This window comes from Sciurus vulgaris (genome assembly GCF_902686455.1).
Source record: "Sciurus vulgaris genome assembly, contig: HiC_scaffold_272_arrow_ctg1, whole genome shotgun sequence".
Classification (NCBI taxonomy): Eukaryota; Metazoa; Chordata; class Mammalia; order Rodentia; family Sciuridae; genus Sciurus; species Sciurus vulgaris.
The window spans coordinates 160368-232456 of record NW_027632781.1 but is presented as its reverse complement, the minus strand read 5'-3'; the positions used below and the strand labels follow the sequence as shown (position 1 = coordinate 232456).

The following is a 72089-nucleotide window of genomic DNA, read 5'->3' as shown; positions in this document are numbered from 1 at the left end:
TCTGTACTTTAGATATGCTCACAGATGTGTGATCTCTGCTCTGCTGTCTGTGCTTTGTGCTTCGTTCTCAGTGCTCTGGGTTCTATGCTGTGTTCTCTGTGCTCTGTGCTGTGGGCCATTTTCTCTGGGTTCTGTGATCTTTGCTGGGTGCTCTGCACTCAGTGCTCTGGGCTCTGGCTCTGTGCTCTGTGCTTCTTGCTCTGGGCTCTGGGCAATGCACCCTATACTCTTTGATCTGTGCTTTGTGCCCTGTGCTCTGTGCCCTGTGTTCTTGTCTCTTGAGTCTGGCTCTGTGCTCTGTGTTCTGTGCTCTGGGCTGAGAGCTCTGGTATGTGGACTCTGTGTTTTGTCTCTTTATTCTGTATCTATACTCTGAGTTACATGCTCTCTGCTCTGGTCTCTGTGCTCTGTGCTCTGGGTTGGTTGCTCTTGGCTTTGTCTCTAGTCTCTCTCTCAGTACTCTGTGTTTGGGCTCTGAATGCTGTCTGTTCTCCGGATCCTGGCTCTGTGCTCTGTGCTTTATGCTCTGGGCTGTGTGCTCTGGGTTCTGACTCTATGCTCTCTCTCAATACTCTGGGTTTGTTATCGGAATGCTATTTTCTGGGTCCTGGTTCTGTGCTCTGTGTTCTGTGCTTTGCACCCTGTGTTCTGGCCTCTGGCTCTGGGCTTCTGCTCTGTTTTCTGTATTCTGTATTCTGTGCTCTGTGTTCTGACTCTATTGTCTGTGATCTGGGCTCTGTGCTCTGTGTTCTGTCTCTGTACTTTAGATATGCTCTGAGCTATGTGCTCTCTGTGCTGGTCTCTGTGCTTTGTTCTCAGTCCTATGGGTTCTAGGCTGTGTTCTCTGTGTTCTCTGTGCTCTGTGCTGTGGGCTATGTTCTCTGAACTCTGCTCTGTGCTGGGTGCTCTGCACTCAGTGCTCTGGGCTTTGGCTCTGTGCTCTGTGATCCTTGCTCTGGGATGTGGGCAGTGTGCCCTGTTCTCTTTGTTCTGTGTCCTGTGCTCTTGTCTCTTGGGTCTTGTTCTGTGCTCTGTGTTCTTTGCTCTGGACTATGAGCTCTGATATGTGGACTCTGTGTTCTGTCTCTGTATTCTGGATCTATACTCTGAGCTACGTACCCTCTGCTCTGCTCTCTGGGCTCTGGATCTGGGCTCTCTATTCTCTGCGCTCAGGGATGTGAGCTCTGGTATGAGGACTCTGTTCTGTCTCTGTATTCTGGATCTATACTATGAGCTCTGTACTCTCTGCTCTGGTCTCTGTGCTCTGTGCTATGGCCTGTGGTCCCTGAGCACTGTGCTCTGTGCTCTTGCTCTGCACTTTGTGCTCTTGCTTTGTGCTCTGTGCTCTGAGCTCTGGGCTGGATGCTCTGGGCTCTGGCTTTAGGCTCTCTTTCAATACTCTGTGTCTGGGCTTTGGATACTGTCTGTTCTCTGGGTCCTGGCTCTTTGCTCTGTGCTGTGGGTTGTGAGCTCTGGGCTCTGGCTCTATGCTCTCTCTCTCTCAATACTCTTGGTTTGGACTCTTAATGCTGTCTTTGTTCTCTAGGTCCTGGCTCTGCACCCTTTGTTCTGGCCTCTGGCTCTGGGCTTCTGCTCTATTTTCTGTGCTCTGTACTCTGTGCTCTGACTCTATTGTCTGTGATCCGTGCTCTGTGCTCTTTGCTCTGGGCTCTGGCTATGGTCACTCTCTCTGACTCTGGGTCTGGACTCTGTCCTCTGTGCACTGTGCTCTGGCTGTGTGCTGTATGCTCCTTGCTCTGCACACTGTGCTCTGGGCTCTAGCTCTGGGCTACTGCTCTGAGACCAGAGCACAGAGCACAGAGACCACAGCACAGAGCCCAGAACACAGAACACAGTGCCCAGAGCCCTGAGTCCAGAGTGCAGAGTGCAGACCACAGAGCACAGCACACAGAGCTCAGAATACAGAGCCCAGAGCACAGAACACAGAGCACTGAGACCACAGCACAGAGTCCAAGAAAGCCAAGAGCACAGAGACCACAGCACGGAGCCCATAGCACAGAGCCCAGGACACAGAGCCTGAGGCACAGAGCACAGAGTGCAGAGCATTGAGCGTAGAGCACAGAACGCAGAGTACAGAGCCAGAGCAGAGTAAAGAGCACAGAGCTGAGGGCCCAGACCCAGAGTACAGAGTACAGAGTACAGAGACAGAGCACAGAGCACTGAGCACAGTGACCAGAGACAGGAGCACAGAGAACAGCACACAGAGCCCAGAGACCACAGCACAGAGCCCAGAATACAGAGCACAGAGCACAGACCACAGAGCACAGAAACCACAGCACAGAGCCCATAGCACAGAGCCCAGAGCCCAGAGCACAGACCACAGAGCAGAGCACAGAGTGCAGAGCACAGAGCACAGAGTACAGAGCACAGAGTACAGGGCATGGAGCAGAAAGTAAAGAGCACAGAGCACAGAGCAGAGAGCCCAGACCCAGAGTACAGATCCCAGAGCCCAGACCATAGAACACAGAGCTCAGAGCTCAGAGCACAGAGACCAGAGACCAGAGACCAGAGCACAGAGCCAAGAGCTAAGAGGACAGAACGAAGCACAGAGGCCAGATCCCAGAGCTCAGAGCCAGAGCCAGAGTACGGAGACAGAGCATGGAGTCCATAGCACAGTGACCACAGTCCAGAGCACAGAGTGCAGAGAACAGAGACAGAGCTCAGGGTCAGAACCCAAAGTTCTTTGTGCTCTCGGCTCTGTGCTCTGGTCTGTTCTCTTTACTCTACTCTGTGCTCTGTGCTCTGGCTCTGGGCACTGTCTGTGACTCTGGATCTGGGTTCAGTGCTCTCTGCACTGTGCTCTGGCTCTGTGGTCTGTGTTCTGTGCTCTGCACTCTGCACTCTAAGCTCTGAGCTCTGGCTCTGGGCTCCTGCTCTGGGCTTTGTACTCTGTGCTTGTGCTCTGTGCTCTGTGCCCTGCCTATGTACTCTGGGCTTGGGCTTTGGGCTCTCGTTCTGTGCTCTGTATGCTGTGCTCTGCATTCTGTGCTCTGGGCTCTGGCTCTGTGCTCTGTGCTACGGTTTCTGGTCTCTGAGGTCTGTTCTGTATGCTCTGTGCTCTGTTCTCTGGGTTCTGGGTCTGAGAACTCTGCTCCTTGCTCTGGGCTCTGGACACACTGCACCCTGTGCTCTGGGCTGTGCTCTGTGCTCTGTGTTCTCTGCTTTGTGCTCTGCATTCTGCTCTGCTCTCTGGCTCTGTGCTCTTCACTCTGTGCACTGGGCTCTGACTCTGCGCTCCTGCTCTGTGTTTTTTGCTCTGTGCTTGATCTCTCTGCTCCATGCTCTGCCTATGTGCTCTGGGCTCGGGATCTAGGTTCTAGCTTATGCCCTGTATGCTGTTCTCTGCACTCTGGGCTCTGGTCTCTCATTCTCTTCTCTGTGTTCTATGCTATAAGCTCTGGGATGTGAGCTCTGTGTTCTGTTTCTGTACTCTAGATATGCTCTGGGCTACGTGCTTTGTGCTCTGATCTTGGTGCTCTGTGCTCTGTGCTGGGTGCTCTGCACTCAGTGCTCTGGGTTTGGGCTCTAGGCTCGGGGCTATGGTCTGTGGCTCTGAAATCTCTGCTGTGTCTTTGAGCTCTGGTCTCTGTGCTCTGAGCTCTATACTCTAGGCTCTGGGCCCTGTGTACTGTCTCTGTACTCTGGGTCTGTGCTCTGCATTCTGGCTGTGTTTTCTGGCTCTGTGATCTGTGCTCTGGTCTCTGTCTTCTGAATCTGTAATCTGGGCACTGGGTTTGTGCTCTGTGCTCTGTTCTGTGTACTCTGCATTCTGTGCTCTGTTCTTTCATTCTGGTCACTATGCTCTGTGCTCTGTGCTTTGGCTCTGTGGTCTGAACTCTGTGGTCTAGGCTCTGGGCAGTGTCCTCTGTGTTCTCGTCTTTGTTCACTGTGCTCTGTGCTTTGTGCTCTGGGTTGTGTGCTCTGGGCTTTGGCTCTAGGCTCTCTCTCAATACTCTGTGTCTGGGCTCTGAAGTCTGTCTGTTCTCTGGACTATGTGCTCTGGGTTGTGCTCTGGATTTGTGCTCTGTTCTGTATGCTCTGCACTCTGTGCAGTTGTGCTCTGTGCTCTAGGCTCTGGGCACTGTCCTCTGTGCTCTGGTCTCTGTTCGCCATGCTCTGTGCTCTGTCTCTGTACTCTGGCTTTGTACTCTGGGTATGGTCTCTCAGCTCTGTGTACTGTGATCTGGTCTCTGTGCTCTGTGCTGTGTGTTGTGTGCTCTGGGCTTTGACTCTAGGCTCTCTCTCAGTACTCTGGGTTTGGTCTCTGAACTCTGTGTTCTCTAGGTCATGGCTCTGTGCTCTGTAACCTACACTCTCCATTCTGGCCTCTGTCGTTGGGTTTCTGCTCTCTTTCATGTGCTCAGTGCTCTGTGCTCTGACACTATGCCCTGCAATCTATGCTCTGGGCTCTGGTTCTTGGCACTGTCTCTGACTCTGGGTCTGGACTCTCTACTCTGTGCACTGTGCTCAGGCTCTGTGCTGTGTGCTCTATGCTCTGCACAGTGGGCTTAAGGCACTGGCTATGGGCTACTGATCTGAGACCAAAGCACAGAACTAGAGCACAGAGGCCACAGCACAGAGCTCATAGCACAGAGCACAGTGCCCAGAACCCAGAGGTCAGAGTGCAGAGACCAGAGCAAAGAGCAATGAGCATAGTACCCTGATAGATTACAGAGAGAAAGAACATAGAGAACAGAGCCCAGAGTTCAGATCACAGAGCACAGAAACCACAGCATAGAGCATAGAGCACAGAGAATAGAGCCCAGAGACCAGATCTCAGAGACAGAGGACAGAGCACAAAGTTCAGAGACCATAAACCATAGCACAGAGCACAGAACCCAGAGCCCAGAAACAAGAGCACACAGAGAACATAGCTAGAACATAGATCCAGAGTACAGAAACAGAACACAGAGTGCACATCCCAGAACTCACAGCACACAGCACAGAGAACAGAGGGAGAGCCCAGAGCCTGAGAGCAGAGCACAGAGTGCAGAGAACAGCATACAGAGCCAGAGAACAGAGCACAGAGCCAGTGCAAAGAGGACAGAACAAAGAATCCAGAGGCTAGAAACAGATCCCAGAGTGCAGACAACAGAGACCAGAGCACAGAGTCAGAGCACAGAGCCAGAATCCACAGCCAGAACCCAGTGCACACAGCACAGAGCACAGAGCAGAGAGGACAAAGCCAGAGTACAGAACCCTAAGCCCAAAGCACAGAGCCAGAGCCTAGAGCACAGAATCAGAGAAGAGACCACAGATCCAGAGCAGAGACCCAGAAGTACAGAGACAGAACAGAGAGACCAGAACCCGGAGTACACAGCACAGAGACCAGAGCACAGAGTTCAGAGCCCAGAGTCCAGAGTACAGGGCACAGAGACCAGAGCACAGAGATGAGAGTCAGAGCACAGAGCACAGAGAAAAGAGTCCAGAGCCTAGAGTTAGAGCCCAGAGTGCAGAGAACAGCGACCAGAGCATAGTCAGAGCCCACAGTCAGAACCCAGTTCCCACAGTGAGGGCATAGAGCCACAGCACACAGCACAGAGCACAGAAGACAAAGCCAGAGCACAGAACCCAGGGCACAAAGCACAGAGCCTTAGCACAGTGCACAGAGCACAGAACCAGAGCCCAGAGAAGAGCACAGAGAATAGAGCACAGAGTAAGAGACCACAGATCCAGAGCACAGAACCCAGAGCCCATAGCAAGTGCACAGAGCACAGAGCACAGAGCACAAAGCCAGAACCCAGAGCACAGACCCAGAGTACAGAGCACAGGGAGACCAGAGCGCAGAGTACAGAGCCCAGATCCCAGAGTACAGAGCACAGAGAATGAGCATATTACACAGTGTACAGTGAAAGAGCACAGAATACAGAGAGCACAAAACCAGAGCATAGAGCACAGAGACGGAGCCCCAATGACAGTTCCCAGATCACAGAGCACAGAACATTTAGCTCAGAGCACAGAGCAGAGTACACATAGCCCAGAAACAGAGTGCTGAGCTCAGAGTGCACAGCACACAGTGCATAGCACAGAGCACAGAGCACAAAGCACAGAACCAGAGCACACCGCACAGAGCAAAAAGTGAAGAGCACAGAGCCAGAGTCCAGAGTCCAGAGCAAAGAGCAAAGAGCAGAAAGCCAGAGCACAGAGCACAGACCCAGAGTACAGAGACAGAACACAGACACCAGAACCCAGAGTACAGAGCACAGGGAAACCAGAGCACAGAGCACAGAGCAAAGAGCACAGAGAATGAGCATATTACACAGTGTACAAAGAAAAAGCACAAAATACAGAGAGCACAGAGCCAGAGCAGACAAAGAGGCAGAGCACAGAGCACAGAGCCCAGAGCACAAAGACAGAGCCCAGATGACAGATCCCAAATCACAGAACACAGAGTACAGAACACAGAGCACAAACACAGAGCACAGAGCATGGAGCCCAGAGCACAGAGCACAGTACACATAGCCCAGAGTGCTGAGCACAGAGTGCATAGCACAGAGCACAGAGCACAAAGCACAGAACCAGAGCACACAGCACAGAGCAAAACGTGAAGAGCACAGAGCCCAGAGCCCAGTGATCAGAGCCCAGACTCCCAACGCACAGCACAAAGCACAAGGACAAAGCCAGAACACAGAACCAAGAGCCCAGAGCCCAGAGCCAGAAAACAGAGTACACTGCACAGAACTAGAACCCAGACCACAGAGTCAGAGTAGAGACCACAGATCCAGAGAGCAGAACCCAGAGCACATAGCAAGAGCACAAAACCCAGAGCACAGAGTCAGAGCCCAGAGCAGAGAACACAGCACAAAGCCAGAGCACAGATCAAAGTGGCAGAGCACAAAGCCAGAGTACAGAGCAAGAGCCCAGAGCTCAGATCACAGAGCCCAGAACACAGGCCCAGAGTACAGAGACAGAACACAGAGACCAAAGCACAGAAAACAGATCACAGAGCAGAGCCAGAGCACAGACTCAGAGGCAAGAGCCCAGAGTCAAGGCACAGACATGAGAGCACACAGTAGAGTCAGAGAACAGAGTTCAGAGCACAGAGACCTGAGCACAGAGCCCAGAGCACAGAGCAGAGATCACAGAGACCAGTCACAGATCACAGAGTGCAGAAAAGAGCCAAAGCCAAGAACCAGGGCCCAGAGCCCAGAGCCACAGTACAGAGCACAGAGCAAAGATTCCATTGCCTAGAGCCAGAGCCCAGAGAACAGAGAACAGAGACCAGAGCACAGAGCCAGAACCCAGTGCACACAGTGCAGAGTACAGAGGCAGAGCACAGAGCCAGAACACAGAGCACAGGGCACAAAGCACAGAGGACACAGCCAGTGCACAGAGCCAGGACCCAGAGCCAGAGACCAGAGTGCATACTGCAGAGCACAGAGCTATAACAAGATTGTAGAGCCAGAACACAGAGTTAGAATCCAGAACCCAGACTCAGAGTACAGAGAGACAGCACAGAGCCCACAGCCCAGAGCTAGGTGCATGGAGCACAGAGTACAATGATCAGAGCACAAAGCATGGAAACCAGAGCCCAATCCCAGAGAACAGAGATACAACACAGAGCCCAGAGTCCAGAGCTCAGAGTCAAAGCCAGTATACAGAGCAAGAGCACAGAGCCAGAGCCCAGATCACAGAGCCCAGGGTCCAGAGAAAAGAGTGCAGAGCACAGAGCAAAGAACACAGAGACTGAGGATATTGCACAGAGTACAGAGAAAGAGCACAGAGTACAGAGAACACAGAGCCAGAGCATAGAACACAGATACCAGAGACCAGAGTCCAGAGCACAGAGCCCACAACCAGAGCACAGAGTCAGAGCCCAGAGAACAGAACACAGAGCAGAGAGCACATAGCCCATAGACAGAGCACAGAGTGTTGAGCACTGAACCCAGAGCACCATACCCAGAGCACAGAGGCAGAGCCCAGTGCACACAGTGCAGAGCACAGGGGCAGAGGACAGAGCCAGAACACAGCACAGAGCATAGAGCACAGTTCACAGTGCACAGAGTACACAGTCAGTGCACAGAGCCAGGACCCAGAGCACAGAGTGTAGAGCCAGATCACAGAGTTAGAATCCACAGCCCAGACACAGAGTACATAGAGAGAACACAGAGCCCACAGCCTAGAGCTAGGAACACAGAGCACAGAGTCAAGAGCCCAATCCCAGAGAACAGAGGTACAACACAGAGTCCAGAGCCCAGAGTTCAGCGTCAAAGCCAGAGTACAGAGCCAGAGCAGAAAGCCAGAGCCCAGATCACAGAGCCCAGAGAACAGAGTGCAGAGCACAGAGAATGATCATATTGCACAGAGTACAGAGAAAGAGCACAGAATACAGAAAGAGCACAGAGCCAGAGCATACAGCACAGAGCCCAGAGAACAGAGCACAGAGCACAGAGCACAAAGAGGGAGACCAAATGACAGATCCCAGATCACAGAACAAAGAGCACAAAGCACAGAGCACAGAGCATAGAACCCAGAGCATAGAGCACAGAACACATAGCCCAGAGACAAAGTGCTGGGCACAGAGCACACAGCATACAGAGTACAGAATGCAGAGCACAGAGTGCATAGCACAGAGCACAGAGCACAAAGCACAGAAAAAATGAAGAGCACAGAGCCAGAGTCCAGAGCCAGTGCCCAGAGTACAGAGCTCAGAGCTCAGAGCAGAGAGTACAGAGCACAGAGACCAGAGATCAGAGCAGAATACAGGGACAGAACACAGAGCTCAGAATCCAAGGCACAGAGCCAATTCCGGATCACAGAGCACAGAGCTTAGAGGACACAGCCAGAGCACAGAGACCAGAGCACAAAGCCAGAGCCCAGACCCAGAACCCAGACTTCCAGTGTACAGTGTAGAGCACAGAGCACAGATCCAGAGCCCAGAGCAGAGAACAGAGTACAAAGCCAGAGCAAAGAGCAGAGATCACAGAGACCAGAGCACAGATTACAGAGCCCAGGGCACAAAGCCAGAGCCCAGGGCATGGATGCACAGTACACACAGAACAGAGACTAGAACCCAGAGTACAGAGCACAGAGCCCAGAGCACAGAGGACAGAATCTGAGTCCAGAGCAGAGAGTACAGAGTCAGAGCACAGTGCACAGAGCAGAAAGCACAGAGACTCTAACCCAGAGCTCAAAACACAGATAATAAAGCACAGAGATGAGCAAAGAGCATAGAACCCAGAGCCCAGACCCAGAATAGAGATAGAACGCAGAGCTCAGATCCAGAGCCCAGAGCAAAGACCGCTGAGCACACAGCCAGAGCTAGTGCCAGAGCCCAGAGTGCAGAATGCAGAGCACAGAGTACAAAGCCAGAGCACAGAGCCAGAGGCCATAACAGAGCCCAGAGTACAGAGAACAGAGTTCAGAGCACAAAGCAAAGAGAACAGAGACTGAGCACATTGCACAAAGTACAGAAAAAGTCACAGAGTACAGAGAGAGCACAGAACCAGATCATAGGGCACAGAACCAGAGCACAGAGCACAGAGATGGAGCCCAGATGACAGATTCCCAGTGCACAGACCACAGCACAAAGCACAGAGCAGAGCACAGAGACAGAGCACAGAGCACAGTGCACCTAGCCCAGAGACAGAGTGCTTAGCACACAAGCACAGAATGCAGAGCAGAGTGCACAGCACAGAGCTCAGAGCACAGAGATGGAGCCCAGAGGACAGAGCCCAGAGCCCAGAACACAGAGCACATAGCACAGAGCACAAGAGTCCAGAGCTCAGAACACAGAATGCAGAGCACAAAGCACAGAGACAAGAGCACAGTGACCCTAGCCCAGAGCTCAGAGAACAGAGAACAGAGCCCAGAGCCCATCCAGATGACAGAGACAGAACACAGAGCCTGGAGCCCAGAACTCAGAACAGAAAGCACAGAGCACAGAGACCACAGCACAGAGAACAGAGCCCAGAGCCCATACCCAGAATATAGAGATAGATCAGAGCCATGGCAAAGACCACAGAGCACACAGCCAGAGCAAGAACCAGAGCCCAGAGTGCAGAATGAAGAGAACAGATTATGGAGCCAGAGCCCATAACACAGAGCCCAGAATCCAGAGAACAGAGTGCACAGAAGCACAGAGCAAAGAGCACAGAGACTGAGCACACTGCATGGAGTCCAGAGAGAGAGCCCAGAACCGGAGCACAGAGCCAGGATCCAAAGCACATCAACATCTATCTTCAATTATAGAAGTGGTATTCATTTTGAAATCTAATTTAAACGCAGCATTAAAGGAAAGTTCAAATTATCACTTCAGTTTTATTTATTGCACAGTTAACAAGTAAGAATCTCTTAAAAATGAGATCCCCAGTGAGATATCCAGTGATTTTTAAAAATTAAAATGTGTTTGTTTTCTTAATATAGATATTGTGACCTTAACTTTTACAACTCAATTAAACAGCTCAGTATTTCACCAAAGTCAAAACAGTATGATAAGAAATCAATCTGAAATCCCAAAGAGAAGAATAATGTAACTAATCTCAGCCAATTGACTTCAATGCTTTGACATGAAGACTCACAGTTTGAGGTAGGATTTACTAGATTTTCTTTTAATAAAAATTTTGTTGGGTAACCAATTTTATGTAATCCAAGGATGATTTGGGACAGAAATTGTACACAGAGGACCATATGAAGTTTGGCTCTGCTGTTCTTCCTTCAGGAGTCTGCTAGTATAACCCTCCCATAGGGTTTTTGATTCTTTGAAAATTGCACAATTAGCATTTCATTTTTTTCCCTGAATAACATGCATTTATAAAAAAAAAAAAAACAAAAAAAAAAACCACCCATCCTCACACTGTTCCTGCTGTACATAAATCCTGCCACTCTCATTAGTCTGGAAATGGGAATTCACTGCCAAATTATGAATATAGATGAGGAAAACTATCTTTGTGTTAGAAGAGTTTATATCCTTTTCATAAGAGTAATTGAGTTTTGAAGAAAAGTATGAGCAAGTTATCATGGACAGATGAAATAAACTAGATTGAATAAACTATGGTGTTGCTGCAATTCACCACATTTGTCCCAATTTATGATAATAACAAGTAGATACTTTTGAATAGTTGAGAGGTCAACAGCTATTTTGGACAGCTATTTTCTCATTTAAGTCAAATTGACATGAATATAATTAAAATTACCAACTAGAAATATATAAAATTTTAGTGAAGGAAATCTATTATAAAACACAGCATCTGCATTTCAGTTCAGTGGGAAATCTGTAAAGAAATTTTAAGTGAAAGTGGGTATAAGCATTTATAAGTATTTATATGTATCTGTTTTATCATGATTTTAAAATATGGCAACAAGAAGTCATGGAGATGGTGTGTATTTCAGTAGTTGAGCATGTGCTTACCATGTGCAAATCTTTGGATTCAATTACCAGCACCAAAAACAGATATTGCTGAGAATATATTACTAATGTCAGCATATATGGCTACTAAAAATCTGTAATTCAACCTCTTAAAACTTCACAATTCTATACTCAAAATGAAGCATTAGGTCCAAGGTTTTTGATATTTTTCCTTTATTAAATTTTAAAATCAGTTCTATGTAGCACTAAGTTTCTGTGTTTAATTGACGTAACTGTACACATTTATGAGGCAGAGTGCTATTTTTGAAATATGTACATGATGTATAAGAATCAGAGCAGAAAAATTGTAAGACTTCTTACTTCAAACACAGATCATTTATTTGTGTTGGAAATGGGGTCTATGTTGTATTGAGGGGAAACCAGGTTATGTTTCTGTGTTGAGACAGAAAACATTTATATGAATTTTCCTTTCACCTACATGCATTTAACCATAACCAAATATCACTGAGGATTCCTTCAAAGATACTTGAAACAGCTTATTTGCTTGATACTTACTGTTTTTGTTTTTATTTTCATATTGACATTTTTCCTTAAAGTGATCATTTTCATTGAATAATTTCATATCTCTACTTCAAGCAAGAGATTTTGTCTTTCAATCTGAGCTTGAAATCATTTTATAATATCATAAAATTGGTTTTGGAAATAAATCACTGCATTGTTTTGATTTTCATCTTTGTTGTAAAGGTCATGTAATTGCTGCTGAAGCAGTGTAATTTTACTTTGGATTTCAGATAATCTCTCCTTTCCAGAAGATTTCTGCTCTCTGATGTATTTACTCATTTTTCTTTGTTCATTTTGACACTTGTGTTCCATCCCCTTCATTTGGCACTTTGGTTTAGGACTCTTTTTCTTGTTCTGAAATCAAAGTCCTTACTCTGAGGGTATCTCTTTTCTGATCAATCTCATTTTTGAGGTCACTGTTTGTTATTTCAGACATCAAATCTTGTCGGGAAGGAATATCACTACTATCTTTTAAGTTATATACATCAAAACTCTTCTTTTACTGTGAACTAAAGCCCCTATTTCTTGCTCTTGGAAAGCAAGTTATAGATGTCTTTTTGGTGTTTGACTTTCAACACAATGATATGGGGCAGCAGCCAGTGTGGCAGGGTATGATTTGACTTCTGTTTCCATTTTTTTTCTGCATTTTTTTCTCACTTTCCAGTGTAAAATTTTGCATTGGATTTTCCACTTTTGGAATATCAAACTGTTCATTATGCTGGAATGTTGTTTTTGTAAGTGTTTCCTCATTCAGTCTGTGTATCCTTTGAGGGTCATTGCTCTTTTCTCTTAAAATTCCAGTAGTATCAAGGTATTTCTTTCTCTGGTTCTGATAATTTATTTTAATATTTATTTCTCTTTCCATTCTCATCATGGAGCTATTCTTCATCCCATTATATTAATGCCATAGCTTGTTCTCTGTCATATCACTAGTAGAAACCTAATAAAATCAAGGATACATTTAGCTAGCATATAACAAAATAACATAACAAAATTTCCTCTGAAATTAGACAATAACCTGTATATTTATACAATGAAAGTGTTGCAATAAATAGGTATCTCACTGGAGAAATATTAGATTTAAGCTTCAGAGCATATAAAAGTATTAATTCCCAAGAGTTCAAAAAGTTAATTCAAGAAAATGGATCTATGAGAGTAAAAGGAAGTTACAATTTAAAGGATCTCAAAACTGAAAAAAGTTCTAAAGCCCATTAGATACAAGTCATAGAATAAGTGATTACTAAGTTTGGATGTAAAAGAAAAGTTTGTTCACTGACATCTTATGTATATGACTAGTCCATGGTAAGAGCCTTAGCTCAACATGTACTTGGGCACACAGAATTTTCCTAAGTTTCTTTCCCTGAAAATATTCTATGCATATTCTGTTGTTTTAAAATTTTGTAGTCATGTGAATTGCACACATTAATATGTGATAAAACTAGGAAGAACACTAAGCATATCCATGTTCATCAATGAGCACAATTCTGGGAAGTAGGGTGAGGCCAAAAATATAGGCAAATTGTGAGACTGTATCTAGGTCTTCCACCTCTGCTTCTAGTGCTCCCCCACCAAGCCAGCTTTTTCTATCCTGTGAATGTATAAACACCAGAGAAGACTTGTACTGCAAAATACAAATAATGGTAAATAAGGTAAAATATGTAAAGCTCTACTGCAAAGAATTCCTGTTTCTGCTCATTATAATCTATTTCTTCTTAGTGAAGTTTGAAATGTAAGTGTGAAATATGAAAATAAACTGACCAACTTATTAGGAACAAGTATCAGTAGATTATTTATAAGTACATTTTATGGTGCATCATGATTTCCAAAAGTGTTCTGTATAAAACAGGAGATTGCTTGCTGCAAAGGGTTTCTTTTTCTCAAAAGTAAGAAAATGATATTCAAGTCCAGGGTCTGTGCTGGCCACACTGTTTCTCGTTACTTAACAATGGGAATAATAAGCACACCACTACATTAACACATCAAGGATGTGATTTCACCTCCTCAAACTAGAAGATCTATTGTTAGAACCAAGGGTTTTGAGATCCTTGAAAAATCAATTATGAAAAATATTAAATGCCTTTCTCTGAATGAGGCCACTGTGAAAGCTACCACTGGACTGCTGCAGATAAATGGAGTTGAATTAAAAGCATTAGTTAATCCAATGGGACAAAAATGCCACCCACACTCCCTAAATATGCAACTTATGGTTATAATTCATATATGGGTTTTAAATCTTCTATAATTCTCCATGATAGAAATAGTTAATTTTTTTAAACACACACACACACACACACACACTTGGGAATGACAGAGGAAAATAATTCAGAAATCATTTCAGTTTTTGCCATGTCTATAGGTTTTTGTTTGCAAAGATGATTTTCTGGAATCCCATCCTGTAAATTCTGGCAACCTGTTCTCAAGGACCTGTTCTGATGAAATCTAGAGATTCTTTTTAGAAATTTTGCCCTCATCCCAGCAGTGGATAGAAAGTCAAAAACTTTAATTAAGAGTGATATGTTCAAAATAAATAACCATTGAAAACAAGTAGATTCTTAAAACACATAAATCTTTATCATACATTAATTACTCAAATTTCAACTACATAAATGACAGGAAAAAAAATCATCAAGTAGTAAAACTGTTTCATAAATACAGGTAGAGATGCAATTGTGAAAAAGAAGTTTTAAAAAAAAATTTATTTGTTCTAATCTGCCATGACTGACAGTAGAATGCCTTTATACATTTTGATAGATCATACATAAATAGAATATAAATCCTAATTTTTTTCTGATTATATTCTAGGATCACATCAGTCATGCAGTCATATATGTACATGAGGTAATAATCAAATATTTCACTAGTTTCAAATCTATTTACACTGTATCTTCACATAAAAAGCCTCAAATTGATATTTATGTCAGTGATTAAACATAACATTTTCATTCAGGAAACAAATGATGAACATCTACTAGATGCCAAAATGTATAATAATTAATCTTGCCACAAATGTCATCACTTAATTATAGGGTGAGATAACATTTTGTTTTAAACCTAAATAATAATCTCACACCCACATTCCAAGGCTGTGGGAAAAAATGCACTGTATATACAATGGAGATACTGGAAGTCCATAATGCCTGGCATTGTGGGAGATGTCTAAATTTTGTGGAAGTACACACATGGAAATTTCATGTTGGTGAAATTGCCAAACAGCATATTTCTCAGATCATATCTCCATCATGAAGTGAAACATGGCTGCATAAAGTATGCTAAAGGAATATTATAAATAAGTTCATTGAAATAAAATAAAAATTTGAAACTTTACTGAAAGCTCATTTACCTGATTAAACTTATTTCTTGTAGAATCTAATTCTGAATCAGATTTTGCAACAGATATTTCAAGTTTCTTTTTCACTTCTTTATATATTCACTTTCTTTTTCTTTTAATTGGTCCTTATTTTGTTCAAATAACAGACAATCATTCTTCTCTTTTCCTAAGGCCCATCTATAACAAAATCTTTATCTTAAATTTTCTTTTCCAGATAAAAGTAACTTTATTCAACTTTTATGTTTATTTTATGGTAGCACATTTGACTACCTTGTTGAGCTTATGTATTTTATAAACAACTCAAAATCCCCTTTGGGACAAGACCAAACCTAATATTCAATCCAATAATTAACAGTATGAATTTTTTTCAATAAAGAAAGAAGAAATTTTATTTATAAACTAGAGTGAATTGAATAAAATAATCAGTAATCACTTTCCATTTAATTTTTAAATGGAAGCTAACCTTAAAACTAGCTGAGGGTCTAGCTCAGCACTCGCATATCTACTTAGCTGAACTAACCCTTGGGTTTGATCCCAAACATCAGAATACAAACTATAAATGTTTAAAAACATGTTTCTGGGCAGTGAAAAAGGCCCATTTCATTATCTTTGAGATAAATTTAAATTAACATAAGCTTTCTTGAGAGCAATTTTGAAATCTTGATCAAATATCTTTTAAAAAATTTCTCTAATCAACTAATTCTACACCAAAAATATATTCAGAGTAAAATATATAGAGAAAATAATTTTTCTAAATGGCATTCCTTGAAACATTGTACTATAAAAAGCAAAAGTATAAATTAAAAATATCCAAAATTCTAATTGTTATATAAATAGATTCCTAGTCAGGTATGGTGGCACAGGTCTCTAATTTCAGCAACTAGGGAAGCTGAGGCAAGAGTATCTCAAGTTGAAAGCTATCCTTAGCAACTTAACAAGGTCCTAAGCAACTTAGTGTCTCAAAAATTATATAAATAAAATAATTCCTATAAGATAGGAGTCTATTACACCCATTAAACTGTGATTGGGAAGAATATTCATTTAATTTTTAGAAGTAATGATGATTAACAGTGTGTTATCTTATTCATTAGAATTTTATATTTCACATGATTAAAATGTTTTCTCTCTTGCAAATGCCAAAGAAATAGTCAGCAGTTACAAATGTTTACCCCAAGGACCAGTAGTATAAATGAAAGAATTTCTAGCTTACACATACCTCATATTTTGGAGTTCTTCTTTTAAAAACTACATTTTCCTGTGTAACCTTTGATATCACTGTTTTTTCTTAAGAATACTCCTTTTTAAGTTTGCAAAGCTCACTTTCCAGTTTTGCCATTTTTTCTACATGTAGTGAACACTGTGAGCAGTGAATATTTTTAAGTTTTGTTACGTGAAATGAAGAATCTGCATTCAGTTGTCTTAATTGGATAATAGAATCTATATCAGGAAGGAAACAAAAAAGATATGAGTAATTTACATATACGATTGACTATACATTTTTACAAGCATTATTCATATGCTGAAAAAAATGTAGAGTACCTAAAACATGTGTACTATGTGCTACAGATCAAAGAGAGGGTATAAGACCCTTCTCTTGTTCAGCTTGAAGTCTTGTGGATGTGCTCCATTGTGCACAGTAAATCTATCTTCTTTAGGTAATACTTTTGATTACCAAAACTTAAAAATCCACTTGTTGGGGAAAGAGGAGGTCACCAGGTTCAATGCAAAGAAATGCCTCAAAGATTCATCCAAAATCCTAGACAATATAAATGGAACATTCTCATACACAAAATTAAAAATACATAAAAACAGAAATTCACACTGTTCACTATTTTCTACTCCCCAAAAAATAACTTTTAAGCAATTCCTTTTCATCATTAATGGTTTCCAAAATGAGTAATAATTGTACACCTTTATTGTGAACAACCCGTTCCTTATCGGAAATGTTTTATCCAAAATATTTGACAAATTTCTTTTCTACTCTAAAGATCAGTGTTCTTCATACACGTTTACTTGATTTGAGCTCTATTTCTCTCAATAAAGTGTCTCCTTCTCTTCCTTTGATGACATGTCCAACAGTGACTCTGCTGAAAAATGCACAGATATACTTAAAATAACTAAAAATACAGTGTGAATGACAATTTATCCAAGTAAAAGGGAATAGTAGCTATAATCCTAAAATATTATTTTTCAAATGATAGCTTAACTACTAAGTTCATTAGAAAAGTGAAACAAGCCAATCCAAAAAGCAAAAGTCCAAATGTTTTCCCTGATAAGTGGATGATGATTACTATAATGGGGTGGGGGGTAAGGGATGAATGGAGGAATATTGGATTATAGAGGGGAAATGAGAGGTGGGAGGGGTGGGCATATAAAGATGGTGGAATGAGACCGACATCATTACCCTATGTACATGTATGATTACATGAATGGTGTGAATCTCCATCATGTATAACCGTAGAAATGCACCCCATTTATGTACACTGAATCAAAATGCAGTCTGTAAATATGAAAAAAAATTAAATAAAAATAAATTAAGCCTTTTCCACAAGGCACCCTCAAGTGGCCTTGGATATAATGGGTTTGAGCTGTTTTTGCCAACTGGTCTTCTGCTTTAGTTCCTGTTGAGCAAAGGCCACTCCAAGAGCAGATGAGGTCTTGCCTGTCCGTCCCCTGCCTTACACCTATCCATCACGCAAAGCACAAGGTTCACCTCCCGATTTTCCGACAACAGTCAACAAACTGATTGCCCAACACCAGTGGAGCACCAGCTGCCTGCTGTTGCCTGCAAGTTCACTGTTACAGTACCTCCAGGTTTGATTACACATGGCTGCCACCATTTTGAGACAACAGCCAGGCCCCATAGGAACCCTGGCCAGACTGACTGAGCCCCATCTCCAGGATCCCTCAGCCCGACCATCACTCCCAGCCTCTGGGGCCCTCACATCGACTGACTGCTCCCTGCTGCCAGGACCCCACAGACCAACTGCCTGCGCATTATACCAGGGACCCCAGACCAACTGCACCCGGCCTCCAGGATCCCGCAACCATACCAAACACACCCTGACCTCCAAGAACCCTGCTGACCAACCGCAGCCACGCCTCCAGGACCTCAAGCTGACCACGTCCACACCCTGAGTGGCAGCTCCCCATTTGCCAACACATTTGGAAGCCAGAGTGGCCATCTCAGATAATCCTGGAAGTCATAGCTCCGATCTTTAGGTGGGTCAAATCCCATCCTGAGACACCTGCTGGAGGCTTGAAGCTCATGTCAGGTACCTCTCATACATCAGGCTACTAAGGACTGGGAAATTTCATTACAATATGACTGTTACACTGTAGATTTTCTTTTTTTCTCCTTATTGAAAAATTTTGTTTTTATTTCTTTAATTATCTTGCTTTCATTTCCGTTTATTTACCTGTTCCCTAGGAATCTCTTTCTCCCTTTTTTGCATGCTAACATCCAATTTCTTTTGATTACACTCTCACCCTTTCTATTTTCTAGAACTTCTGTATATTCTTTTCTTATCCCATTAACAGCTTCATTCTACATGCCTCTGCATCCTCTTTGTCCTCCATTAGAAACTGCAGACCTTATTGCAAATCTGTTTGTTTCACTAAAGATAATATTTGAATACATTCTGTTTATTATGGCAATATTGTTATTATTCTCATAGGGGCTATTTGGTCTAGGATTGTATAAGTATCTGAATTGGGCAATGATAATATTGATCTCCCCTTAAAGAAAGGGTTTTGGAAACCTATAGGGCCACTATAAGCCTATAGGGGGAAATCTGCAAATATCCCAGATCTGCACTGCTAGAGGGGAAGATACATGAACAATAGGAAAAAACAAGGGAAGAAAATGATCCAAACAAATCTAGATTCCATATTAATAGAATCCAATGACAGTATGTTAGAAGAAATATCAGAAAAGGACTTCAGATTATACATGATTAAGATGATTCGCCAAGCAAAGGATGAGATAAGAGAGCAAATGCAGGCAATGAATGATAATAAAAATAAACTGAAAGAGCAACATCAGGAAGCAAATGGTCATTTCAGCAAAGAGATAGAGATTCTCAAAAAAAAAAAAAAAAAAAAACCAAATGGAAATTCTTGAAATGAAGGAAAGAATAAACCAAATAAAAAACTCATTGGAAAGCATCACCAAAAGACTAGACTACTTGGAAGACAGAACCTCAGACAATGAAGACAAAATACTTAATCTTGAAAATAAAGTTGCCCAAACAGAGAAGATGGTAAGAAATCATGAACAGAATCTCCAAGAACTATGGGACATCATTAAAAGACCAAATGTAAAAATTAATGGGATTGAGGAAGGCACAGAGATACAAACCAAAGGAATGAACAACCTATTCAGTGAAATAATATCAGAAAATTTCCCAAACCTGAAGAATGAAATGGAAAATCAAATACAAGAGGCTTATAGAACACCAAATGCACAAAATCACAACAGATCCACATCAAGGCACATTATAATGAAAATGCCTAACATTCAAGATAAAGATAGTATGTTGAAGGCCGTGAGAGAAAAGCATCAGATTACATATAGGGGGAAACCAATACGGATAGCAGCAAACTTCTCAACCCAGACTCAAACTAGAAGGACTTGGAACAATATATTTCAAGCTCTGAAAAAACACGGTTGCCAACCGAGAATCCTATACCCAGCAAAATACATCTTCAGATTTGAGATGAAATAAAATCCATCCATGATAAACAAAAGTTAAAAGAATTTACAAATAGGAAGCCTGCACTACAGAGTGTTCTCAACCAAATATTCCATGAGGAGGAAATTAAAAACAACAGTGGAGGTCAGCAAAGGAGGGAACTATCTTAGAGAAAAACCACTCAAAGTAGACACCAAACCAAATTAAAAACCAAAAATAAGCCCAAATGACTGGGAATACAAATCATCTCTCAATAATAACCCTGAACGTTAATGGCCTAAACTCATCAATCAAAAGACACAGATTGATAGAATGGATTTTAAAAAAAGACCCAACAATATGTGCCTGCAAGAGACTCATCTCATAGAAAAAGACATCCACAGACTAAATGTGAAAGGATGGGAAAAACCTACCACGGACATGAACTCACTAAAAATGTGGGGGTTTCCATCCTTATATCAGATAAAGTGGACTTCAAGCCAAAGTTAGTTAGAATGGATTAAGAAGGACATTTCATACTGCTTAAGAGAACCATAAATCAAGAAGAAAAATGATAGTAAATATTTATGCCCCCAACAATGGTGCATCCCTGTACATCAAACAAATCTTTCTAATCTTCAGGAATCACATAGACCACAACCCAATAATTCTGGGTGACTTTAATGCACCTCTATCACCACTAGATAGATCTTCCAAACAAAAACCAATCAAAGAAATCGCAGAACTCAATACCACAATCAATAACCTAGATTTAATAGACATATATAGAATATTCCATCCATCAATGAGTGGATTCACTTTCTTCTCAGGAGCACATGGAACCTTCTCGAAAATAGACCATATGTTATGCCACAAAGCAGCCCTTAGGAAATGCAAAAGAATAGAGATCCTGCCTTGTGTTCTATCAGATCATAATGGACTGAGTAGAAATCCATGACAAAATAAAAAACAGAAATTACTCCAACACCTGGAGCCTAAATAATATTCTATTGAATGAAACATGGATAACAGAAAACATCAGGACATCAGGGAGGAGATTAAAAAATCTTAGATGTCAATGAGAATGAAGAAACAACATACCAAAATCTCTGGGAAACTATGAAAGCAGTAATAAGAGGAAAATTCATTGCATGGAGCACATTCCAGAAAAGAATGAAACGTCAACAACTAAATGACCTAACATTACAGCTCAAAGCCCTAGAAAAAGAAGAACAGAATAACAGCAAAAGTAGTAGAAGATAGGAAATAATTAAAATCAGAGCTGAAATCAATGAAATTGAAACAAAAGAAGCAATTCAAAAAATTGACAAAATAAAAAGTTGGTTCTTTAAAAAAGTAAACAAAATAGACGAACCCTTAGCCACACTAACAAGGAGGAGAGAGAAAATTCAAATTACTAAAATTTGTGATGAAAAAGGATATATCATGACAAACACCACTGAGATACATAACATAATGAGTAGCTACTTTGAAAATCTGTAGTCCAACAAAATAGAAACTACCGAAGACATTGACATATTTGTAGAGACATATGCTCCTCCCAAAATGAACCAGGAGGACATACACAATTTAAACAGACCAATGTCAAGCAATGAAATAGAAGAAGTCATTAAAAACCTACCATCCAAAAAGTCCCAGTACCAGACGGATTCACAGCTGAGTTCTACAAGACCTTCAAAGAAGAACTCATTCCAATACTTCTCAAGGTATTCCAGGAAATAGAAAAGGAAGGTACCCTACCAAACTCATTCTATGAAGCTAATATCACCCTCATACCCAAACCAGGAAAAGGCACATCAAGGAAAGAAAATTTTAGAAAAATATCTTTGATGAATATAGATGCAAAGATCCTTAACAAAATATTGGCAAACCATATCCAAAAACATTAAGAAAATCGTGTACCACGATCAAGTGGGGTTCATCCCTGAAATGCAAGGATGGTTTAACATCCATAAATCAATAAACATAATCCATCATGTCAATAGACTTAAGGATAAGAATCACATGGTTATTTCAACTGACGCAGAAAAAGCGACAAAATACAGCACCCCTTCATGCTCAAAACACTAGAAAAAATAGGGATAGTAGGAACATACCTGAACATTGTAAAGGCTATTTATGCTAAGCCCATGGCCAACATCATTCTTAATGGAGAAAAACTGAAACCATTCCCTTTAAAAATGGGAACAAGACAGGGATGTCCTCTTTCAACACTTCTATTCAACATTGTCCTTGAATCTCTAGCTAGAGCAATTAGACAGACTTAAGAAATTAAAGGGATATGAATTGGAAAAGAGGAACTTAAACTGTCACTATTTGCTGATGCCATGATTATTTAGAGGATCCAAAAAACTCCTCTAGGAAACTTCTTGACCTGATTGATGAATTCAGCAAATAACAGGATATAAAATCAACATGCATAAATCTAAAGCATTTTTATCACAAGTGATGAAACATCTGAAATGGAAATGAGGAAAAAAACTCCATTTGCAATAGCCTCAAAAAAAAAAAATCAATCTAACCAAAAAGGAAAAGATCTCTAGAATGAAAATTAGAAAACATTGAAGAAAGAAATTAAGGAAGACCTTAGAAGATGGAAAGATCTCCCATGTTCTTGGATAAGCAGAATTAATATTCTCAAAATGGCCATACTACAAAAAGTGCTATACAGATTCAATGCAATTCCAATTAAAATCCCAATGATGTACCTCACAGAAATAGAGCAAGCAGTCATGAAATTCATCTGGAAGAATAAGAAACCCAGAATAGCTAAAGCAATCCTTAGCAGGAAGAATGAAACAGGGATATTGCAATACCAGACCTTCAACTATACTACAAAGCAATAGTAACAAAAACGGCATGGTATTGGCACCAAAATAGACAAGTATATCAATGGTACAGACACGGACACAAGCCAAATAAATACGATTTTCTCATACTAGACAAAGGGGCCAAAAATATGCAGTGGAGAAAATATAGCCTTTTCAACAAGTGCTGCTGGGAAAACTGGAAATCCATATGCAACAGAAAGAAACTAAACCCCTATCTCTCACCCTGCACAAAACTCAACTCAGAATGGATCAAGGACCTTGAAATCAGACCAGAGACTCTGCATCTTTTAGAAGAAAAAGTAGGTCCAAATCTTCAACTCGTTGGCTTAGGATCAGACTTCCTTAACAGGACTCCCATAGCACAAGAAATTAAAACAAGAATCAATAACTGGGATAGATTCAAACTAAATAGCTTTCTCTCAGCAAAGGAAACTATCAGTAATGTGAAGAGAGAGCCTACAGAGTGGGAGAAAATCTTTGCCACTCATACTTCAGATAGAGCACTAATTTCCAGAATATATAAAGAACTCAAAAAACTCTATACCAAGAATACAAATAACCCAATCAACAAATGGACTAAGGATATGAACAGACACTTCAAAGAAGATCTACAAGCAATCAACAGATTTATGAAAAAGTGTTCACCATCTTTAGTAATAAGAGAAATGCAAATCAAAACTATACTAAGATTCCATCTCACCCCAATTAGAATGGCAATTATCAAGAATACAAGCAACAATAGGTGTTGGAGAGGATGTGGGGAAAAAGGTACACTCATACATTGCTGGTGGAGCTGAAAATTTCCAGCCACTCTGGAAAGCAGTGTGGAGATTCCTTAGAAAACTTGGAATGGACCTACCATTTGACCCAGCTATCCCACTCCTCGGCCTATACCCAAAGGACTTAAAATCAGCATACTACAGAGATACAGCCACATCAAGTTCATAGCTGCTCAATTCACAAAAGCCCTATTGTGGATCCAACCTAGATGTCCTTCAATTGATGAGTGGATAAAGAAACTGTCATGTATATACACAATGGAATATTACTCAGAATAATAAAATTATGGCATTTGCAGGCAATGGATGAAATTGAATAATATCATGCTAAGTGAGATAAGCCAATCTCAAAAAAACAAAGGATGAATGATCTCGCTGATAAGCGGATGATGACACATAATGCGGGGTGTGAGGGGGGCAAGAATGGAGGAAGGAGGTACTGTATAGAGAGAAAAGGGGTGGAAGGGGATGGGGGAAGGAATAAATAACAGAATGAATCAAACATCATTATCCTATGTAAATGTATGAATATGCAAATGGTATGCTGTTACTCCATGTACAAACAGAAACAACATATCCCATTTGTTTACAATAAAAATAAAATAAATTAATCACAACTTTAGGATAATATATCTATTATTTGAAATATTTTATTAGTGTATGCTTGTGGGTCTGTGTATTTTATGTACTGAATGTGTATCCTTGGCAATAACAAAAGAAATTATTTCAACCTCATATCTTCATATTTGGAGACAGAGGATCTTTAAATTCCATGGTTTGCTGGCAACCTAACAGGTTTGTCTCTGCCTCTCAAGCACCCACAATTTACACGTATACCCCTCTGAATCCAGTACATATCGACATCATTGAGGTGCAGCATTACTGACCCAATGCTTCAGAACACCATTGGCAGACACTAGGTGTCACCATGTACAGACCTATAATAACTCACAAGTCAATCTGCTCAAGGTGAAAGAAAATTTCTCAAAAAAAATTTAATTTCAAGGGAACAAAGAAACACCACACCGTTTACTATTTCTTATTCAAACATTAAACTTTAAAAATCTTGGACATCACATTTGGTATCCCAAATAAATGATCACATTTACGCCATTATAAATGAAATCCATGTTGTTTATTCCTACATTCCTTTGATTGTCTTTTTTTTCTACTAGTAATCAGTCTTGTGAATCTTCCCTGATTCTGTCCATCATTCTGGGTATAATTTGCTTGTATTTTCCCTAGGGTTACCTCAGACATTTTTCAGTTTCCATACTGGATGATAACATAGGAGCCTGTAAACTGTTCCTTTTTCTGCCTAGTCCATCATTTTCTGGACTTGAGGGGATCACTTTTACATCATGTTTCTGTCAAGAGTTTTCTTTCTTTCCCCTCATATTTGACTTTGTGGAAAGAGTAGAGAAGGTAAAAGATGCCAGGTATGATTCTGTTCTAGATGGAGATGAATGGAGCTTTCAAAAGTGAGGTTATCAGCCGGAGATAGGAAATGCTGAGAGAATGAAAGCCTGTGCACAGAAAAGTTTTTAAATGCAATGTTTTTATCTGATCTTATGGGGATTGGAAAACAAATTTCCAGAGGATGGTGCAGGGAGAGAATGAACAAGATGCAGAGTGAGGCACAATTTGTATTAAGAAAGATTCATAGGAAGTGTAAGATACTTGGACATCCAAGTTCCAATGAGAGCTGATGGTGCAACATATGCATGAAGAGCAGGATCAACCTCAATGCTACAAGCAGGTGGACATCGGGCCATGTGCATGAATGGAGATGAATAATGAGAAGGCATCAATGATCTACAATGTTGATGCATTACTGGTTGAAGATAATGTGTCCAGAAATATAGAGCATAGAAAAATTTTAGTGAATGTGCAAGATTTAAATTAAGGTAAGATTTAGGTGAATACATCTAATGTTTGAATTTTTTTATTGTTGTGTATTTACCCAGAGACATGTTTCCTTTGCAAGTTTGGTAGCTATTCTCTCAAAAACAACTCTTTTGTATTTGAAGAAAGAGTGTCTGTAAATTCCCTAGTTGACTGGAAATCTCAGAGGAGACTGTCTCAGCCTTAAGGGAGCTAAAACTACAGGTGTGTCCCTCTGGACCAAGGACATACTGATATCACTGAGAAGTAATTTTACTGAAGCAATAATTCAGAAAGCCAGTTGGGAGACACTAAGTGTCTCTACTCATAATTTATTTGTACTGAAAGCCAGTGGTGATGCAAGGAGATAGGGATGCACTTTTTTTTCTAGAGATTGACATGTATGTATACTTCAATAATGAGGTGGTCAGCCAGTGCAAGGAATGCTGAAACCATGAAAGGTTGCACAGAGATAGGGTTAAAATGGACAGAGTCCATTCATAAAGGGAATGGCAAGGAAAATTGAGAGAGGATATTGTAGGCAGAAAGAGGGAGACAAAAATACAAATGAGGCAGAATTTTCATTATGAAATTACCTATAGAAGTGAAGGTGCAGAAACTTTCATGTTCTAAACAGACCTGATGGTACTATATGCAGTAAAATCATGAGACCAGGATCATCGTAAGAACTACCAGCAGGTAGATATCAAGACCATATGAATGAATGGTGACAAATAATGAGAAGGAATCAGTAATCTATGAAGCAGATGCTAGATTGATTGGAGGGAATGTTTCCAAAATACAGAGAATAGAAAACTTTCAGTGACCAGTATAGAAAAAAGTCTAATTAAAGAACAAAAAAAGAATCTGGGCTACAGGAATGTGAGATGCTGCTCCTGATCATATCTCAAACTTTATCATGTTAAAAAAATGGAGCAATAATGAATGTTGCTTTCATTTAACATCTAGTATCTTCTAGGGCAATATCTTTCCATGTTGAGAAAAATCATTTAGGATCTTGGTGAGCACTTTTGTGCAACTTGCATATTAACAACACACATAAGAATTAGATCTGTGGGAAAGGATCAATGGAAGAACAACTGATTAGCATGCAAGAGGATCTCCCTCATTGTTCACCATTGAGAAGATAAACAAACAAAACATGTCAAAGAAATATGAGCAAACATTTCATTGCTCTGTGCAAGGATATTCTCGATTTATAACTTTAGAAAATTTCTGGATAGACAGTTTTTCACTAAATAAGAGATACAATTTATAGGAAAGCAATAAATAAATTTTATATATATATATATAAAATTATATATATGTTGAAAAAAGCCACAAGACTCAAATGTTTTGAATCAGTCAGGCAGAGATGTTTTGAAAAATTTTCAGTGAAGTATCCAATGGTTAAAAAACAGCCTGCAATGACCATTAACACAAAGATACTAGCATATATACCAATGACAAGATAGAGAATGCTGGAGAGAAGAGTGATCTGTATTCAGAGGAGGAAAGAGGGACCTGGAGAAGATCAATGTCAAAGGAGTATGAAAATGTGGGAGCTGGCATCTTGAGGTAATCTTCTCAGAATCATTTAATCTATTTTATAATAAGTACATTTCCTGTTTGTCATTTGCCTTGTAATTACTAAGTCCAAAGTTGTGATGAGATTCCAGGGGAAGGTTCACTTGTTTATTCATCTGAGACAGTTTTCTGAGCTACTCAGCTTAGATACGTGTTTAGAATAACTGCTAATACACATTCAGTTGTTTGTGTTTGTTCATACCCATGCTGGCAACAGATGTATCTCCTTTTCCCATAGTAAATGGTAAATTCACTAAGAGTAACAGTGATGGTGTTTTAGGAATAACCTGCTTATTGGCTTCTGGCTAAAAATGAATCTGGAGTGGTAGTTCATGTATTTGTTCAAGTCTCTCAGGTGATCACAACATTTGCTTTCTTGAGTTCCAAAGATATCTCACTAATATCCTGTTATTCTGGCATGTCAAAGACCTGGTTTTCCAACAGCACACCAATAAAGTACTGATGGAAACAAAACAATTAATGATGATTATAAGAAGAGTATCAAAGGAAAATTAGCCTTCTTTTAAACAACAAATACTTCAAAAATCCAAGTTTGCTCACCTCAATGACACTCTTGGACATCACCATTCTCATATATGTGAAATCATTGGAATTGGAAATAAGAACATTAAATTATGTGCAACAATAGTTCGCACAGGAGACAAGCATATGCAGTCTTGATGAAGCTGAGCTTACCCACTCAGTCCCTTATTTTGTGGTATTTTTGAGATCATTTAATACATTTTACTTACACGTGGTAAATATTTTTCTGTAAGCTGTGATCATTGTTCAAGTGTATTCTTTCTCCTTTCAGAGATACTGAATGAAACTAGCATGTGTATCATGCTCATTTTCAGACGTGATGCTCAGATATAAACAGTGCATCAGACCCATCCCCATGACAAACCTGCATATTACAAGAATCCATGTGTAGCTGTGGAAGAGAAATCCATTCAAAGGCATGCAAATACTCTACTGGTTGACACATACAACATGAGAACCAGGAGGCAAAATGACACCTCCAATATTTCATAACATCCCAACAATTGCATCAAAGTACTTTAGTCTAACATTGTGTAAAGAGGTAAATTAAATATGTTTAGTAATTCTTTTGCATTCTTAAAGGGAAAGAACATAAACCTGATATTTTTTGTAAATTATCAGTAAAGTATGTATCCTGAATTGTTTCGGTTCTATTAACAAGGAGATATGTGTCTGCTTTGCATTTTTCTCTTCTTTAATCAAGACTCTGGAAATCTTGGAATACGATTTCTTTAACCATGGAATGGATGGCAGATAACATGAAATTCAGTGGTGATCCTTTGGAAATGAAGATGATTTTGCATGAATGTATTCATTGGTCATTACATTTATGTATGTTCCTAATGTCAACTGATTACTTTTAAGTCTCTAATTTTTCTCTCACCATTTAAGGATGTTACACAGTTCAAAACAAAACAGAGTTCCAAAGTATTGGTCCAATTTCTTGAATAAAGTTTATCTTTAATCCACCTTGATTTCTAAAACTATTTTCAGATTCATGACCACTTAAATGTTGTACAATTAAATATGAAATTGTGATATTGGATAGCCAAAGAGTATTAGGTTATGTCATTTGCCCTAATTTACCTCCTGGAAACAAAAGAAGGAAGATATCTGGAATTCAAAATGACATGTATGCATACCTGTTGCTGACTAAATCCAGTTCCATGGACTCTCTCTTCCACTTCCACTGCTGAAAAGTCCAAGTGTGACCCTCCTGAAACATGCACAGATTTACTTAAACTACTTTATAATATTAAAGAAAATTTATCCAAATAAAAAGGAACAGTAAATATAATTCTAAAATTTTATTTTCCCAATGATAATTTTAAATTAAGCATGAGTTTAGGTGAATATAGCCATTATTTGAAATATTTAATTGCTCGTGTGTGGGCCTTTATATTTTATGCAGGAACATGTGTATCTTGTCAAGCACTATAGGAATTATTTCAAACCCCATGTCTTCATATTTGGGACAGAATGTTAATTTCCTGGTTTGCTGGCAACCTGACTTATGCCTTGAGAGGGTTTATGTCTGCCTCTCAAGGACCTGCAATTACAGGTGTGCCCCTCTGAGCCCAGTACATATAGGGATATAGTTCTACTGATCCAATACTTTAGAACACCATTGAAAGACACTAGTTGTCACCATGTACAAGACCTATAATAACTCACAGGTTGATCCACTCAAGGTGAAAGAAGATTCTGGAGGGAAAAAATATTCAATTTTTCTTCCAGTGAAACATGAAACATCACACAGTTTACTATCTCTTCCTTCAAATACTACATTTTAAAAAGCCATTTAACCCCATCTTTAGTGTCCCAAAAAAGTAATCACATTTATATCTTTATCAATGAACTCCTTTTGCTTTTTTTATACATTTCTTTGACTTTCTTTATCTTAAATTTTTACAAGTTACTTTCTTGGGAAACTTTCATGATTAAGCCTCTTATTCCTGTCAGAACCTGCTTGTGGTTTCAATAGGGCTATCTCAGATACTTCCAGTTATCATACTGGGTAATAAACATGGGACCTGTAAACATTCCTTTTCCTTTCTACTCTATCAGTTCCTGGGCCTGATGGGACAAATTTTACTTCATGTTGCTGTCAACAATTTTACTTATTTCCCCTCATATTTGAGTTTGTGCTAAGAGCTAGAGGAGACAAAAGATGCCAGGAATGAAGTCTTTTCTAGATTAAGATGAATGGAGACTTCAAAAGTGAGGTTATCAGCCAGAAGCAGGAAATGCAGAGTAGGAAAGGCTGTACATAGAAAAGTTTTTAAATGGAATGGGTTTATCTGACGGTATATGAATTGGGAAGGAGAACTTACAGAGGATGGCTCAAACAGAGAAGGGGAGCAAGATACAGAATGAGGCAGAATTTGCATTAGGAAAGATTCATAGAAAATTTAAACCTATGTCATTATATTTGGAAAAAAGTTGTCGATAAATTTCTTGGTGGCTGGAAACCTGACAGAAGCCTGCCTCAGCCTCTTAAGTACATGTGTTCCCCTCTGAACCCAGTACATATTGAAATCATTCAGGAGTAATTTTACTAGTCCAATACTTCAGAATAACACTTGGGGAGACACTACATGTCTCTCCCCATAATTGAGTATATGGTAAAATCTAGAGGAGAAAAATGGTGTCAGGGATGCAGTCCTTTCTAGTGGTAGAGATAAATGCCAACTTCGAAAGTGAAAAAAAGTGAGGTTTTAGCCAGTGACAGAAAATGCTGAGAACATGAAAGGCTGCACATTGAGGCCAGGTTTAAATGGAAAGTGTCTGTCAGTACAGGGATTGGCAAGGAGAATGGGTAGAAGGCGTAGCAGGCCAAGAGTGGGTTCAGGATACAGGGTAAGGCAGAATTTTTTTTTATGAAAGATTCTTTGGAAAGTCAAGATGCTTGGACATCCATGTTCTATATACAGCTGATGGTCATATATGCAGTATATGCATAAAGAGCCAGACCAACTTCAATGATACAAGCAGGTGGGCATGAGGGGCATGTGTATGAATTGTGATGTGTGATGAGAATTGCAGCAGTGCACTAGGAGTTGATTGCAGCCTGACTCTGGGAATATTTCCAGAAATACAGAGGACAGAAAATGTCCAGTGGTCTGTGTTGAATGAAAGTTAATTAAAGGAACAAATAAGAAGCTGGCATACAGAAATGTGAGACTCTGGTAACTAACTGGAACTCAAGGTTTCAAATGCATTGTGTAATAAAATGCAGCAACTGTGAATGTTGCTTTCATTTACCATGTAGTTTCTCCTATAGCAATGTATTCCTATGTTGAAGGAACTCTTTTAGGATCTTATGGACACTTTTGTTCAATTCAAATATATACAAATCGTTCAAGAATCTGAGAGATATGTGGGAGAACCTTAGTGGGAGAGCAAAGTCTTAGCAGGCAAAAGTTTCTCTCTCATTGTTCACCATTGAGAAGAAAATAAATAAAACAAGTCATAGACATGAGTAAACACTTCATTGCTAGGTACAGGTATGTTCTTGATTTAAAACTCATAAATATTTCTGGAAAGAATGTTATCCAGCAACCATGGATTTATTTTATAGGAAAAGAGTTAATTAAATCACATAGATATTTCATAAAGTTACAAGTCTCAAATGTACTAAATTAAAATCAGGAATACTGATTTCATTAAATAGGCAGTTAAGTTTCCATTGGTAAAATAATTTTTGCAATGACCATTAATACAAACACATTGGTACGTATACCAATGTCAAAATGCAAAATGCTGGAGAGCCCATTGATCTGCATTCAGAGGAGGAAAAAAGATCCCTTATAAATTCAATGTCAAAGCTGAATTAAAATGTGGCTGCACATATCTCAATTGAATCCTTCAGAATCATTTAATCCATTTAATTTTAAGTACATATTCTGTCCCCCATTTTCCTTATAATCAATAAGTCCAAATTGTGGGGAGATTCCAGGGGAAGGTACACTTATTTGCTCATTGAAGGGAGTTTTCTGAACTAATTAGCTCAGATATATGTGTTTAGGATAACAACAAATATGCACATGCATGCTTGTGTTTGTTTATACCCAAGTGAGAAAGTGGTGCATCTTCTTTTCTTGTATTCTCTGTTTTATCCAACATCAAGTTTCTTTTTCCTCTCTTATGTGAAAATAGTGTGTTCATATCTATAAGAAAATGTACGAGAAAACAAAGTTCAGAAAAGCAACCAAAAAATGCATTCTGAAGCTTGCAGAATTATCAGATATCAATAAATTATTGAGTTTCAAGGAAAATTTTATATACACTATGAGTAACAGTGTTGTTATTTGAGGGATAAACTACATAAAGCATTCTGCTTAAAATAATGTATCTAGTGTGACATAACTTGGCAGCTTTTCAAGTATTTTCATCAGAGGGCTAGTTGACCACATTGTTTTCCACCTATATATCAGAATTCTTCTAGTAAAACTATGTCTTCCTGAGACACCTAGGAACATGTCACTGCAGTGCACTAATAGACAAATACAATAAAATTAATGAGAATATTGACAAGATTAACAATCAAAATATTAGCTGCCTTTAAAAATCGATGCTTCAAAAATTCTAGGTTGCTCATCTGAATGACTCATATTGACTCTTTACATATGGTGGTGCCTACTAGATATCAAGGGGAGAAATTTGTAGCTGCTTCTTCCAGTTCCTACTGGTTTGAATCATCTCTGGACCAGGAAAAGTTTCACTTAGATTTGAGACAGATAAACTGAATAGAGTTGAAAAGCATTATCTCCATTTCCTCATTTTTCCTAAACTGCTTCAGTCCTCCATCATTTTCCTTTCTCTTCACCTTTAGAGTTGGGAACTTGATTCTTTCGATTTTACATTCTTTGTTTGAATTAGCTACACTTTTTCTTGCTTGCCAACTTAGAAAACTCATCTTAGCTATACAATTTCTTCATCTTTGTCTTTTGAGTCCTTCCCAATTCCCAAGAAATATTCTCAGAATGAAAGATTTATGCTTTCCCTTGATCTGCTTGTGTCCTGAACTGTAGAAACTGATACCATTTCCTTTTTATTTCCCAAAAGGACATCCATTCCCTGACTCCAAAACATGTTGTCTGTGAACAGGATATTTGAAATCACCTTAGAATTTAATGGACATGTAGATTCAAAGACCTGCTGAGTCAGAATGAGCTTTTGAACATGAACTTGAAGGGATGATTTCTTACAGTTTCAGATTTCTAGTATGAACTTTGTCAGTTTTCAATTTGTGTAGGTTAATTTGAATGTAGCTCTGAATTTCTCCTGAGGCTGTCCCCTCAAATAAAATGTCAAAGTATATGTAATCTTTCCAAAGAGAATTTTCAAAATCTTTTTGGGGAATGCCCCATAACAATTCATACTCCTATTATTCCATTTGCTGTTTCTGCCCTATATTTTTTTTATTGTTAACATTTTATTAAAATTCTTGTCATTTTTATAGGAATGAAATATCCTCTGTTGATTTCTCATGTTGAAGTCATATTATAGACAAGCACTTTTTTTTTGTACTGGTGATTTAACCCAGGGATGCTTTATACTGAATCATATCCCCAACCCATTTTTTTTTTCTGTCCTATTATTTTTGTCCTAGGTATTAGGAACACATTGTATATCACTAAATTGTATATATTCCTAATCATTTATGGTAAATGAACTTAGCTGTTTGGATCAGGTCTTCTCTCCTCAATTCATTTCCAACTATAACTAAACCAGGAAATGTGAGAAAGTTTGACTCTCTCCTTCACTCATCTTTGGAACTTGAACCAAAAGTTCTTCCCACAGTTTAAAAACTCTGTTCTTTTCCTTTCTCAAATATGGCTTGAATTTCCCACACTCCACTGAGTTCCACTACTTTTTTTTTCCTTCTTAAACTCCTTGTTCTCATTAAGATTCTCAATCTTCATTCCCTCTTCTCTCCTTTTTCTTATTTCCAACTTTCCTGTGATGGAAGCATATATCAAATGCTGCCTTCAAGAGATTCATCTCATAGAAAAAGATAACTACAGACTAATGGTGAAAGGATGGGAGAAAACACCACAGGCACAGACACAGTATAAAAAGCGAAGGTTTTCATCCTCATATCTGATAAAGTGAACTTCAAGTCAAAGTTAGTCAAAAGGGATAAAGAAGGATATTTCATACTGCTTAAGGGAAGCATAAATCAGCAAGACATAATAATTGTAAATATTTATGCCTCAAAATGGCGCATCCTTGTACACTAAACAAATTCGTAACAATTCCAGGAACTAAATAGATCACAACACAATAATACTAGGTGAGTTTAACACCCCTCTCTCACAATTGGACAGATCTTCCAAACAAAAATTGAACAAAGAAACCATAGAACTCAATAACACAATCAATAATTTAGACTTAACAGACATATGTAGAATATTCCATCCATTTATGAGTGAATACATTTTCTTAGCAGCACATGGATTCTTCTCTAAAACAGACCATATGTTATGTCACAAAGCTACTCTTACCAAATACAAAAAATAGAGATACTTCCTTATATTCTATTAGATCATAATGGAATGAAATTAGAAATCAATGACAAAATAAAAACAGAAACTACTCCAACACCTGGCGATTAAATAATACACTATTGAATGATGCATGGATAATAGAAGATGTGGGGGGAAATAAAAAATTCTTAGAGATAAATGAGAACAATGATACAAACTATCAAAATCTCTGGGACGCTATGAAAACAGTAGTAAGAGGAAAATGCATTGCAGGGGTGCATTCAATAAAAGAAGAAAAAGTCAACAAATAAACAACCTAACATTATAGTTCAAAGCCCTAGAAACAGAAGAACAGATCAACACAAAATGTAGAAAAGAAAATAATTAAAATTAGAGCTGAAATCAATGAAACTGAAACCAGCGAGGATGTGGGGAGAAAGGTACACTCATACATTGCTGGTGGAGCTGCATATTAGTGCAGCCACTCTGGAAAGCAATGTGGAGATTCCTTAGAAAACTTGGAATGGAACCACCATTTGACCCAGCTATCCCACACCTTGGCCTATACCCAAAGGACTTAAAATCAGCATACTACAGAGATACAGCCATATCAATGTTCATAGCTGCTCAATTCACAATAGCCAGATTGTGGAATCAACCTAGATGTCCTTCAATTGATGAATCGATAAAGAAACTGTGGCATATATATATATATATATATATATACACAAAGGAATATTACTCCGCCATAAAGAAGGACAAAATTATGGCATTTGCAGGCAAATGGATGAAATTGGAGAATATCATGCTAAGTGAGATAAGCCAATCTCAAAAAAACAAAGGACAAATGATATCGTTAATAAGTGGATGATGACACATAATGGGGGATGGGAGGGGTTAGTGTTAGGGTTAGAGTTAGGATTAGGGAGGGGTCAAGAATGGAGGAAGGAAGGACTGTATAGAGGGAAAAGAGGGGTGGGAGGGGTGGGGGGAAGGGAAAAATAACAGAATGAATCAAACAACATTAACCTATGTAAATTTATGATTACACAAATGGTATGCATTTACGCCATGTACAAACAGAGAAATAACATGTATCCCATTTGTTTACAAGAAAAAATAAAAAAATTAAAAAAACCTGAAACCAAAGAAACAATTCAAAAAATTGACAAAACAAAAAGTTGATTATTTGGAAAAATAAACAAAATTGATAAACCCTTAGCCACACTAGTGAAGAAAGGGAGAAAAAGCTCAAATTACTAAAATTCATCATGAAAAAGAAAATATCACCACAGACACTACTGAAATACAAAACACAATTAGAAGCTATTTTGAAAATCTATACTCCAACGAAATAGAAAATCTCGAAGACATCAACACTTTTAGAGAGACATATGATATACCCAAACTAAATTTGGAGGACATACACAATTTAAATAGATCAATTTCAAGGAATGAAATAGAAGAAGTCATCAAAAGCCTACCAAACCAAGAAAAGTCAGGGAACAGATAGATTCTCAGTCAGGTTCAACACGACCTTCAAAGAACTCATTCCCATATTCCCCAAAGTATTCCATGAAATAGAAAACGAGGGAGCCCTTCCAAACTCAACCTATGAAGCTAATATCACCCTGATACCAAAACCAGTAAAAGACACATTGAAGAAAGAAAATTTCAGACCAATATCCCTAACAACATAGATGCAAAAATTCTTAACAAAATTTTAGCAAATCACATACAAAAATATATTAAAAAGATAGTGCACAATGATCAAGTGGGTTTTATCCCAGGGGTGCAAGGTTGTTCAACATCTAGAAGTCAATAAATTTAATTCACCACATCAACAGACTTAAAGTTAAGAATCGTATGGTCATTTCAACAGATGCAGAGAAAGCATTTGATAAAATACAGTACCCCTTCATGCTCAAAACACTAGAAAAAAATAGGGATAGTAGGAATATACCTCAACATTGTAAAGGCTATGTATGCTAAGCCCATGGCCAAAATCATTCCTAAATGGAGAAAAACTGAATGCATTTCCCTTGAAAACCGGAACAAGGCAGGGATGCCCTCTTTCACCACTTTAATTCAACATCGTCTGTGAAACTCTAGCCAGAGCGATTAGACAGACCAAAGAAATTAAAGGGATATGAATACAAAAGGAATAACTCAAACTATCCCTATTTGCTGATGATATAGTTCTATATTTAGAGGGTCAAAAAATTCCACCAGAAAACTTCTAGAACTCATACATGAATTCAGTAAAGTACCAGAATATAAAATCAATGCTCATGAACCTAATAAATTTTTATTCATAAGTGAGAATCCTCTGAAAGAGAAATTAGGAAAACTACCCCATTCACAATAGCCTCAAAAAATAAAATACTTGGGAATCAAGAAAAAGAGGTGAAAGACCTCTACAATAACTACAGAACACTATGGAAAGAAATGAAAGAAAACCTTACAAGATGGAAAGAGCTCCCATGTTCTTGGATAGGCAGAATCAATATTGTCAAAATGGTCACATTACCAAAAGTGCTATACAAATTCAATGCAACTCCAATTAAAATTCCAATGATGTAACTCATAGAAATAGAGAAAGCAATTATGAAATTCATTTGGAGGAATAAGAGACCCAGAATAGTTAAAGCAATTCTTAGCAGGAAAAGTGAAGCAGATATCACAATACCAGAACTTCAACTATATTACAGAGCAATAATAACAAAAACAGTATGGTATTGCCATCAAAATAGACAGGTAATCAATGGTACAGAATAGAGGACACACAGATAAGCCCACATAAATACACCTATCTCATAGTAGATAAAGATAGCCTCTTCAACAAATGGTGCTGGGAAAATAAAATTAAACCCCTATCTCTCACCCTGCACAAAACTCAACTCAAAATGAATCAAGGACCTCAGAATTAGACCAGAGAACCTGCACCAAATAAAAGAAAAAAGCTATATGTTTCCAAAATCAGAAATCCTAGACAGAGGTCACTCTATTTCAGTTACATCAGTACCAGGGAAATGGGAAGATTTCCAAGGTTTAAAGTGTGTTTTTTTTTTAATTCTTTGGTTTGTTATATCTCTGGGTTTCCCAATTTATCTCTTTTCTCATGATATATCTGATTTTCTCAGATATGTTCATTCATTCCTTGCTTTAGGGCCCTTGATTCCTTTTTCTTCTTATTTTAAACCCTTTTTATTCTCATTCTTCTTGAATTTCATCCTCATCTCCTCTTCAGTCTCTGCTTACTGACAGCACTTTCAATATCATTTCTTTTTAGAATTTATCATGATAAATTTATTGTCCCTAAGGCCTTTTTTTCAGTGAGGTGTACATTGTTATTTTCTACTGCTTCTCTTCATTGTCTGGTCTTATAGAAATCATTTAAAATATACATACTAGAAGTATACTATACATATTTTGCTTTGTTTTGTTTGGCCTAATTTCCCTTCTGTAAGCAAATAAGATAAGTTGACAAGAAATTTAAATTGACACTTTACATACCCATTGCTGGCTATTTCTCATGCCATTGAGCCGCTCCTGCTCTTCTGCTGATAACATGTCCAAATGTGACTCTCCTAATAAACATAAAGATGTACTTAAGCTACTTTAAACTGTTATATTGAGCAAAAATCTGCCCAAGTAAGAAAGGACAATAGTAACACTTCTATAATTTTATTTCCATAATTATAATTTTAAATTAAGCTTAATTTTAGTTGAATGTTGTAACTTTTGGATTGTTGTGCATGGAGGCCTAGAGATTGTACACAGGCACAGGTGGATCCTAGGAAAGAACTGTATCACTACTTCAAATCCCAAGCCTTTTTTATTTGGTGGCAGGGCATCTGCAAATTCGCTGGCTGACTTAAAACCTGTAATCAGCCTGCCTCAGCCTCCCAAGAATATGTAAACAGAGAGGTGCCCCTCTTCTCTCAGGGTATACTGAGTTATTTAGGGAGTAATTAGGCTGATCCAATACTCCTGAGACACTAGAGTTCATCATGTTCAATGCATATGATGACTCAAAGGTCCATCTATTCAAGGAAAAAGGACATTTTACAGAAAAAATATTAAAACTTACAATGGAAACCAGAGCCAACCTAGATGCCCTTCAACAGATGAATGGATAAAGAAATGGTGACATATATATACAATGGAATATCATTCAGTCATAAAGAAGAATAATGTTATGGCATTTGCAGATAAATAGATGGAATTGAGGAATATCATGCTAAGTGAAATAAGCCAATCCCAAAAATCAAAGGTCAAAAGTTTTCCTGATAAGGGGATGATGATACATAGTGGAGGTGGGGAGGTTGGAGGTGAGAGAAGAATGAAGAAACTTTAGATTACACAGAGGAAATGAGAGGGAAGAGGGGTCATGGGTATGAAAGATGGTGGAATGAGACAGATATCATTACCCTATGTACATGTATAATTACAAAAATGGTATAAATCTACATCATGCACAACCATAGAAAAAAAATTTGTACTCTATTTGTGTACAATGAATCAAAATGAAGTCTCTAAATGTGAAAAAAATGAATGAAAAAAAAAGAATCTTCACACTCATTACTATATCTTTGTCATAATACTAACTTTTCAAGAACCACTGCACATCATTTTTGGAATCAACACAACAAATTGTCACTGTTCCACTTTTACCAGTGAACTGAATATTCCTTTCCTTTCCTTTTTCTTCATTTCTTCTTTTAGTGTTCACTCCACCTTTGGAAGCATCAATCATAGTGCCTGCTATTCCTGACATACACTGGTTTTCCTTTTCTAGTGTTACCTCACACTTGGACCCTCTTTTGTACTGGGAAATAACAACTTGACCTGTAAATTGTTCCATTTCCTCTTTATTCCATTAGGTCCTGGACTGCCAGGGGCTGCTTTTATATCACATTGGTGTGAACACTTTATTTGCAACCATAATTGTGTGTGAGATATGATTCTGAGGCCATAACAGTTTCATGGATAGTGCCAATTTTAGAGGTAGGAATGAATACAGACTTGAGGAGTGAGGGTATCATGCAGAGGCAGAAAATGGTCACAGTGTGGAAGACTGCACCATGACACAGAGACAAGGCTTAAATGGCACAGTCTTTGACGATATAGGAATTGGTGAAAAATGCCAGAGGAGTGTGCAGGTGGGGAAAGGGCTAAAGATGCAGATTAGGCACAACCGTACTGTGAAAGATGCCTAGAAATGTTGAGGCACTTGGAAACCCACATTCCAAAGATGGTAACATATGCCACATATACATTCATAATTGGACCAATCTCAACTATGTGGACATGAGAACTTGAGGCTTCATCTCATGAATGGAGATGGATGATGAGAATGCAACCATGCACTACTGGTCTGATGCAGGCCTGAATGGAGGGCATGGCTCCAAAAGGATCTGGATTCTGTCATCACCATGGAGAGGATAACAAACAGCAAGTCAAAGAGTGATGAGCAAATACTCCCTTGGTGTGTGGAAGTATTATGTATTGACTGCTCTGAGTCAAAATTTCATGAAAGAGTGTTCACCAGCAAATGTTCATTTTATAAGGAAGCAATAAATGAAAGTACATATGATCATACATTTTGTCATTTCTTGCTACAAGCTGACCACAAAGGTAATGGAAGTCATGAAATAAAGTAGCATATGAACCATAAAAAAAGTTCAATGCATTAAGTCAATACACTGGGTATCACAGTAGAGTGGACATTGTCTTATAAATGAGTTTCTCCTGTTTCACAGACAGGACTTGACATACTGGTTTCAAAAAAAAAAAAAAAATCCTTATGGTCTCAGGATTCTGGAATCTAGCTCTGCTCACCTGCGCCTATCTGTAAAATTTGGGTGGCAAGCAAATCAGCCTCATAATCCAGGTAACTGGTGTAACAACTCCAATTTGGGAAGTTTATTTGTAGAAATGTCTATGATATGGTATTTTCCTCAGACATTTACAGAAATATTTTGAAACATGGATGCAAACACCAATATAGACCTGATGGAGCAAATCCTCCCAATGCATTGCAGAAAACATATAAATCATGAGTGAGAAGTTGCCTATCATTTCAAAGGTTTTAATATAAATGTTTTCATAGAAGTTGCACTGCAAAAGTTAACTGATTTCAGTTTCCCTGTTCCCTTCTTCCTGTTTCCATTTTTTGGAACTGTATGTTTGATTTTAGTTGCAGGCTTTATGTTCCTGGAGACAAGATATCTTGTAAATGTTTTGTATTTCACCCAGCATTCAGTTATTAATGAAACATAAAAGTAGATGATGAATTACCTCACAGAAAGCATATAAGTCCTTAGACACTGAAAAGAAAGTTAAATATATACTCACAAAAACTGGAATATATCAATACCACCTCATGTTCCTACTGAATGAATATGCAGTTCAGCCTGAGTGATAAGGATTTTAGATAGAATTAATAAAGATTTCATTAGCTTTGGGTTTTTTATTTGTTTGGAGATTTTTGTTGAATACAACCACATGACTAAAATATACTAAATCAATATCAGAATTACAGCTTTAGTAAAATTTGCAGTTACGTTTCCAATGGTAAGAACACCTTTGTGATGACCATGAATACTCAGACCAGGGTACAAATACCAATGTGATGATGCACAATGCTAGAGAACAAGACATCTGTATGCAGAGGATCAAGCAAGGAACCTGAGAAGTTCAACATCAAAACTGAAGTAATAAGATGGCAGCACATATGTGTAGTGACCTCTCAGAATTGTTTGATCCAATTTATTGTAAGAATGCAACCTGCACCTCATTTGTCTTATTATCAAAAAGTCCAAAGTTGTGACGAGAATCCAGGGGAAGGTATAATTTATTTCTCATCAGACAGGTTTTTCTGAACTAATTAGATCAGATATATGCTTTTAGAACCAAAGCTAATATATGTAAGGTTGCTTTTTTCATACCCATGTGGGACAGTGGCATGCCTTATTTGCCTGAATCCTCTGGTTTAAGCCATTTCATCTATCTTTTTCCACCCTTGTGGACAGATGCAGGTTCCACATCTAAAAAGAAAAGCAAAACCACATGATAAAGATTTAAGAATTCAGAAAAGCCAATCCAAAGCAAAATGTGTTCTGAAAAGTCACAGATTTGACAGATACCAGTAAAGTATTTTGCTGCAAAGTCTTTAGTATATCCATTGTGAGTAATAGTCTTGGTGTTTGTGGAATAAAGGAATGAATTCCATCAAAATTTCTGGTTAAAAATGAGTCTGGTACAACAAACCTAAACATGATTTCAAATATTTTCAGAAAGTGCTGGCTGAGTAGAAAACTAGGTACCTGGAGATCAGAATTTAGCAGAATTTGGTTGTATTCAACAAAAATCCCCAAACAAATAAAAATGCAGGAGACTGCATTTTTTACATACCTGAGGATATGGATTCTTTCCAATGCAGCAGTAGATTAGTACTAGCAGTAGTAGCAGTAGCAGTAGTAGTAGTAGTAGGAGTACTAGTCAAAGTAGTAGTAATAGAAAAATCCCCAATAGTAATGAAATAATAGCTGTCTTTAAAACAACCAAAGCTTCAAAATTCTAGGCCTCTCATCAGAATCACTGATATGTTTGCCACGCATATGAATGTGGGCCTGTTAGGTATGGAGGAGAAATTTCTTCCAGTCCCTACTGGTTTCAATCATCTATGGACCAGGAATCATCTCACCTTTGGTTTTAAGGCAGGTACCTGACAGAAGCTGAATTGCATTCTTTCAGTTTCCTCATTTATCCCCTCCAAAATTACCTAGCTAATGTCTGGTTTTCCCCTCATTTCCCCTTCCTTTTAGCTTTTTCAAAAAACCTTTACAGCTGGGTACTTGATTCATTCCATTTGGGATTCTTTGTACGCAGTATTGCAACTCCTTCTTGCCTGCCAAAGAAGAAAATTTATCTTAAAAACATGATTTCTAAATCTCTGTCTTTTGCACTCTTCACACTACCCAAGAGACATGCTCAGAATTATAGCAATCTTTATGCTGGCATGTGAGCTGCTTGTGTTCTGATGTGTGGGATCCACTACTGTTCTTCAAAATACACCAAAGGGACATTCTCATTCTGGCTAAAAAAAAAAAAAAAAAATGTTTGCAAAACCAGATCATTGAAATCACCTTAGAATATAAAGAATTCGTAAAAGCAAAGACGGTTGAGTTAGAATGAGATTCAGAACATGGCCCCATTAGATGATTCATTACAGTTTCAGAGTTCCAGTAAGAACTTGGTTGGCTTCCACGATATCTACCTTAACTCGAATATATCTTTGGATTTCTCCCAGGATGTCCTCCTCAAATTAAAATTTAGAAGGAGCTGTAAGTTTTCCAAAGTGAATTTTAGATACCTATGGATTTGTGAAACATTTCATAATCATTCAAAGTTTTTTGTATTTTCATAATTGATGTTTCTCCCCTATGAATTTTTCATAGGCAGTAGCAACATATTTTTTGTCATTAGATTGTATAAATCGATAATCTTTTGTGGTAAATAAATGTAGCAATGTGGAATCCTTCCTTCTCTCCTCAACTCCATTCCAACGGCGACTAAGTCAGGAAGGTTGGGAAAGTTTTACTCTACCCCTCATTCAAATTTGAACCTGGAAACTCACACATACTTTCCACACTTTGAAAACACTGCTCTTTTCCCTGCTCATATGTGACTTGAATGTCCTTCTTGGTGCTGAGTACTAGCTCCTTTTTTCGTCATTGTCTCCCGGGAATCAATGCCTTTCTCACTGTTCATTCCCTCTTCTTCTCTCCCTTTCTTTATTTCAACTTTCCTTTGATTGAAGCATGTATCAAAATGCAACACACAGTTCAGTTTCTTTATCAGTACCAACAGCTTAACCTGTGGCAGAAACCTAACAATGTATGACTCATTATATTTCCATTATATTTCTTTGTCCTTACTAGCTATCTCATCTGTACAGTCTTGGAAAAAATAAAATATATTAATGCTCATGTTTTAAGCCCATAGTCTCACCAAGGTATTCTGCATTGTTTATGGTTCTTACCTTCTACATGTCCATTTATGATGCTCTTTGCTCCTCAATCAGTTCCACCAGATATGTCAGAATCGCACACCACTGGATATTGTTCCCAGATACTCTATGTAATAGAAATATCAATAAGGAGTTGCACAAAGATTTCATCAACACTCTTAATTCATCACTATATATGTCAGGGTGAAATCATTGCAACTGAAAATTAGATGAGTGCATTTTGAGCAAGAAAATTTTCCTGTAAGTTACACTATCCTAGGCACCGTGGTATACTATGTGCTCTTATGTTCTTCTGGCTACTGTTGGAGTAAATCAAGATGAGGGACCTAGGAAATGTATTTCCTCTCAACAAATGCACTGATGTACATATATCTAGAACAAGTAGCATGGGTATTTAATCAGTCAACTTTGTATTGTCCCCACAATTCTACACTGTATAAATCTTCTTTGAAATTGTTTTAAGAATTGCACTTGACATTACACAGCTTCAACATTTTAAACACTGAATGGCCAAAATTTTAGTCTTAAATTATGATACTCGATTGGAGGAGTTTCAATTCTGTCACCTTGTGTAGGAATGATAAACTGTTGCACGAAAGGAAAATATAGTAAGGAAATGTGTACTGAATTTGAACATAACAGCACACAGAATTTGGGTGCAGTATGCAATACTTCCACTGAAGAAAATTCTGAGATGCATTTCAGAGCAAAAGGTGACATGGATTTCTGAATAACTGACCATTTTCAGAGGTGGGAGTCATTTGAACTGGTGTGTGGTTGCTTAATGAAAAATAAAACAGGCTGTGTGAAAACACCAAAGGGACCCTAAAGAGAGCCTGTGACCAGATGAAATTCAGAAATATTGATCTTTAAAAAACAATGCATTCATAGGAGAAACAGAATGCATATGGCCCAAGGGAAAACTAGATGAGAGGAAGAGAGGAATATTCTGCCTAGTGAGCTGAGGAGAATATCACCAATCTAAGTAGGAAATGAAGGAAAACAGGAGATAGGGAATTCTCAAAACAAGAAATAGAAATTGTCTACAAACGCATTAAAAACCCATCAACATTTTTAACATTCAGGGAAATAATATTCAAAACTCTCTTCACATTTCTGCTCACCCCAGCAGATCAGCACTTATCAAGTCTTAATATAATAAGTACTGGAGAGGTTTGGGGGATAAAATAACAATCATACACTGGGAGAATTACTATGTGGACTTCCACTTCCAAAAGCAGTTTGGTTAGTCCTCAGAATACAAGGAATATGAACACCATGACATCCAGTTTTTCCAATCCTTGCTCATATTTCTACTGTTCTTATATAAGTATGCACAGATGACATGTGAATTTCAATGCACTTGGTGCTGGAAGTCACCATTTAAAAGTCATGCAATGAGGGTGGGGGTTGTAGCTCAGTGGTAGAGCACGGGCTGAGCATGTACCAGGCACTGGTTTGATCTTCAGCATGACACTAATAAAAGAAAAGTAATAAAAGTATTGTGTTTACCTACAACTAAAAACATTTAGAAAATGTTATGAAATAACATCAAATGCCCACCAAGAGAAGAATGGATGAAAACACATGGATATATTTGGCATTAATTTTGAGCAAATTAATTATTCATTCCATGCCCTTATATCAAAATGAATCCACATATACTGTAAGAAAAAGTGCCCTAAATGCTTCCAAAATGTAAAAGTTGTGGCATCAGAATCTCCCTAATTATACAGAAGGATGATATTTTATAGAAAAACATCAAAAAGTTATGTAGATTACTCTAAGTTCAAATATAATCTTTTCAGCACAGGAGAGACTTGGATTTTCCCTGAGATGTCAAGGAAAATTTGATGTACTTCCAAATCTTCCAGGCAGAATCAGAGCATGCGTTCAGGAGACTCTTCATTCAGGATACTTTATCTAGGCTTTCTTCCTGGTAAATCAGAAAAATACCCAGTTTGGCTTTTTTTTTTTTTTTTTAAGGCTGAACTTGGCATAAAACAATATTTGGGAGGCACCCTTAACCAGCATCAAGGTGGGGGTAGTGGAGAAACCCAGACACACCCCTGCTGAGAGATCTAGGCTGCTAGAGCATGGTCCTGTGGTCTATGTTAAGAAGAGAGGCTCATGCACTGCCATGGCATCATAGTGTCTTCAGCTTGGTGACACCAAGTGCCAGCAGTAAGACTGGTAGAAAAAAGGCTGCATGCAATACCACAAACATGAGAAAGATGACTAGGCATGGTCAACTCACTCTCGTGAGAATCATTTGGAATAGATACCCCAATTACCACCATGCAGGCAGTTGAAGACACCCTGCTGGGTACTAAAATATCATCCTAAGGACAAAAGCTCTTGTGGGTATCCCAATTTGCCACTCTCTGTGAGAGATCAGAATCCACTAGATATGTGGTACCTCCATGATGCAGCAGCCATCACTCCTTACAAGATATTGGAGGTTCAGCACAATTTCAAGTTTTATTTACAGAATATCTCACTAGGTAGAGATGTCAGAGTCCACAATAAAGTTGGAAGAGTTGATATTTCAGTGTCCTCAGGCTAACTAGTGAGATTATTAACATGAAAATGTACAGATACAGAAACACAGAGCAGGAGGAAAGCGACTCAATAGATTCTCTTCTGAATTATTCATAGTGTTAAACCACAGTAAATTTCAGAGAATAGCAAATATTTTAAATCATTTTTGTAAGTACTATAAATATAAAGAATACAAAAATACTGGTAAAATGCCCAAGAGATTTTAAAAATGTGTTCAGAATATCAACCTGAAAACAACCTAGGTATGTTCACTAATCTTGTTTAAATCATTCCCTTGGCCTATAAAAGCCAGCTGGCATAAGGTTATGTGAGTTTTTTTTTTTTTTCTTCTGAATTCTTGTTGTTATATTATGGTGGAAACAGCAATAAAATGAGAGCTAGTCAAAAACATCACACTATATTACTGACACTTGAACCCCATCATAAAACTTTGAAAGCATCTTCATCCATGAATTTTCCTTGACTATAACACAAACAAAATACTGTACTTTAATATTTGTGCAAAGGAAGAAAAATAATTACAAAGAAGAAAACAATGAAATTACCTAGTTTATGTTTTCATTAGACACAACTACTCACTGAAGGACATATTGACAGAGTTCATGGCTGTAGTATCCTGGCTGATTTTAAACACATCATAAAGTAAAAGCTATGAAAGGTGATGATTTCTTTTAGTCTGCTGTATAAAACAGGAACAAAAATCTTATGGTAAAATAAGCCAAAGGAACTGTGGAATAATTCCTAAGGCTAATAAAAAAGAGCCATTAATCTTATCACTATATTTATAAGAAAAAAAATACCCCAAAATTTGGTCCAGGACTATGACTGCCTTTGTACATTTAAAAATGTGAGAGGGTACATAGCAGGGAAATGACCATTATCAGCTAAATGGGAACGACAAAGGCAGGAGCGGACTCTAAGACCAAAGGAGTCTACCAACACTTTACTTTCAAGAAGTTGTTTCTGGATGGCAGAGTGTGCAAAAGCTATGAATGTGTACTTCAGGAAAAGCCTAGAACAGCAATTTGCTGCAGTGATTAAACCAGGGAATAGGCACAAAGAAAAACTATTCTAGTTTCTGTACCAATGTCAACTGATGGATAATGTTGAGCAGATGGCACCAGAGACACTGCAGGAGAGAAGAGTTCTGCTTCCATCTAGGGCACTGCTTGGCAGGTGTCTACAGCACCAGGCTGCTGCTCTGCACCACAGACCACAGCTTCCTGTGCACCCTCCCTCCTGAGGCTACAAGTCTGTAGAACACAGATCCTGCTGAAATACCTCCTATAAACATGTGTCCCTGGTACCAGAGAAGGTGACATTCTAGCAAATTCCATCAACCCTCTTTCTCTGTTGTTCAATGAGTCATAGACAAGCCCTCTCCAATGAGGCCTGCATCTCAAGCCCTGTGAGGGCTGCTTGCTTGGTTACTCAGTCATAGTCCTACAAGCACAGGGTGCTCTGGCATCAATTACTATTATTTTTCACAGCTCTCTTTACTTCTTACTAGGCAACAGCCTGTGATAGTAATTCTTTACATTAAACATTCTCTGTTCTAATTACTATGTGGCTTCCCTTTCTTCATTAGACACAGAGTAGCAGAATCCTGAACACCACCAGAAAGACAGTGGTTGGCAATAAAATGATCTGAAAATACAATAAGATTCTTGCTAAGCCAAAGCATCCATGCTCCCTGAATTTGACTTTAACTGCTACATTATACAAATACTCCCTTCCTTTTGGAGAGAAAAGGGGAGTTTATCTTAGTTTTTTGGAAAAATTTTAAACAATTGTCAACAGTTATCCTCTTTTAACAAATTATCCATTCTGATCTCAAAGAAGTCACATGCCAACAGTGACTAGGACTACCGAGGACAACAGCTATCAAAACTGCCATCCTTAAGTTCTTGACCCAGAAATTAAACCCACAAAGTTTTAGAAAGGAGGATGCTTTGGGGATTTCAATTACTGCAAGCAGCTTGAATAGTTTGCTAACTGAAGCACAAGATCTTTCCAGTGTTCCTGTTTCTCCCTTATAAACCTCTACAATTGTCAACACACATAGAAAAGGATAAAAAAAAAATCCATTGACAAATTCCTTAAACTTAATCAAATAGGCAAACTAGGCAGGCTAAATACAGAAATCCAAAAGGGCAGGGAAATTCCTAAAAAAAAAAAAATTCAAAGGTTAAAATTAGTAAGGGTTATTTTTTTCTTGTCAGTAACTTTTCAAGTTGAAGAGAATAAGACAGTTAAAAAAGAATTCTTGGGGGAAAAAGTAATCCCAGGGTTGTAGGAACACAGGATGAAAACCAACTATATAAGCAGGCATTAAGGGATTCATTTAATTTGTTGTATCACCTATTCAGCAGAAAACAAAAAACAATTTTGGAACACAGTAACAGTCAATGACAATAAACCACACACTTTTGTTACTGTGATAATATATAATACAATGAACACTATGGAACAGTGGTAACTGCCAGAAAGACAGCCTGTGTCACTCAAGAGAATGTGCTTTTTTTTGGTGTTGAGCAGAAGGTAATGTTGTGGAGGAACAAAAGTACTTTTAAAGACAGCAAAAGTTTTAATAATGTCTGCTGCCCAATGACATTCTCGTCATCTCTCTCATCTGAGCCTAGAATGAAAATGCATTTTTATATACTTAGAATGAACTCAGACAAAATCCTACTGCGAAAAATGAATACGCACAACTTCTTCAAGTACTAGGCTCTTTCTCAACCAAACTGGAAAGAAATTGATAAGAACCCCAGTTTTGGTTTGCCACAGAGCTATTTACATGGTTGTTAATTTTGTCCTTTCCTCCCTCAACACCCTAATTCTGAGATTTAAGGCAAGTGTGTGTGTGTGTGTGTGTGTGTGTGTGTGTGTGTGTGTGTGTTTATCTCCTGCTTTACTGGTTGAACATTAACCTTTAGCACAAATTGTCTAGTGCATCCAATGAAGTTTTAGTAAGTTTCTAAATTAACTTCAAAGGGAAGTAGGTCCCCACCATCACTTCAGATTGGGTATCTGATGCTGGGCTTGGTGGTGTATGTCTGTTATCCAAGCAACTGAGGCTGAGGCAGGAGGATCACATGTTTAAGGCCAGCCTGGGCAATGGTGCCAGACCCTGTCTCAAAATAAAAAATAAAAATGGCTAGGGATGTAGTTCTGTGGTAAAATCCCACTGGGTTCAATTCCCTAATACCAACCAAAACACAAACAAATATAGTATATCTGAAACCAAACCCTCAACATGGCCTCCCTCAACTTTCAAACCACCTTTTGTTACTTTCACTGGCCATGAAAATCCCTTTCTGTCACTATCCTTAACATTTTTCCTAGATTACTGTAATGAACTTCAAGATGATCCTAGTTCTCATACCTTAAAAGGATACCAGATACCTAAATAACCAAATGGTCTCAACATCCTTAACTGTGCTCCTTTTATCTCTGCCTTAACAGAATGATTACTGATTTAAAACCACAGTGTATTTTATCTTACAGTTATGGAGGTCAGATGTCTGATACAGGTCTTGTTGGATTGCTAAAAGGAAGGGTGTCACATCAGGACTCTTCCTTTCTGAAGACTCCAGGGAAGACTGTTTCCTTGCACTGCAATCTCTGGCTCTGGCTCACAGTTATCCTCCAACTCCAAAGACAGGTAGAAATGGGTCCTTCTCATTCTGCTCTCCCTCTGGTTCTGTCAACTTTGTTTCCCCTTCAACTTTTAAGGACACGTGCAAGGATACACTGGGCTCATCAGGATAAGCCACAATAATCTTTCTACCTTACTGTAAGCTGGTTAGCATCCATAATTCATCTGCCTCCCTAATTTCTCTTTACCAAAAGATCACACATTCACTTCTGGGGATTAGGTCATGGACCTATTGGGGGAAGGAAGGGGCATTCTTTACCTTCCAGACTACCCAAACCATATTTGTCCTCTACTCTTGAGTGGAAAAATGCTCTGCATGGGGAAACAAACACAATTCATCTTAAGTAAGTACACTAGCTGACTAAATTCATTCCTTCATCTCCCATTTCTCATTCAGGAAACAGGTGAAGAACTAAAGATCCTGCAAGAAAGTGTAGCAATAAAAATGCTTTTATTATTTCTTGATGAAACCTGGAATTCATTTTTGCTTATACATAATGCATGGTCATAATCTTAAAATGGCCTAAAGTCCTCTAATTGAAATAACAACTGCACCAGAGATAAACCGTATAAGAACATGAAAGCCCTCTCAATTTTATTTAAGCACCAACTTGAAACACAACAAACCATCACCTTTTGGTGTGATAATTGTCAAGCCATGCAAACATACGGTTCCCATTTAAAAAACTCTGCATTTCTGATATCTTAGACCACTGTGAGAAATTGTGCCTAAACACAAACTTCAAGCTTGAAACTGCTTACGGCTCATTCTAATTACTGAACTTACTTTTTGGATACTGAAAATCTACCACAAGGGTTTATTTAGTGTGTTTACAAAATTCAGTTCTGCATGAGTAAAGGTCCTGTACAAGACAGTTGTCCACATATTTTCTTTGCTATAGGCATTCACTAGTCTATATGTGTAGCAGATTCTAAATTCTCAAAATGTTAATGTTTTGAGATTCCAATAAATCTCCCTGGAGGTAAATGCTTTTTTGTATCACTTAAAATAAATGAGAAGATTACTAGACCAAACACACACATCCACACAAATATTTAGGACTTTATTTTAATAATGTTCCCTATTAACAGAAGGCAACAAAGGGTTAAAAAAAAAAAAAAAAACACTGACCTTTACAAATAAACTTTAAAGTAACAATGAGAAAAGGCCCAAAATCAAACATATTTGAGATCTGAATTCATATTATTTACCACACTACTGACCAAAAACCTATTGAATTAGCTCAATTTTATGAATCAAATTAAATAATAAACATATTCAAATTTAGTACTTTTATGATCAAGTACAATTAACAGTAAAAGGACAGCTGGGCACGGTGGCACACACCTGTATTCCCAGTGGTTCTGGAGGCTGAGGCAAGAGGATCGTAGTTCAAAGGCACCCTCAGCAAAAGCAAAGTGCTAATAAGCAACTCAGTGCGATCCTGCCTTTAAAAAAAATATAAAATAAGGCTAGGGATGTGGCTTAGTGGTTAATTTCCCCTGAGATCTCTCCCCAGCATGACTCCTCTCAAAAAGAGTGAAAGGAATGAATGGACAGGTAACTGGTACTCAGATTCCAAAGATTAAAACCAACTAATCCAAGTCTTTCTATAGTACATTGGTTCTAATTCAAACACTTCTTGGTGGCTCAAAGTTACTATGAAGAATAGTAGCAATGATGATATGTCAGGAACACCTCATGGGATGGGGCTGAGTGGTAGAGCATTCACCTGACATGAGTGGCACCATGGGTTGGATCCCCAGCACCACCAAAAAAGAAAGGAACACCTCAGAGATCATAGACACAGTATTAATACTCTAAGGGTTAAAACTCCAAACAAGTCATTTCTCATTTCTTCTTTGTGTGACCAGATGATTCAAATCTCCTCCTTTATTTTATCTACACTGTATGAAGCCCTATCTGGATCAGCCTGTTCTGGACTATGGAACAACTATTTTTCTTATTATTTGAAGTTCCTCCTCTTATTTTTTTTACTCCTCCCACTAACTGTTTACAATATTGATAAATGAGATATGGCTGGTCCACACTGGCCTCTGCTTAAATACATATGGCTGATATGTGAGGTTCCTCACTTTCTGCTGCAAAGTAAGTGATATCATAATCTCTGAAAAAAACAGCACACAAAATAACATTGCCTTTATTACTGATTATTAAAGCAACTATAAAAAAGTATATAAAGCTTTGGCATGTTCCCAGTACCTTAATGCATTTAAATCTTCAAAAAATTTCATGTACACAGTATTATTTTCAATGGTGGAAATTTACAAAAAAGGTATTAAATTAACTTGCTCAAGCCTTTAGAGCTACAAGAAACCAAAACAGGTTGAGATTTAGGTGTATCTCACACCAAGCTCTATGTCCTTAAGCACTGTAGATCACTGAGTACAATATCATCAATATTTTACAGAAAACACAACAGATTCATAAAAATTCAGTCATTTTGTGTCTGAGATCAATAACTCATCATGTATAAAATGGAAATAATACTTGCCTGCCTCTTTCACAACATGAAAATGTTGTAACACCAAAGATATAAAGGTCTAAACATGCTGCCTGGAAAATCCAGGAAGCATCACTGTTATGGTTTAGATATTAAGTGTCCCCTCTAAAAGCTCATGTGTGAAAAATACAAGGAAGTTTAGGGGTGAAATGACTGGGTTATGAGAACCGCAACTTGATCAGTGTGTTAATCCCCTGATAGGAGCTAAATGGGTGGTACTGTAGGAAGGTAGGGTATGTATGGCTAGAAGTTGGTCCCTGACCATGCTTTGGGGTCTATATCTTGTCTGTGGTGAGGGAAATGGTCTCTCTCTGCTTCCTGGTGTAGTGCCCTGGCTGCTTTCCTCTTCCATGTCCTTCTGCCATGATGTCCTGCCTCATATAGGGCCCAGAGCAATAGAGTCAGCCATCAATGGACTGAGAACTCTGAAGTTGGGAGCCCAAATAAACTTTTTCTCCTCTAAATTTGCTCTTTTCCACAAGTAAGATCACAACAGCAGAAAAAACTGACTAAAACAACTCATTAATATCAGGAGTTCTCTGGATGCAGTAGAGGCTATGTCATTTACATAGTATTCTAAATGAATGGTGCCTTCTGGGCTGTGTACCAGATGTCTACATATTATGTGTATATAAATATATGACTTATGATATCAGTATGACCAATATTCATTTTATTAAATGCTATATAGAAACAATAAAATCAGTGATGATGATAAGTCCCTGTCAAGAAAGAGCAAGCTTAGTGTTATTTATAAAAAAGCAAGCTTACTGTTCATCATAAACAATGAAGTAGTTCAACTATTATAAATCCATGCTGATTTCTTCCTTTCTTTTCCTTGAAAGCCAAATCAATGGCATAAAAACCACAATCCAGAAATAGATAATAGTATAGTACAGTAGAGTATAATGCAGCTATAAATTACTGTAGAATTTCCTATATCCATTTCTAGTTGTCTTTGTTTCATGAAAGAAGAAACAGTTCAAATCACTCTATTCAAAGGGAAAAGTTAATCCTATTAAAATATTTTAAAAGTATTTAAAGAAAATTTCTCAGGATGGAATTTATAATGCATTTTAACTCACTATGTACCCTGTAGTCTTTTTCTTGAAACTACAATTGCAGTGACTTTCTTTATGTGTTCCAAAATTCACTTATATTTGAGTATGAAGATGAAACAGGATTTTAAAATCCACTCTAGTTATCAAAAGAAAAAGAATGAAAACATGAGAATTCAGAGTAAAAAGACTTTCACATGTCACGAGAATAAAGCAGCAATCATTCTAAACACTGTAAACCAAAGACTGTTTCGTACTAATTTTTTGAGCTATGGCATTTCTAAATATTTCCTTCTACTAACTTAAGACACTGCTTTTGTTTTTTCCAGTACTGGAATTGAACTCAGGGCCTTGACACAATCTAAAACTGCAGTTATATACAGCATACTTTGAGGATGCAAGTATTTTTAAAAGAATGGAGTGGTTCTTTATATATTGCTATGGAATTTAAGAGATATACATTCAGGTTAAAAATGCAAGTGAAAATCTGCAATGTGCCTCATCTCTACTTACATGAAAAGAAAATTAATTCACATTTACTTGTATGTATATAAAGTAATAGTTTCTATTAGATTATTTCAGAGATGAGTGGCTACCTCCCAGTAGAAACATTAGGAGATTAAGGAAGAGATGTCGTCAAACTATATATTTCTGTACCACTTAAAATTTGAACCATGTAACTATTTCATCTGTTAATTAAATCAATGAATAATTTAAAAGTGCTTAAAACCTAAAAGTAGGTGTTTGTGATTACCTTTATAAAGTTGAGGGCAGGGAGAGTGACCAACTGATTAGCCTTACAACCTCACTCTACATTCAAGCATTTTAGCATTCCAAAAAGCAAACATCTCCCCCATTACTATCACCAATCTATACAAAGTTTATGATCCTTAACAGCAATATATTTTTATTATCAAAGCAAGAATTAAGAATCTAAATTAACACAATATTGACTGCAAAGACAAGTAAGAGAAAAAAACTAACTTCTGCATGATAACCATTAACAATGATAGATGATCAAATTAAATCTAAAATCGTATATGAATTGTTCAGGTATCTAAAAGTGATGTTTAATCTTTGTTGGACCTTCCTGATATCACCAAAATGAATAAAACAGCACAGTAAATAGTTTTATTCCTCTTTCATATCTATATAAACATAAAAGAAATTGGGAAGTCAACATATTAGAATATTGTAGTTCATTAAGAAGCTTGCCCACCTCAAGAACATGGAAAATAAATCAAATGCAAACTGTTAATTTTAAGCATTTTTATATATAATACCAAGAAATCATATGCATAAATTGATTTTTGAATAAATGACTGATACTAATTTATACTCAGCAATCTGAAAACTAAAGAACTCATACAGCAGTGTGGTTGCTACAGACACAAAACTCCAATAAACGTGTGGTGGGGGATGGGTGTCAAGTAAGTAAAAGACAGAGAGAGGGAGACATCCAGCAGCTAAAGTCAAACACTACTTAAATGCCAAAGAAAGGGTTAATTTACCAGTGATCATTTCCATACCCATTTACCCGTATTTCCTGAGCATCTACTGAGACATACAGAAACAATAAAACACTATTTCTGCTTTCCAGAATCTTATACTCCAATTATAACTGTTAGAACACTCAAAATGAAATTAAGAACAGAAAGTATCAAAGATCAAGTACCTATAGAAACAAAAACAGACTTTACTACTACACAGACAGGAAAGGCAGAAGTGAGGCATGACTATGTGTGAGCTAACTTTTCACATGGAAGAGAGAGATAAGAAAAAAATTCTAAGAAATAAAAACACACAAAAAGCCAAAAAAGTAAAGTAAAACTTAAAGTTTACTTTCTTTTGAGGTCATATGTTGAAACCTAAGTTTGATCATAAAAAGAACTAAGTTTCAAAAGTGCAGAAAAACAAACACATAGTAGTCAAGAACACAGACTTTCAAGGAAGACAGGCTTAAAATTCAATTCCGAGTTCTTCTACCATTAGCAAATCTGTCAAGTTCATGAAGTCTCCAACTCTTCATCTATAAAGTGGGGATCACAGCAAATGCCAACATAAATTAGGATGCAAAAAAGAATAAAGCACTCAGATAATGACTGACATTAATAAACAGCCAATAATTGTTTCAGGATTTTTGTTCTGTCATCAGGCAAAAACTATGATGATCAAGGACACATGTAGACTCTTTAATAGCCGTATGCACAATGAATGGAATGACAAAATCCTAGAGATTAGGAATCTCTGATATGTACACGATTGCTGAAAGAATAGAAAGAAGCAAGAATAATCAGGAAGCACAATACAATAAGATGGCAACAACATATTTTTGAGGTGAGAGAGTGAAAAATCCAAGGTGACCTTTTGAGTAACAACAAACCCCACCATCATATACAACGATAATGCACTGATAAAAATACGGAATAAAAAAGATGACTTTTTGATTTTAAGTCCGATTGACAAATAAAATATCAAGTTCATTAATATAATTAAGAAAATTAGAGGAAAAAGAATACATTTGCAAAGATACTGATTTGAAATAATGAAATGACAGCCATCCAGTGTTTAGCAAGAATAATAATAATAGAAAAGAAAAATCTGAAGATTAGGAAAGAAAATGAGACTGGTCATGCAGAACAGGGAGCCTTGGCAAGTGGGAAGAGAAGGACAGCAGAAACCACGGGGCTGTGGAATCACCAGAAGAGAAAACTCAACTTTAAAAAGAAAGATGACAACCAAACCCTAGGTCACAGGTAAAATTTGGAAGGAAAAGAGAACACAAACAAAGGCCGAAGGAGGATGATTTGGAGGTGCTGGCTTCTAGAAGGTATGGAGAAGATAGGACTTCACAGCACTGCACATTCCACAGCTCTTCAATGCTCATTATCACTTCAGATTACAAAATGAACTGACCTATGGTAATATGATTATTGCAGGAAGCTTGTAAGAGTTTGCAGTTTACAGAAGGGTTACTTATTCTAACTCAATCCTTAGCAGAACAGAGCTAATACATGATAATGATTTTAATTACCTATTTTTTCAGTATCTAGAAGCTCAAGGAACTGTAACTCAAGAAAGTCCTCCTGTTCCTTGACATCCATTGGCACATCTGATTCTACCAATTACTCCTCCTGGTAGAAACCACTTTCCCATTCTCTGACAACCAATTCTCAGACCCTCCCCCTTCTACCAACACACTATTATTTTTTTAATTTTAACAAAACAATTATCAGGGAACAGATTCTTTATGCCATTGCATGACTGCTACTTAATACAAATCAGTTTTTAAATAGGAGTCCAGTACTGTGCCTTAGGAACTTAATAAATTTTGTGTTCATTTCTCTAACAAAGAAAAAAATTCCAGTAGATTTTATACTCTAGACAGCAACCCTGATGCTTTTTTAAAAAGATTCATAGGACCAAAAATAGTTGATTTGATTCTGACTACTCATGAGTACCTGCACCCAAAAGGATACTGAGGTCAAACTGGAAAATAAACTTTCAATTCCTTTCCACCAACAATAAGATAGCTCTTAATTTTTGAAAATACATAAAACAGCAATATTTCCCTGGCCTCATCCCCCTCCATAGCTAAAAGTCAGCAGTCTCAAAATAATGTATAGAGATTTTGCTCTGCCTGAAACAATTATAAAACCCACTAAAAACCAACATAAGCTAAGAGATAAATACATATTTGTCATACTTTATTAACTTCAGTATTTTCCTTATTTTTTACACGATATGATTGTCACATCTGCTAAAAACTTACAACAAATTAAAATAATATATCATGACACACATCTTATTGATGCATTTTAAGAGACTGTTAAAAGACCAAAAATTAAATAAGCAATTTCAATCTTTCTATACTTTTTAGGGCCCTCTTTGTGTTCTTTTGAACATATTAACATATTATAAGTTTGACTGGATCCATTAAAAAATGCTTAATGAGATTATCCAAGTTCGTAAAAAATAAACAGTTGTAAGAGCTACATTTGCAAATTTATCATAGCACAGAACAGTGACTAAAACAACACAATCCCTCACCTTTTTGGCTAACAGCATAAAAACAACTTTAATATTTTAATAATACATTAGCAGAAACTTCATATAAAAATATACTATTTTAGTTTCTGGCTATTTATCCTTTTGACAATTTTCAGTGCACATTATTATTTTTATCACTATTTTGCCATTTTAAAGAAAGAAAAGTAAGTTGAACAGTTTTGTAAGGCAATTTGTATAAATTGTCATATCTGCTAAAAAGAAAGAGCAAAAAAATCCAAGTTCTTGGATTAAGTACATGTGGGTATATGCAGACATCATTATTTAAAAAGCAATGGGATCTTGAACAATTTAATCTCTCTGAGCCTGTTTATTAATCTACAGAAAAGGGAAAATGCTACTTCTTTTGGTGTTATGGGAAAGATACTATTATCAAGAACAAGAACTAAAGTACTATGATATTTTAATGTTATCGAGCACAGTTCCCACATAAAATGCTACACAATTTAGACTAAAGTTTCAGACTATACATGCTTAGATGCAGACTGTTTATGATTTTCTCAACTCTGTTTCCCTTGAAATTTCAGGAAACTAGCACCAAGATGAATGCAACAGTACATCTTTAAAAAGCACAATGTAGCGATTAAACCAACAAAGCCTCCAGCTCTCTGCACACAAAATACAGAATGCAACAGGAATTTGGTTCCTCTCTCAGCATTATAATAAAAATAACTTTGCAGCTGGGCAGCTTTTAAAAAGAATGAGGCATGTTAATAAAAGTGAGGGATATTTGTGGTGTATTGTTGGCTAATAAAAGAATATACTATATATGAAAAAAATATACTATATATGCAAAAAACAAAAACAAACAAACAAACAAACAAACAAAAAAAAACCTGAATGACTAAAACACTTGAAGTCTGATTACCCAGTAATGAAATATCAGGGGGCAGGGGAGAAGGCAGGTGATTCCTTTTTCTGGCAACTTCATTTTTTCTTAAAGAGCAAATAGTACTTTGAAAAAAAAAAAACCTATTGTTAAAAATGTATTCCTCCCTACCCCAAATTCTTCTAATTTTTTCAACACATAGTTATGATTTCTCAAAAATAAAGACAGGGGATACGGAAACAAATAACAACTGAAAGGAAAATCCTGAGTGCTACTCCTGGGTCCTCCCTAAGCTGGTGTTTACAGTGTCCCAAGCAATAGACTAGGCACAGCACTGACCACCAACAGGAGTGCACTCACACAGCCAGAAAAAAGGTAGAAAACGTAGCGCCTGCTCTCAATGTTCTGAGTCCCTCCCCAGCCCCAGGCATCCAGAGCCCTAGGTAGTTTGGATTCTTTTCCTTCAAAACCAACAGAGTAGAGCTGGGTAGTGGCTCAGGGGTAGAGCACCTGCCTAGCATGTGTGAGGCCATGGGTTGGATTCTCAGCACCGCATATAAATTAGCTAATAAAACAAAGGGGTATCGACAGCTGAAAATATATTAAAAATAAAGCAAAACAAAAATGAGTGTCACTGGAGGATCTGAAAAGAGGGTCTGAAAAGGCTGGGGCACAGGGGTCTGCCATGCCAGCGTTGGCCTCTCAGGTCCACACCCCAGACCCCGGCCGCAGGACGGACTGAGCACTTGCAACCTGGCCTTTGCCAGGTCCCTGGGCTCCCTGTCCTCAGCCCAGACCCAGGCGCAGGGCTAGCCGAGCGCACCCAGAGTCCCTGGCGTCCAGTCCAGCTATGCCCAACCCCCGAGGCCTCCCTGTCTAGGATCCCCGACCTCCAGGCCCAGAACCCTGGGGTCGGTCTCCAAAAGCACTCCCTCTGCCCCAGGACACATCAACCAAGACCCCGCACAGAGTGGAGGCCTTAGCCCAGGGCCGCCTGACTTCAGGGAGGCGGCCTTACCCAAGGGAGGCGGCATTACCAAGGGCGGCGACCTTACCCTAGAGCGGCGTTAGACCCACAGCCTTCCCCGAGAGCAAGGCGGCGGCCTGATAGGAAGGCAGAGTGCGTCCCGCACGTGGTCCAGCTACTAGGTCTCCTCCAGCTGTGAACCAGCCAGACGACAACGCCCCCACCGACACGACACCAACGCCCCAACAGCTCCAGCGCTCCAGCGCTCGCGGAGCCATCAGGCGGGGAACGGTTCCTGCCCGGGCAGCGGCGGAGAGCTGGGCTTGCGCAGAAAGCCGCAGCGGGTTGGGCATGACCCCGCGTGGCTCCGCCCACTGTAAAATCGCCCTGTCTGAAACCCCAAACCACTTGAGGCCTGCTCCTAGGGCTTGAGGGCCTGCGAGGAGGAGATCCTGCAAGAGCAAAGCCCTTCCTCCCGCCTTCCTGCCCATGTGGGGACGCCTGCGAGCACGCTGGCGGGGCACGGTCTGGGATGAATCTCTGCGGAGGTCCGGGGGGATGCAGGCGCTTCAGCATCCCCACCGCGCCCCAGGGACTGAGCCTCCCGGTACTGGGCATTTTCAGCTTGCTTTTCTAGGTCAGGGACATGCCTGGCAGGGAGAATTTCGAGAGATTTTTTTGTAGGTTCCTCGCTAAAGGGTCTAAAGCGTTCTGGGCTTTCCCATGATGGGGTCGTTTTAAAGTGTCCCCTTAGGGGACAAGTGCTGCATTGCCCACTATGGTGAACTCTGCATTTTGCAGATCTATTTTTATGGGGTGGGATGCAGGAATCTGAAAGACTTGCCCAGTGCTGGGGGCTCCAGGCTGAATCATCTGAACATGCTGTTCAAAATGGGAACTATTACATAGTCCTTTGACAGGAAAATGGGTGGAACTTTGTGAATGATTAGAACACCTGATTCTTAGGCATGAGGAAAAGCCAACTGAATAATACCAATTAATTCCATGAACTTACAGTTGAATGAAAGAATCCAGACAACAGAAGAACAATACATGTGTCTAAATACAGCACACCAGCACTGTTATTAATCTCTGTGGAAAAGACAGGCAACCAGCTACTTCAGTAAGGTGTGACCAGGTTTAATCATGAAGGAACTGCTGGGCTGCTAAAAGGTCCATGTCTCTGTTTTTGGTGGTGATTTCATGGTTGTGTTCATCTCACAAAAATTCATAAAGCTATACATATATAATTTGTGCATTTCTATGCATGTGGGTTTTATTTCAACCGAAAAACTACTGAAACTTAATTAGCAGGTCAGTTTGCAGCATTGGACATTGTGAACTGAAAGTTCCTTTGATTGCAAGCAGCATTTACAGAGTCAAAGTCAAAGGATCAGACATCAAGTGTGGGTGTGTAATCCCGTGGAGCTGATCCTCAGGGAAGTTAGTGAGCACAGTTGTCTTTGGTATTTCTGGGAGATGGGTTCAAGGAACCCTCCCCTCCCTTCCCAAATACCAATATTCTGAAGTCTTATTCTGAAGTGTAATTTACATATAAATATCCTAGTCTTCAATATATTTAAAATCATCTCTAGATTACTTATAATACCAAATATAAATGCTATGCAAACAGTTTTCAGACTCCATTGTTTAGGGAATATTAGTAAGAAAAACAGTCTGTACAGATTTGGTACAACTACAATTATTTTCTAAGTATTTTTAATTCTGAATTTTTTGAATTCTTGAATGCAAACCCAATGTGCCAACTAGTGTTCTGAATTATTTGCATGTGTCAATTCACTGAATTCTTATAATTCTGAGGTTGGGGTTATTGTCTCTGAAGATTAGGGGGTTGTTTTATTAATTATCAAACAGCCATTAGTGGGGGGAATCTACATTAGAACCCAGCCAGTGTGGACCTAAATTCTGGATTATTAATTATAATTTAAGACTGTTCTTCAAGTTAACTGTATCATAGTTTTCAATAATTCTTTAAACAGTCATGACTTAGTTCAGTAAATGTTCACAGTCAATTATAAAAAGTGTTCCAAATGATCAGTCGTATTTGTAGAGGTCATAAATGAAACCCACTCATGAAATTTATTTGGTTTAGAATTACAAATGAGCTTTTTTTTTTTTTTTCTTACAGGATAACACACCATTATGTTGAGATACTGGTGTGGGGCATTTTCTTTGACCTAGGAATAGAATGACATCTTTCACGTACTAAGTAAAGAATTCAGTACGATTAAAGAGAAGTGACTTTTTAGTTAAGAGTTTATTTTGCCTATGTTCTCAAATGATATCCATGCTACATTTAGTATAAGTACCCAATTTGTAAATTATTTTAAGTAAGGAAACATGTCTGAGTTCATTTACTTCCCATACCATGATTCTTTAAGAAAAAAACAAAGCAAATAAAATCTCTATTTTTGATAGTGATTATTAATTGGGGTAACTTTTTTTTTTTACTGCTTTTGCATATCTCTTGATAAAACAAAACTCAAGAGTTATTCACACAATCAACTTATATTGACAGTCTTTCCTATATTTTCAGTTTATATACTTAAGAATATACTCATTTACTAAATGGATACTTAGTGCCAAATAAAGGTAAACATTGATTAAAGCTGAAAAAAGATTCTCTTCCTAGAGTATTTATACAGAAAAAGGAAACATAAAATTTGAAGATAAGTACTTTGTTAAAAAAAATAAATAAAAAAGGCTCAGGGAAAGTGGTAAAAATGGTTCAGAATTTCAGATAGCATGTTGGTCAGCTTTACGTTAGGTACTGTAACTGAATACCTGAGGTCATCCATTGGGATAATTGGGGTATCCCAATTATCTAGGTGAGAGGTGATGGGTAACGCTGACTATGTTGGTGGCCATTGGGGTGGTGAGAGTAGCTAGACTCTGAATATATTTGAAAAATTAAGAGAAATGGAATTATTAAAAGGCTAGATGTGGATCGTAAGAGAAAATGAAATGACTGCAAGGTTTAGAGTTGTAACTGTGTAGTTTACACTGATGAGGAAAAACTCAAAGACTCAAGATTTGGGAGGTTTGGAGGTAGATGTTCCTTATGGAACATGCTGAATATACATGTTCACTGCAAAAGGAATCAGGATAGGGACATTTTGGTTGACACACTCAGAAATATTAAATCCTAAGAGTGACCTGGATCTTCTGAGTCCCAGAGGGTCTTTTCTCCTCATGTCACACTGATGATCCAGAATTTCTATTGTGCAAGATAATAAGCACTTCCATCTCCCCTCCTTGCCTTCTGAACAAAAATCAAGGTCAACATACAACATCATTTGGCTTGCTAAGGGAAGAAATGGTCTATACAGCTGCAGGTTCTAGCTGATACTCATAGCAGGAGCTGAGGGAGGACATATGGGCTGGATCCCAGGGATGCTGGATCAAGGAGTGGAGCATTAGGCTAGATACAGGAAAGCTGGTGCAGAAGACATCTCTCATGTCATAGGAATTAACACTCCACCAAGAACCTGGGAGACGTACTACCATGTTGCTAGATTGGTTTTTCAGAGCCTAGAGAAACAGTGGTTCACTCTAGTGTAGGATTTTCAGAACTGCCACTGCAGACAGTAAGAAAGAAGTGGGCACAGAACTAGTAATCCTTGGACTAGTGATCTTGCAAGGGCCAGGGCACTCACACCATAAAGAGGCATGATCTCTTGCCCACTCTCTGGGCCTGATGCAGTTCTTAGTCTCAGAAGCAAGGACTAAAAGAGAGGCCAGTTCACCTCAAGGGAGTTCCCTCCAACAGCATGTCAAGTCTATGCAGCAATTGTCCCTGCTAATCCTTTCACCTAAAGATCCATGGCCATGTATTTGGAGAACAAATGCCCTGGATAGAAAAGATTGGGCAAGCATTTCAAGATGGTTCTATAGAATCTAATTTGATACCAAAGAACTGAAGCTCCATAGCAGACTGTTCGAGTGGCTGAGGATAATGGCAGGTCACAAATGGAGCCCCTTCCCAGATGCTGTCTTGGTTCTACACACCCACCTCTCAGTTACATGCCACATCTATGTAGGTATAATGGGATCAGAAATGTTCTGACTTCTTGGCTAGCAGCTTAAGAGTTCATAAAGTGGGAAACATAAATGGAATTTTCTATAACTTCTTCCCTCCAATGATCCATGTAGTAAATCCAAAAAATGGTATTCTGGATGGAATGATAAAAATCAGAGGATGTGAGGCTGTTTGTCTACATCATTTTCCATGTAATTCACCAGTGTGGACCGTATAAGAGACTCAGAAAGTTGACAGTGGACGATGACAAACTCAAAACAAGTAATATTTCCAACTGTAGCTCCTATGCCAAATTACAGGATTCTGGCCTTAGGAGATTAACACAGACTCAAATACAGGTGCAGCATCCCAAATCCATAAACTTGAGACCTGAAATGCCCCCAAATAAGAAACATTTTGAGGATCAATGTGCCACTAGAAATGGAAATTTTCACATCTGACCTCATGTGACAGGTCATAGTCAGAATGTAAGTGCACTAAACATTAGTACAAAATCACCTTCAGGCTGTCTGTATAAGCTATTTAAAAAACAAGCAAATTCTGTGTTTAGTCTTAGGTCTCATCCCCAAGTACTGCATATTTCTATGAATATGTAAATCAAGGAACCTGTATAATTGGACCTCCCTCAGATCATCACATTAATAATGCATGTTCATACAGATGAATGGATAAACAAAATGTGGCATACATATATAATGGAATGTTACTCAGCCGCCATAATAAAAGAATGTTTTTGACATCTTCTGAAAAATGAATCTGGAGACTATTATCCTAGGCAAAATAAACCAATCCCCAAAACCAAAGGTCAAATGTTCATTCTGATATATGGATGCTAACACACAAGTGTGGGGGTGGGAGAAGTTCAGGAGATTATATAAAGGGGCACTAGAGGAAGGGAGAAGGGATGGGAACAGAGAAGACCAAGGAGTGATTCTGACATACTCTCCCATATACATATGTAAATATCCCACTGTGAATTTGTACATCATGGACAACCACAAGATGGGGATCCTAATGGAATAAAATGTACTCCATGTTTGTATAAGTAAGTAAAATTATACTCTACTGATATTATAACTAAAAAGAACAAAAATAAAGAATAAAGAAAAAAAATTATGTTGATGGAATTACCCTGATGAGAACAGAGAAGCAAGAAGTGACAAGTATTTTGGAGGCCTTGGAAAAGCATCTGCATTTGAGAGGTATAATATATGTCTAGCAAAGATTCAGTTGATGAAGTGCTTATGGGCCCAGCAATCTAACAGGTGCCCATTTACAAAAAAGGACAAATCATGGCATCTTTCATTTCCCAACACTGACAAGAAACCCATTGCCAAATTGGCCTTTTTAGGTTATGGGATTTGCATGGTCCACAATTGAGAATGCTTCTCTGATCTGTGCATTGAGAGACAAGGGAGATGGATAAGCTAGCATTGGGCAGCAGAACCACAATGAAGATTTGCAGGGTACTGGATCAAGCCCTGTCATATGCAGCAGAGAACACTACAACTAGAAACACAGTCCTAGTAGAGATGGAATCCCTCCCAATGAAGTCAGAGCTGACCACCCTTGATCAAATCCTATGAGGTCCTCAGGTCATAATGTCAAGCAGAACTGAAGAAATCCATCCTAAGATGGGGGGTCCAAGAGTCAGTCTAGAGGGGACAAGTGAGCCATTCTTGACCAGTTGGGGAGAAGGTACCTCACCCTCAACCAACCTCAACTGCCACAGATTAGGTATGTGTGGGGCTCTCCCTACCAGCGACCCAGGAAGGAAATGTACATCTTAGTTTATAAATAGTTGCCTCAGTGTCCAGTAGAATCTGTAAGTGGTTTGTATTACAACAGTTACAGAGGGCTGTGAAGTTGCAGAGAAAAGAAATTCTGATAGGAAGAGCTGCAGGGAAGGAGTGCATGTGGTTCTCCACTTTGTATGGAGAAAAAATTGGCTGAGGGAATAAAATATGTGGGTCCCTGGGGAAAATCAATAGCTTCTTGTCAGTCAGGAACAAGGAGATGCGTGGAATATCTGGAAGGTCAGGGACAGGGAGGTTTGAGGCAGAAGCAGTTTATTGGATTGGTAAGAGTTAGTATGGAGTTTGAAGGTCTTAATCTTGCATGGTAACACTTCAAGAGAGTACACACACACAAACACACCATGGAAAGGGCACTGAATTTTCACCCAGACATGATGACCAGCCTGTCTTCAGCCTTCCCAGGAATGACAAAATAGTCAATAATGGAGTAGCATTAATGGAGAGGTTGAGACATTGGTTACACCCAACAGCACAAACTCCCATTAAAACCAATATGTTAGTCACACAGCCATGTGTAATATGCTGCCAGAAGAAACATATCTTGATTCCTCTAATATAATCCATTTGTCAAGAAAACTAATCAGCCATAGGACCACTCTTGGTGGGGCACTAATTCATTTGGCTGGAATCAACATATTCAAGGTATGAATTTGCCTTCCCCACCTTCAGATCCTCAGCCAGTACTGTGTGAGGGCACCTAGAATGTTTTCTGTACAAAAAAGTCCTCGTTCAATTAATTAGACCCAGAAACCCACTTACAAAAATAACTATGGGAACACAATCACAAACTCCATGAAAAGGATGGAACAGGATACAGTCCATAAATTGATACACTGATGGAGGGGTGGAGGTACATGACTGAAATGCTAGATTAGAGGCGATACACTGTCAAGAGCAAGTGCCTTCCTGGAAGGCAACATAGGTAACATTATATAATGTTTTGTCCTCAACAGTTTGAATACATGGAACTAAAAGGTTGAATTAGAAGTAATTTCTTTTATCATGACTCCCAGTGACCAACTTGTATAATTTGTGCATTTTTTACACCCCAATTTAAATTCTTAAATTCTGTGGGTCTAAAGAGTCTGATTTCCAAAGTGAGAAGGTTTCCACCAGGAGACACTGTAACAGAGTCCTCTTAAACTTTAAGCTCTATCTTTCACTTGGGCTCCTCATGCTGACATACCTTCCCTGATGAAGTCACTGACACTGATCACTGGAAGCAGTAAGACTGTTACTAGATTCTGGGAACAGAAAAGGATATATTTGGCATCAAGTGGCACACTTAGATGTCTCCTAAATGTTCCTTGCCAAAATTTGACAGCAAATCAATAGGTTATCACCCAGAGTATCTGAAGGTCATGGTGGCCAGGGGCGCAGATGCTTCGGTGACGAAGATGTGAATTATGCCACCAAGTAAACCAGAAGTACTAGGCCAGGATGGAGAGGACAGGTATGAAAGCAGGTAGACAATGAACTTAAGATACACAGCAAGTGGATTCAAGCTGTGGGAGTAGAGACTACAGCAAATGTCATGGTATGCCACTCCCTTTCCTCCCTTGAGGGTGAGGGTATTCACTTTTTTCCCTGCTAAGAGCACTGGGATCTGACAGACCTCAGAAGAATCCATTTCTCGGATTTGCTCTCAGAGTCATTCAACCCAAAATCATACTCCAGGGGACAGCTCATATTCATCCAGCCTGAAGGCAGGACAAACTGGAGGGCAATCTAGCACCAAGCTCTCTGCAGGATGGGCAGCAGCATCAGTCCCAACTGTAATTCAACTGTATTACTGCCCTGAAGTTTGGCTTCTTCCTCTGCCCAAACCTACTTCCCTTGTAGCTCAAGATAATGTTCTCAAGATCACACCAGAACAATGTGCACAGAAACTCCTATCCCAGAGTCTGTCTCCTGGGGAACCTAACTCATAGCAAGGGCATGTTGACATGAGTCCCAGTCAGCTCAAGGCAAGGACTGGTGGTGAGGCTGGGTATGCTGGTGACCATGGAACTTGCTCTTGACCTCTGCTAACAAAGGCAGGATACCTTGGAGAGTCTGTACATTTCCTCTGATAGTCTTTGGTCATGTTACTCTATTTTGGACCTGACATGGGCATGATTTAGAAAGAAGCAAGAAAGTTTTCTCAAAACCATCTGTAAGCTGAATTGTGTTAGAGGAAAGACTGGAAATGCTAACAAGGAATTTGATGAAAGGTGGGCCTGTGGCAATAAAATGAATTTTTTTAATTTGTGGTGCTGGGGACTTGAACCCAGGGTCTTGTACATGTAAGGCAAGCACTCTACCAACTGAGCTATATCCCCAGCCCTAATAAATAGCATTTTAATGGTGCTGGTGCTAGCTGAAAGATTAAAATAATACAGTGAGAATATCAGTATCAATTTTTATTAGTGCCATGAACAAGATACACTGTATTTCAATTAGCTTCATTTGCATTAGTATTTTTATAAGTAGTCTCTCTGGAAACAATGACATATTCAATGTGTTTAAAAAGAAGGACTAAATAACTTGCCAGTGTTCTCTAAAAAACAACCATAATTTCATACAGGGGAAAACATGCCACATTACCCAAAAAGGTACTCAGAAATTCAGGAACACGATTGTAATTCTGAATCCCAAAAAAAACCTGTAGAATAAGTTAGAAGAACATTATAGGGGATGGATTAGGTTTTACAAAAGTTGCATGAAAATTAAAGAGGAACTAAAAATAAAGTGTTTTAAAAATAAATCAACTCTCTCCCTCTCCAAAATGGATAGAATAATAATGAGGAATTGATTATATCTAGGTTAATTTGAGCCACTTAAGGAATGACTTGACACTTCTTCAGCCAAAACATGATCATTCCATTCATCATAAATTATTGTAAAATTTAAAATGATCAATTAGTAATTTCTATTAATTATTATTAAATAAAAATAAGGGAATCTGTTTCATGTATGAATCTTCCCAGAAATTTCCAACATTTTTCTGAATTAGTCTAATAACAAATTAGATCATGGTGCTGGGAAAACTGGAAATACATATGCAGCAAAATGAAATTAAATCCCTATTTCTCACCCTGCACAAAGTTCAACTCAAAATGGATCAAGGACCTAGAAATTAGACTAGAGACCCTTTATTAAATAAAAGGAAAAGTAAGTCCAAATATTCATCGTGTCAACTTAGGATCAGACTTCCTTAACATGACTCCCAAAGCACAAGAAATAAATGCAGGAATCAATAATTGGGATTGATTCAAACTAAAAAGATTTTCTCAGTAAAGGAAACAATCAACAATGTGAAGAGAGAGACTACAGAGTGGGAGAAAATCTTTGCCACATGCACTTCAGATAGAGCATTGATCTCCAGAATCTATTAAGAACTCAAAAAACTTGACACAAAGAATACAAATAACCCAATCAATAAATGGGCTAAGAAAATGAACAGACACTTCATAGAAGTAGATCTACAAACAATCATAGATATATGAAAAAAATGTTCAACATCTCTAGTAATAAGGGAAATGAAAATCAAAACTACCCTAAGATTTCATCTTACCCTAATTTGAATGGCTATTATCAAGAATGTAAGCAATAAGAGGTGTTGGCGAGGATGTGGGGTAAATAGTACACTCATACATTGCTGGTTGGGTTGCAAATTGGTACAGCCTCTCCAGAAAGCAGAATCTCTCTGGAGAGTCCTTAGAAAATGTGACATGAAACCACCATTTGACCCAGCTATCCCACTCCTTGACCTATACCCAGAGGAGTTAAAATCAGCATACTATAGTGATGCAGTTACATCAATGTTTATAGCACCTCAATTCACAATTGCTAGATTGTGGAACCAAAGTAGATGCCCTTCAAATAGATGAATGGATAAAGAAACTGTGGCATATTATTCAGCCATAAAGAAGAATAAAATTAAAAATTTTAATTAAAAGCAAGATTTAAATTTTAATTAAAAGCAAAATTTAATTAAAAGCAAGATTCTAAATGAGCCAAGTAGTTCAGCCATAAGGAAGAATAAAATTATGGCATTTGAAGGTAAATGGATGGAGTTGGAGAATATCATGCTAAGTGAAATAGGCCAATCCCAAAAAACCAAAGGCCATATGATTTCTCTGATAAGTGGATAATGATACATAATGAAAAGGGAAGACAAGAATGGAGGAAAAATGAATTGTGTAGAGGGAAATGTTGGGGGGGGTGTGGGCAGGGGAAGGAAAATAAGAGAATGAGACAAACACCATTACCTTATGTACATGTTTGATTATGCAAATGGTGTGAATCTATATGTACAACCAGAGAAACAGAAGTTGTACCCCATTTCTGTACTATGAATCAAAATTTTAAAAATGAAAAAAATTATATCAAATGGAATTTTTGACAGAAAAGTGATTTCTAAACTGAAGAGCTTCTTCTCAGCAAAGGAAACAATCAATAACATGAAGAGAGAGCCTACAGATTGGGAGAAAATTTTTACCACAGGCATCTCAAATAGAGCACTAATCTCCAGGACACACAAAGAACACAAAACACTTAACACCAAAAAAATAAAATAAAATAACCCAATCAATAAATGGACAAAGGAACTGAACAGACACCTCACAGAAGAAGAAATATGAATAGTCAATTAATATATGAAAAATGTTCAAGATCTTCAGCAACTAGAGAAATGCAAATCAAAGCTACTGTAAGATTTCATTTCACTCCAATCAGAATGGCAATTATCAAGAATACAAGCAACAATAAAATTTTGACAAGGATGTGGGGAAAAAGGTACATTACCAATGAGACTGCATTGGTGCAACCACTCTGGAAAGCAGTATGGAGATTTCTCAGAAAACTTGGAATGGAACCACTATTTGACCCAGTTATCCCACTCCTTGATTTATACCCAAATGACTTAAAATCAGCATACTACAGTGACAAAGCCACATTAATGTTTATAGCAGTTCAATTCACAACAGCTAAACTATGGAACCTATCTAGGTGCCCTTCAACAGATGAATGGATTAAAAAATGTGATATACATATATATGTATGAATGTACATAATGGAATATTGCTCAGCCTCAGAAAAGAATGAAATTATGGCAATACATGCATGGAGCTGGAGAATATCATGCTAAGTGAAATAAGCCAATCCCAAAAAATTAAGCTGCATGTTTTCTCTGATATAAAGATGCTAATTCACAATGAGGGGTGGCTAGGGAAGAACAGAGTTACTTTAGGTAGAGGGAAGTGAAGGGAGGGGAGGGGGTATGGAGTAGTAAGGACAGTGGAATGACTCAGATATTATTACCTCATGTACATATGTAACAGTATAACTGGTGGTATTCTACATCATGTATAACCAGAAGAATGAGAATCATATCCATTATATATGATGTAGCAAAGTACACTCTACTGTCATGCATAAACTAACTAAAACACATAAAAATTTAAAAATAAGGTGAACTAAAAGTGAATTTAGGACTCTCTGGAGTTGCCATAGCAAACCTTGAAAACAGGAAAGGGGATCATCTTGTTTCTGAGAGAAAATGAATCATCAGCATGTTTTCTTTTTTTTTTTTTCTTAAGTACATTTTTTATCATTTTCTTCTTCTTTACTATACCTCAACCAAGACTCTATGAAAGAAAATCTAGTGGGAAGTTATACTGCAAAACCAGGTATAATTTTCAAAATACATTAGCTCTGAGGTGAGTTATGATATCTAATGTAGAAATATATGGACCCCTTCAGAAAATCTATTTGTCACATTACCTTCTAACATGTAGGTTGAAAAGAACCAATAGTGGCTACCAGATGAAATTATCTAATTATCTAAAATGTGTATAATTTGGGATCTGGGTGATCCATTATTCAGGTTCACAGATGGCATTTCAGGTCACTGAACTTTGGTATAAAATTCAACTATTTGGTGTTTAGAAAGTGTGTGGCAGCCCACATTCCACGAAGTACAGTGGGAAATTACTTGCATTATAGCAATGTCTTGCTGTTCTTTGTTATTGGAATATCAGATTGACTGTTTTGGGTCATTATCAGGACAGCTGTTCCCATTCTCGGCTTATGTGGTGTACAGACAGAGCCTAGGTGAAGGAAGTCCTCTGGCTTGTTTTTTATCCTAAAACAAGTATTGTGAGACTTGAAATGTACAAATCATTCTGATAATTAGTCAATCAATATGAGAAAAAAATAATGTAGGGAAGATCTTGAGCTCTTTGATTATGGAATCCATTGGAACTACTAAAAAACAGAGGGAAAGGAGTCAATCAGTGGATGCTTGAACCTTTTCACCCACCTAGAGGTAATAACCAGGAATGGTCAGTGCCTCTCACTGGGTGGCTTGATTTTTCTCTTGTTCTGGTCCCCTGGAGATACAATGACAGGCAGGGATATCCTAGGATTACTTACTGTTAGACTTCCTACTCACAGTTTGGACTTTTGAAGTATGTGTCTTTAGAGGTTCATTGAAAAATTACAAGAAAACAAAAGATCTCCATTTTTTAAAATAAATTTTATTTTAATAGTTTATTCACAAGAATTTGTTTAATTCTCTCTTTCTCTCACTCTGTGTGTGTTTGTGTGTGTGTATGTGTGTGTGTGTGTGTGTGTGTGTGTGCGCGCGCATGTGTGTGTGTTTTGGTGATCCTGGGTATTGAAAACAGTGCCTCATGCATGCTAAGCAAACATTCTACCACTGAGTTACACCCAGTCTCCAGATGACATATTTAATGACATTAAACACATATTCAAGAAAAGTGGCAAGGCTTTACTAAATCAATATGTTACAAGATTTTATTTCATAAACTTTCTACCTAAGGAAGAAAGGAATATGCTTATAAGTGTCAGAAATGTTAATACCAATGACACTTTTAAAATACTTTTTTAGATGTTGACAGATCTTTTATTTCATTCATTTATTTCTATGTGGCACTCAGAATTGAACCCAATGCTTCACACATGCTAGGCAAGTGCTCTACCACTCATCCACAACCCCAGCTCCACAAATGACCATTTAAAAGTGAGAAACTTATAGAAAAAATGGCTTTGTTTTTTCTGACTGAGAGGCTTGGAACTACTGAAATTCATGTTTATAAATACCTGCCTACATCCAGGACAAGTAGCACATGGAGGCCAGCAACAGGTGTTATTCAAGGTTACATGCACTTCATGAGAAAATCTGGCTCTATTTAAGGACATGTGTGCATGCGCCAAAAAAATTCAAAGTCCGAAAAAGAACTGCAAATTTAAAGACCTGCCTTTAGAAAGTATGAGAGCATAGTGTGCTTTGAGACCTCAAATTAAGAGATCAGAAGATTCCCAATATAATCTCTAAAATGCTGGTATTTATGGCAGGCATGAGCTTATCTTGAATAATGACACAAACTCTGAAATTTGTATAATATTGAGGCATTTACCCATGAAAATTTAGTGTCTAGAAATATATTTCAAATATGAGGGTAAAAAAATAT

General features: G+C 38.4%; 1 long non-coding RNA gene across 3 annotated transcripts; it reads right to left on the bottom strand.

Annotated features, from left to right (window-relative positions):
- Positions 1 to 27573: 27573 nt before the first annotated feature.
- Positions 27574 to 58814, bottom strand: LOC306652546. Of its 3 annotated transcripts, none has more exons than XR_013761446.1 (6): positions 58786 to 58814; positions 43077 to 43170; positions 40981 to 41079; positions 37544 to 37617; positions 31607 to 31705; positions 27574 to 28752 (listed from the first exon to the last, which is right to left on the bottom strand). It is a non-coding gene; the product is annotated as an uncharacterized lncRNA (long non-coding RNA). The 3 variants fall into 3 exon arrangements; XR_013761447.1 differs by lacking the exon at positions 27574 to 28752 and adding an exon at positions 28793 to 29240; XR_013761448.1 differs by lacking the exon at positions 27574 to 28752 and having other exon boundaries at positions 30941 to 31705.
- Between the last annotated feature and the right edge of the window lie 13275 nt (positions 58815 to 72089).